This window comes from Anabas testudineus, chromosome 9 (genome assembly GCF_900324465.2).
Source record: "Anabas testudineus chromosome 9, fAnaTes1.2, whole genome shotgun sequence".
NCBI lineage: Eukaryota > Metazoa > Chordata > Actinopteri > Anabantiformes > Anabantidae > Anabas > Anabas testudineus.
Window position 1 is genome coordinate 58,815 of NC_046618.1, and position 72,089 is coordinate 130,903.

General features: G+C 39.8%; 1 protein-coding gene across 1 annotated transcript; it reads left to right on the forward strand.

Moving 5' to 3' along the window:
- The first annotated feature begins 11,264 nt into the window (after positions 1-11,264).
- On the forward strand, positions 11,265-54,507 carry stxbp1b (syntaxin binding protein 1b). Its single transcript, XM_026343640.1, has 19 exons — positions 11,265-11,301; positions 16,961-17,010; positions 17,120-17,201; positions 17,817-17,893; positions 19,926-20,004; positions 21,856-21,959; positions 28,005-28,153; positions 29,420-29,504; positions 31,568-31,698; positions 31,815-31,922; positions 32,977-33,037; positions 39,171-39,236; positions 39,921-40,001; positions 41,707-41,845; positions 42,583-42,692; positions 52,742-52,843; positions 53,498-53,583; positions 53,805-53,959; positions 54,398-54,507. Exons 1-19 carry the CDS (start codon positions 11,265-11,267, stop codon positions 54,505-54,507), a joined length of 1,812 nt encoding a protein of 603 aa, XP_026199425.1.
- The last annotated feature ends 17,582 nt before the right edge of the window (positions 54,508-72,089 follow it).

Genomic DNA, 72,089 nt, shown 5'->3' on the forward strand with positions numbered 1-72,089 from the left:
TTTGAAATAAAACACACATCCATGGTATTTGTTTCTTATTTCAATTAATAAAATAAATTATGTCTCTATCTGTAATCTTTCAAGTTCCTTTTTAATGAACATCTTTTTTCACAGACAACCAATAATAATAATAATTTACTTTTCAATAGTTTTCAACTATTAACAGTCCATGCCTTGGAATAGAAATTGTGCAAAAAGACAGATTCATTGAAGCTCAGTTTGTTACACTCTGATTTACTCTGATGCAGATTGGTTCAAGCCAGATACCTGGCATCTTTTTTTAGATGCAAGTGCATCAACGCCTGGGGTTAGGCTCTGCGATGAGGAAATCCTCAAGATTGCGTGACGGTGATCCTCAGTGAGATGACTCCTGAGTGGTGTTTTGTTCATCTTCATCAACATAGATATGTGCTGCCAAACATAGAGAGCATTTGAGCAAATGGGGCAGTTGGAGTTGGGGCAGTGTGTCGGGGCACTCTGCAGTGCTGTGTGTTTTGTGCCTGTAACCTTAGGTTTTTGTAATTATTGGGAAACCGAAATCTCTGCTTTTAAATGGTCAGATGTTAGATTAGCATTTTTGAGATAAGACATTCCTCAGAAACATGAAAATATAGTTTGCAAAATAACACTTCCTACAGGAAGGCTGTGGGCATGTAACTTATCCTTTTTTAACTGAACTGATGGAAAATGAAAAGACAGCTCATGGAGCACAGGTCTCCATGAATAGTTGATGCCTTGTCTGTGCATAGCCACTGGTTCCAACCAGTACCTTACTGCACGTGGTATTTACAAGAAATAAGTACTGAATTTGGGTGGCACAGTGGTATAAAAGATACTGTCGCCTCACATCAAGGACGCAGGTTTGAATCCATGGGGTTGCAGGATGCCTTTCTATGTGAAGTTACTTAACAGCATAACGCAACATAAATTCCCTTAATTAGCAGCACGTAATATTGGTTTAACTGTATAATACATTGATGATGATACATATTTGTCAGTACAGAGGAATTCAAATTCTATTCAATTAAATTTTATTTATAAAGACTCAAATCACATCAAAAGTCATCTCAAGGTACTTTACAGTGTAAGGTTTAAGACCTTACAAAAATAAATATACAGAATTATATAGAAAACCTACTTTAGCAAGTGCTTGGTAACAGCGGAGAGAAAAAACTCTTTTAATTAAAGAAACCTCCCGAAGAACCAGGCTTATGGTGGGCAATCATCAGCCTAAACTGGTTGTGATGAGTGGAAAGAGGAGAGAGGACAGAACAGCAGGCAACAAAAAGCAACAACAATAAGCAGCAAAAACACTGCGGAAGGGCCAATCATTACACACTGGAAACAGGCATCTCCCAGGCTGGAGATACCTCCTGAAAGGTACAGAGCAGAGGAAACAAAACTATGGCATTCTTCACTACACTGGACTCCATACAAGTTATAATAATATATACACATAATACACTATGTTGTTCATCTTGTGCTTTGGAGTCCAGTCTTAGGTGTGGACAAGTCTCTGCCTGAGTATGTTGGTGGGTATGACATGTATGCTGTGTTTTCTGGAGAGGATTTTTTGGAAACAGCATACCCCAAAGACAAGAGAAGAGAGAAAGAAGACAAGTGATTTGAGAGAGGTCTGAGGGAAGCCTTGCACGTGCAAATCAACACCCCCTCACTCAACAGAGGTGGGGGCCTTAGACACAACCTGTCTCCTTTTTATCTGCCATTTTATCAATATCAAGAGATAATGCCGAATTCACACCGGCACTTGGTTGGCAGAGGTGTGACTATTACATCCTTTAAAGCCTCCCCTTCAATTGTTTCACATAACAAGCCTATTCAGGTCAGGTGTGGAGTGAAACTAAACCTGAAGCCTTAATTTGTGGTCTCTAACCAACTAGCTTCAGTTGAAGCTACTTGGATGAATAATGACATTTTGACCTAACAAGAAGTTTTGTCTGAAAATTAGAGGACATTCAGGCCTTTATGTCTTTTAAGCATGTGTAAGGCGGTAAAGGAGGAGAAGAGGAAAAAGACACAGGAACACCTGCTTAGCTAAACTAAAACATATAGCCAGTATTTATTCACAACACTTTTACCCTCAGTTTATTACCTGAAATAAGACAAAATGAATCCGTCCTTCAAGTCAGTTCACTCAATTAGTGAGTGTGCTCTGATAAAGAGTGTGTTTTGGGGTTTCATTAACTTACTGTATGTTATGAGATTTCTCATTCTCTCTCTGTATGAGTGAGAATGAGGCTGAAGTTATCTAGTTCTGTTAACAGATCAGACACTCCCCTGCATCTTTTTGCATAAGCAGGGCAACATAAAGTTAATCTCTGTTAAACAAAATAGTGCCAGCTCTGTAATTAACCCTAACACCCAAAATCTAATTTCTGAAGTTTTAAGACGGCAAATTTGCTGTCTTGCAACATTATTTCAGTCAGTTCTATGTTGCAACTGCCTTCTTCCACCTAAAGAATATTGGTAAAATTAGGAGCATCCTGTCTCTAAATGATCCTGAAAAACCAGTCTTATTGACCATGACTTATAAAACTAGTGTTACTTCCAGATTGTGCTATTGTAATTCACTATTAATAGGATGTCCCAATAACTCTTTAAAAGGCCTCCAGTTATTCCAAAATGTTGCAGCCAGAGTTCTGACTGGAATAAGCAGGAGACATCATACTACATTAGCTTCTCTCCATTGGTTTCCTGTAAAGCCCAGAATAGAGTTTAAAACACTTCTCCTTGCATTCAAAGCACTCAATAATCAAGCTCCATCAGATCTTAAAGTGACTCTGGACCATTTCTTGATAATGCTGCTATAGATTATTCTGCTAGGGAACCTTTACTGATACAGTTATTTTTTGAGATCTAAAACCTTAAACTGTAAAGTGCCTTGAGATGACTTCCATTTCTGATTTGCCAATAGACAAATACATCAATGGAATTTTGTTGTGTCACCATAAGTCAAGCTTACTTAACTCAAGTCCAACATATGTTGGTTTTGTTATTAGTGTCTTAAAGGGAACCTGCCCTGTCATACAAATAAACAAAAACACAATACCAGAAATGACACAAAATACTCAAAGATTTCTGGCAGAAATCTCTTCTCTCAGTGCAGAATTGCATAGACTCTGTCACGATCTGGATGAAGGACCCCATGGCCAGAGATAACTCGGATTCAGAATAGAGTTCAAAAAGTTTATTAACTACAGAAATAGAACATAAACAAAGAAGGGGGCTTTAGCAGAGGTCCAAACGTGAGAAGGCAGTGTCATGTGAGTACAAAACTCTGGATGCGAGTTGTCGTGGAGAACCAGAGGGAATGGCAGAGTTGGTAATGGCTGTGATCTGAAGGTGATTGATGAGTGTGAGAAGTGAGAATGACGACAATTCCAAGATGGCCTTTGGACAGAGGGTGAGGACTGAGAGCACTGAGACAAGTGATTGATAAAGGTGGTAAGTTCCAGGTGAGTAGTGGCAAGTTTGCTCAAGCACAATACAAAACAGTTCGAGTCCAAAAACAGATTGATATGGGAAGTTTAGTGTCAAACAATTAGGTAGTTCAGACAAGAGTAAGCCAAATCCAATAATCCAAATACAGGGAGAGAGTTCCGACAGTTGAGTCCGTAAGGCTAATAATAGAGGTCGTAAGACGATCCAGGTCATACACAGAGATAAGGGTCAAAGGGATTTCCAGCAGTCAAAATCCACAACAGAATAGATAGTCCAGGTCAAAAACACTAGGAGGTCCACACAGAGTTGAAGCACGGAAAGGAACAACAAGGGAGAGAACAGATCCGGGGACAACACTCACGTAACAGAAGGGTAGACGGGAAGAAGGTTAAGGTCAGTCAGGTCTAGTGAGGGGAATCACACAGAGACAGGTCCAGGTCTGGTACTGTGAGCAGAGGGAATGACGGGGAGTAAGCAGAACTCACAGCACCAAGGGGTCAAGCAAGAGACACGGTCCAGGGCAGGCAGAGTCTGAAAAATGAAGGTAATCAGGCAGGGAGGAGGAAACAGGAAGTTGCCCAAATAAGGGCATGGGTGAAAGACAGGCAGCCAGGAGGCTGGATACATGACAGACTCAGCTACATTCTCTTAAGCTATCACATGATAACCAATACATGACAAATAACAGTAAGCCGATGATGTAACATATTAAACCATAAAATCTCCAGCAGAAGTTTGATCAGTTATACATTTTTATCTGTTTGAGGTCAGCCATGTTAGACAAACTTTAAAACTTTGACACCCTTAACTTTTCTTTGTCTCTTCTACTCCATACTGCCACAATTTCTTCCCTAATTTTTTTGTAACATGCTGTCTTTTTTTCTCCTTTTTTTCAGGAAAGAGAAAACCTTCCGGCTGCCCTGTTGAATGTTTTAAATAGAAATTATTATTCAACAAAAATATGAACAAATAAGACAAATTAAACAAAATAACATCCATCTAGTCATCTATTATTTTGAGTGGGTTACACATGCTTGAAGTTTGACTAATTGATTAGTTTCTTCTGGTTTTATAGATAAATATAGCTGGGTGCCATCTGCATAGCAATGGAAATGGAGTGTTTCCTAACAATATTGCCTAAAAGGGTCATATTTATAGTGAAAAGATTTTTTTTTAAGCCCAGAACCCTGTGGAAGTCTGTAACTAACTTTTGTGTACATTGAAGACTTATAATTAACACGCACAAACATCGAATCTATCTGATAGATAAGAGAACCACTAACAAAAATATAGACTAAAGTCTGCTGTCTGATGCTAAGAGAAGATTGTTTTGACTCTAGTAAGTGCTGTTTGTGTACTATGATGTACTCTAAATCCTGACTGCAAATCTTTATACAGGTTTTTCCTGCGCAGGTGGACACAAAATTCCTTTGATACTACTTTTTCTAGGATTTTAGAGATAAGATTGGATATTTGTCCATAATTGGCTAAAATCCCTGAATCAAGAGTATCCTTTTTGAGCAGAGGTTTCACTACAGTAACCTTAGAGCCTGTGGTACATAGAGGAAGGTAAGAGATCTTTAAGCAGTCTAGTTGAAATGGGTTCTAAAAGACATGATGATTCAATGAATTAATTAATAAAATTAATTAATAAAATTAACTCAGCGTGATCTATGGGTAAGAAGCAGTCTAAGTACAAATTATTTAATTAGTGAATTAGAAATAAACTAAATAAATAGTACTGAGAGTTAGGTTCAACAGAGGTATGGCACTTTGTCAGCCTGGCTAAGCTGAAAAGAAATCTGGGGTTGTTCTTATTTGCTTCTATTAATGAATTTTGTGTGTTTGTAACATTATGGAGGGTTTTTGTTTATATATTATTAAACTTCATTTCAGGCCAGACAAGATTCTTTTAAATTACTGGAATGCCACTTCCTTTCTAGCTTATGTGATGTCTGCTTAAAGCTAGGGAATTGAGAATTGTTCAATGGAGCAAGCCTCCTCTGATTCACTACCTTCTTTTTCAGAGCTGTTACAGGTATTGTACTGAATTAAAATTGAAATGACTTTCCACCTCTGTATTGGTACATGGCTCTGAAATAAAAGTTTAAATTAGTTCTTTGAACTAACAACATTGTTTTCAGAACAGTTGCTGTAGTGGATTTTTTTTCTTAGATAAAGTTATGGTATAAATATATAGAAATATGGTAAATTCAAATGTTGTTTAGACAAAAAAGAGTTTGGGGAAAACCTCTTACATGATCAATTTTAAAACAAGATCAACAGTGTGATTAAAGGGAATTTGTAATAAATGTAGTTTATTTGCTGCTTTGGAGGCCAGGCTGAGTGATTTGGAGACTCGGCTCCGCACCGTGGAAAACAAGCCAGCTAGTCAGGTCCCGGTAGCCGGTGTGGAGCTAGCTAGCATAGCTCTACCGTTAGCCGTTCCCCGGCAGTTCCCGAGCAGCCGGGAAGTCAGGCCAGCTGGGTGACGATTCGTAGGAAGCACAACCCTAGACCCTCGCCCAAGGTTCACCACGACCAGATTCACGTTTCTAACCGGTTTTCCCCACTCAGCAACACACCTGCTGAGAAACCCTCAGCTCTGCTCCCCGACTACCTAAATGATTTATATCTAAAACTAACACAAGAGGAGTTCTTCATAAAACCCAATAAAAAATAAAGACAACTCCTCTCTCAGAACAAAATAACAAGACAACAATCAAATGTGGACTTTTAAATATCTGATCTCTCTCGTCTAAATCCCTGTTAGTAAATGATTTGACAATTGACCATCAAATAGACTTATTCTGTCTTACTGAAACCTGGCTGCAGCAGGATGAATATGTCTCTCTGAATGAGTCAACCCCCTCAAGTCATGTTAATTATCATGTTCCTAGAAGCACAGGTCGGGGTGGAGGAGTAGCAGCAATCTTCCACTCAAGTTTGCTAATCAACCCCAGACCTAAACATAGTTTTAATTCATTCGAGAGCCTCACTCTTAGCCTCTCTGATCCTAACTGGAAAAATCAGAAACCAGTCCTGTTTGTTATTGTGTAATGTCCTCCTGTCCCTTACTCTGAGTTTTTAACTGAATTCTCAGAGTTTCTATCTGACTTAGTTCTTAGTGCAGATAAAGTCATTATAGTGGGTGACTTTAATATCCATGTAGATGTTGATGATAACTTCCTCAACACTGCATTTAATTCACTATTAGACTCCATTGGTTTTACCCAAAGTGTAAATAAACCCACTCACTGTTTTAACCACACCTTGATCTTATTCTGACATACAGTGTGGAAGTTGATCAGTTAATAGTTTTTCCCCAAAACCCTCTTTTATCTGACCATTTCTTAATAACATTTGAATTTACAGTACCAAACTTTAGTAAACCTACTGATAAGATTCACTACAGTAGATGTTTAAGGAACTGATTCCATCTTTTATTTCAGAGCCATGTACACAGAGGAAGGCAGTTATTTCAACCTTACTCCAGCACAAGTGGACTATCTTGTTAATAATACTGGTGCTTCACTTGGAACAATACTTGATACTGTTGCTCCTCTGAAAAAGAAGCTAGTGAGTCAGAGGAAGTTAGCTCCATGGTACAATTCACAAATCCGGAGCTTAAAGTAGAAATCACATAAGCTGGAAAGGAGGTGGCGCTCCATCAATTTAGATGAATATTACCTAGCCTTAAAAGATAGTTTAATAATATATAAAAAAGCCCTCCGTAAAGCTAGAACTTCATATTACTCCTCATTAATAGAGGCAAATAAGAACAACCCCAGATTTCTTTTCAGCACTGTAGCCAGGCTGACAAAGAGTCATAGCTCGGTTGAGCCTAGTTTTCCGTCAACTCTCAGCAGCAATGACTTTATGAATTTCTTTACAAATAAAATCATAACTATTAGAGAAAAAATTGATCAGATCCTCCCTGCATATAGCATGGACTGTACAACAACTCTAGATCCACCTGCAAGACCACACTCAGACTGCTTCCTCCCCGTAGATCATTCTGAATTAATTTCAGTAATTAATTCCTCTAAACCATCAACATGTCTCTTAGATCCCATCCCGACTAGACTCCTCAAGGATGTCTTACCTTTGATCAGCACGTCCATATTAGATCAGATCAATCTATCTTTACAAATAGGCTACGTACAACAGGCTTTTAAGGTTGCTGTAGTCAAGCCCCTACTCAAAAAGCCTACTCTGGGCTCAGGGGTCTTAGCGAATTACAGACCAATATCCAATCTGGCCTTTATCTCTAAAATCCTTGAAAAGATAGTTTCTAAGCAATTGTACGACCACCTGTGCAGTAATAACTTGTATGAAGATTTTCAGTCAGGATCTAGAGTACATCATAGTACAGAAACAGCACTGGTAAAGGTCACTAATGATCTTCTATCAGCATTAGACAATGGTCTTCTCTCTATACTCGTTATGTTAGATCTTAGTGCTGCATTCAACACTACAGATCGCACCATTTTATTACACAAACTGGAACATGTCATTGGAATCAAAGGAACAGCACTAGAGTGGTTTAAATCGTATCTATCAGATAGATTTCAGTTTGTACATGTTAATGATGAATCTTCCATGCACAGCAAAGTCAGCTATGGAGTTCCACAGGGATCTGTGCTTGGACCGATTCTTTTCACTTTATATATGTCCCCTTTAGGCAATATCATTAGGAAACACTCTATAAATTTCCATTGTTATGCAGATGATACCTAGCTATACTTATCTATTAAACCAGGAGAAACTAATCAATTAGTCAAACTTCAAGCATGCTTGAAAGACATAAAGGCCTGGATGTCCTCCAATTTCCTTTTCCTAAATCCAGACAAGACACAGGTTATACTGTTCGGGCCTAAAAATCTCAGAGACGCTATGTCTAATCATGTTCTCACCCTTGATGACTTAGTACTAGCCTCAAGTAATGCTGTAAGAAAATTTCGGAGTTATCTTTGATCAGGATATTTCCTTCACTTCATACATCAAAGATATCTCTAGAACTGCCTTTTTTCACCTGAGAAACACTGCTAAAATTAGGAGCATCCTGTCCCAAAGTGATACTGAAAAACTAGTCCATGGATTTGTTACTTCCAGACTGGACTATTGTTATTCCTTATTAATAGGAAGTCCCAATAACTCATTAAAAAGCCTCCAGTTAATCCAAAATGCTGCAGCCAGAGCAGAGCCTTTAGCTACCAAGCCCCTCTCCTGTGGAACCAGCTCCCAGTTCAGATTCGGGAGGCAGATACCCTCTCCACATTTAAGACTAGACTTAAAACTTTCCTTTTTTATAAAGCTTATACTTAGAGATGGATCAGGTGACTCAGAGAGGAGGAAACACAACTACAGGAGAGAGAAGACACAAAGTTAATGACATGCAATGGTGGTATTTGCATTGATACAGGAGAAAGGAGAGAGGAGAGGAGCTCAGTTTATCAGTAGAGGCCCCCCAGCAGACAAAGCTATATCAGCATAACTAAGAGATGGTTCAGTCTCCCTCTCTCTGTACTTTGCTGCAGGTATCCTCGGCCTGGAGCTGTACATCTCCAGAATCCAGTTGACCTGCCCAATGTTCTTGGTGCTTGTTGTTGTCTTTGTTGCCTGATGTTCTTTTCTCTCTTCTCTTTCCACTCACCCCAACCGGTCGAGGCAGATGGCCGCCCACTATGAGCCTGGTTCTGCTGGAGGTTTCTTCCTCTAAAGGGAGTTTTTCCTCTCCACTGTTGCCCAAAGCTTGCTCAAATGGGATTGTTGGGTTTTCCCCATAATTTTTGTATAAATATTTTCTGTAAGGTCTTAAACCTTACACTGTAAAGTCCCTTGAGATAACTTTTGTTGTGAATTGGCGCTATACAAATAAAATTGAATTGAATTGAATTGAATTGAACAAAGCCAAATTACTAAATTAGATGGAATGTCTGAAAAATGTTTGTGTTATTACTTTAGGCACGTTATATTTGATTCTGTTCTTCTCTTCTTCTGGCTTTTCCCATCAGGGGTCCCCACAGTGAATTATCCTTTTCCACCTCACTCTATCATGGGCATCTTCTACACTCACACTAGCCAACCTCATGTCCTCTGTTAACACATCCATATGTCTCCTCCTTGGTCATCCTCTTGCCTTCCTGCCTGGCAGCGCCATCTCCAACATCCTTCTACCAATATAATCACCATCCCTCATCTGCACATGTCCAAACTATCTCAGTCTGGCCTCTCTGACTTTGTTGCTAATGCAGGTAATGTGAGCTGTCCCTCTGATGTGCTTGTTCCTTATTCTGTCTAACCTGGTCACTAGACACTTGCCTAGTTTTACTTTAAAAGTAGTATACTAATAATATACTTGAATATACTTGCTATACTATACTTTTTTCAAAACAGAATTGTAAGTAGTTGTTGGTAACATTTAAGTGGTACAAGTAAAAGTGCAAGATCTCATTACTCCAATAATGGAAAATGTGTACATTTTATATAGAAATTAATTCAGACATCCCACACAACACCATACTTTGGAGCTATATTTGCAATAGGGAGAAATGCAGTGACTAAATGCAGTACTTTTCTCAACATACAGTGCAACAGTGAAGCGCATCAAAGAAGGAAAATGGCAGATTCTGATTGTTGATCCTGTGGAAGTCACTGTAGAGCTTCATGAAAAACAACAGCAGAGATTATAAAGGCACAAGATAAAAAAAAAAAGATAAAAAAAGCCTTGTATTCTTTTAAGACATTTGAGACATGTTTTTTTAAATTGATTTACTAGTGACAATTAAACATTTAATGGTAAACGGTCTGCACTTTTACAGCGCTTTTCTACCTAGCTGGTTTTCAAAGCACTTAACTCTGCGTCTTATTCACCCATCCACACACACAAGCACACACACTCTTACACACCAATGGCAGAGCTGTTATGCAGCTGACCTGACTCACTGGGGGCAATTTGGGGTTAAGTATCTTGCCTAAGCACACTTTGGCATGTGATGAGGTAGCTGGGAATCGAACCACCAAACCAGACAACTTCTCTACCTATTGATCCACAGCCAACTCAACCAATTGTTAATCAACAGTTATAACTACTCTAATAACAACTCTTAGTTTTTTATGTAATGCATACATTTGAATGGCTATCCACTGTATTAACCACTGTGAATAAAAGGGTTAATTATCTTACATTAACAATTTAGAGATTCTTCCTGTTTCATAATATCCAACACTCTTTCTCAATGGCTTCAGCTTTTCTATAATTTTTGCTTATTGAAAACAATTCCAACTTTTGCTTACTGTAATAGTTCACTGTTTTACCATACTGTCATCTTATGCACTATATCTGTGTTTGATATTTCACTTTGCTCTGCGCCTCTACATTCTTAAACCATACAATACAGCAGATTTTCAGGAAACATGAAATTATCTCCCAACAGTTGCATTGTGGAATACTAATGTTGTAATAATAGTTGTTGTTATGTTTATGTATTATTTATATTTATGAATAATACATTTACAAACGTGTGTTTTTTTACCTTAATTTTGACTTTTTGAATAGCAGGCGGTATTTTTATTTTTATTTTTTTTGCTTTTTTTCATGCCCAATTATATGAATGTAATGAAGTTAGTAAGTAGTATAATCCCATAAGTAGATAATAAACCTACCTTAACCCTCCAATCATGCTTTTATTTTGGATTTATTTGAAACGGAAGTGTGTTACTTATTGTCATTAACTCGACAGTAGCTGTGGCACAGCTTAATTTTCTGTATAGAGGTCGACGCTCTGCAGAGGATCAACATGACACCACTTGGACTAAAGGCCATTGTTGGAGATAGTAAGAACTACCTATTTTATTTATGAAAATATTTATTTTATTTTTATATTTTATTTTATTTTTTATTTATGTTATATTGTTGACACAAGTTATCAACTGCAGCTGATTAGATTCCTGATCCCACAGCTATGTAAAGTAGGCTATAGTATAGGCATGAAGAGCTTTCCCCTTACTAAACTTTCAATGTGAGCAATAAATACTAATTATTTCTTGATTATTGTTGGTAATACTAGACAGTGCAGCTACTGGTGACTTTTAATTTAGGGACGTTCGATGTGCAAAAGAAGCACAAACACATTTGGCGACTGGTGTTGTTTCTCTAGAGCTTATTGTAATTGAGATGAATAATGATTTTACAAATATTAAGTTTCTGGTGGTAAGGTTTCAGTGTTTAGTTATCCGTTATCGTAGTACACAACGCCGCTGTTTTGTGTAAATCCTGTCTCGATAATCCGCCTGTGCGCCCTCTGCGCCTTGACAACATTCCACAGGGAAGAGCAGAGTTCCTGTAGTTCCGACGCGAAGATCTGATTCTGACACCCTCAGTTACAACTAAACAAATGCACTGGAGACTGGTGAATTTGAAATTTAATAGAAATATTTTAAATAAATGAAACATAATTCCCTTGAAATTGTTAATGTTCTCAATAAATTCTGGCAATGACACAGTTTTCTCACCATTAACATATGAGTACACTGTATACTAATATACTTATGACGCCTTAGGGGCAGCTCTTGAAATAAATGTCACCCTGGCCCACTATGAAAACTTATTTAAGAGGATGACTGTTAGCCTGTGTGTGTGTCTGAGAACAAGTGATACTGTTTCCCTGTGACATCATGGTTGCTGACACAGAAATAGAGGAACGGAGTGATGGACACGGTAAGAGGATTGAGAGGAGATTATAGGCAGTGATTGCAGCGGGCCCTTAATGTTCAGTCAGACAGACTGGACAGCTGCCTAAACCCACAGTGAGATAAACTAGGGCACTACTCAAAAGTGATAGGATGTTGTAAATTGCAGATTTCTGTCTTGCAAAGAGTTTAATTTACAACTCAGGAATATAAATTAAACTAATTTGACCATTATTGTCTCTATAAGTAGTTCATACCTCTATACCTTTTAAAATATAATTTTTTTAAAAGTTGTGATTTTCATTTCAGTCTAATTTTAGTTTCTATATTGCTTATGCGTTTCTGTTTCCCATGTTCTTGATAAAATTCATTAGGAGAAATGGGTGAGATAGTATTAATCCTTGGGATGCAAAGATGAGTAGCTTTAGTACAGAATACTAGAGCTAGTGAGGCTACATAAACAGTATGTTAGTTCCTAATGCATTATGTACACCTAGATAAATAAATCATTCCATTTATTAGAATCATAGTATTCAGTGTTGCATACATTGTTGTTATACTGCATATTTTCTTTTCTTTTGGAGAACAAAATGGTCTGTCTTTCTGTCTCACCAATTTCTCCTAGTGAATTTATGGACTTAAAATTGAGGGTGAAATGAGAATCTCAATTTTGTGTCTGAAGACCAAAATAGCAAGCTTTAAAAAGTACAATACAAACTCCCCAAGGCTTTAAAATCTATTAACTAATGTGCATATTTTATTACTGTGAATTAAGTGTGCATCTGAAATCAACTGCTGCTTGTCATTTATTGATATTTCTTGATAAGCATTTGGGAGAGTCTGAGCAGGGACTGGGTCCCTGAGACTTGAAAAGATGTTATTTTGAGCATAAATTTTGAATGGATTATTCAAGGCTTGGTTGCCACAAATCAGCAAAAAGTAAAAAACAAAAAAACGAGGGAATGCCCTTCAATGCATACAAAAATGACCAAAAAATTGATTTTGCATATGTGCTTTTTAGGTTACTCTAATAAACGTTTTAAGTAGCATGTTAGTCAAAAAAAATTCTGTTAACTTAATTTGTTTCTGTTTTTTCTTTTATTAAATGCTAAGAGTTGCCTAATTTGAGGGCTTTGGGTATTGTGTAGATTTCCATTTTTTTTTGTTTATCCACCAAAAACATATTGTCTGATTAATGGAGCACAAACGTTGAGATGTTAGGAGTTGAAGTGCCTCACAGACACCAGGTGTGATGGCTATGCAGGCGATTGTAAAAAACAATAATCAACAGGATGACCAATCCGCGTTAACATTCTGAAATCATCTCCCTACTGTCACACAAACGTACAGTAGTCCACAATACTTTACCTTCTTCCAGTATTTACTTTTTCTGTTCCCGCAGCAAACAATCTGACCAATAAGAGGAGAGAACATTCCTGCGTAGTTTGAAGTGACATGTTTTGGTATGCTTGGATTTTTCTGTGTGTGAAACAAAACCGAACCAAGGATAGCTACACGTTTACAAACTCATCAACTGTTTCGGACCAAAGCAAACAAAGTAAGGTGTGAAAGCATCCTTAAAATGTTCAGGATAACCCATTCTTAGTAATGCTCAGATATGTGAATATAACAGCTGTACCTATCATTCAAGTTCTGAGACAGGAAAACCTGTAAATGACTTTAACAATCACTGAAGATATAAACAATTTGCTAAATTTCTAGCTTAAAGCAAAAAGGAAAAGAAATGTCATGTAGCTGAAAACAATTATTTATCTGGCAGTTGCTTGATCTTCAACTTAATTTGTAACAATTTGATAATAGAATAACTAAACATTTCTAGGAAATAGTGCTAAACATGTTGAGTTCCTTAAATATGGAACCACAGATGAGATTACAGTGGCAAGGAAAACTTTGAACCTTTTGGAATTTCATGGTTTTCTGCATTAATTTGTCAATAGAAAAACACAGTCTGCTTAAAATAAAAGAACACAAACATTATATTTTTCATGTTTTTATTGAATATAACATGTAAACATTTACAGTGCAGGGTGGTATGTAAACCCCTAGCCTAATGACTTCTCCAAGAGCTAATTGGAGCCAGGAGTGAGCCAACCTTGAGTCCAATCAGTGTGATGATATTGGATGTGTTGCTGAAAGCTGTCCTGCCCTTTGAACAGACACACCAGTTTTGGGGTTACTGTTGCAGCATTGTTGCTACTCTTCCTAGGCGTGGTCATCCTTTAAAGATGACTGCAAGAGCACAGCACAGAGTGCTGAATGAGGTAAAGAAGAATCCTAGAGTCTCAGCTAAAGACTTACAGAATTCTCTGGCACATGCTAACATTGTTGTTGACACATCTACAGTAAGGAAAACATCAAACAAGAATGGAGTACATGGGAGGACACCATGGAGGAAGTCATTGCTGTCCAAAAAAAATACTGCAGCACGTTTGAAGTTGCAAAAGAGCACCTGGATGTTCCACAGCACTACTGGCAAAATATTCTATATTGAACAGATGAAACCAAAATTGAGTTGTTTGGAAAAAACACACAACACTATGTGTGGAGAAACAAAGGCACAGCACACCAAAGCATACAAGTAATTCAACAAAAGAATAGCTTCAACAGAACAAAATACACCTTCTGGAGTGGCCCAGTCAGAGTCCTGACCTCAACTTAATTGAAATGCTGTGGAATGACCTTAAGAGAGCCATTTACACCAGACATCCCAAGAATATTGCTACACTGAAACAGTTTTGTAGAGAGGGGTGGTCCAAAATTACTCCAGATCATTGTGCAGGTCTGATCTGCAACTACAGGAAACGTTTGATTGAGGTTATTGCTGCCAAAGACGGGTCAACCAGTTATTAAGTCCAAAGGTTTACATAATTTTTCCACCCTGCACTGTGAATGTTTACATGTTATAAAATCCATAAAAACATGAAAACACATAATGTTTGTGTACTATTATTTTAAGCAGACTGTGTTTTTGTATTGTTGTGACTTAGATGAAGATCAGAGCACATTTTATGACAAATTAATGCAAAAAATCATGAAATTCCAAAAGGTTCACAAAGGTTTTCTTGCCACTGTACATTAAACCACTCAACAATACAAACATATCAGCTAACCTGGGGAGATAACACACAACAACAATTTAATCTCCTATGATGTCAGAGTTCAGGTGGACTATACCTGCAGTGCTGGTGCTGTCAGTGACCTTGGTGTGAAGAGCAACAGTGTCAGCAACGTGCAGCACCTTGTTGCAAAATACAAAAGTTACAATTTTATTATGTTTTTTATTTAGCTGACCCTCATTGTTGGAAATCTGGTATAATATTGCCAGATAAGCACCAATGTAAATGTCACTCATTTATGCATATTTATGTCACAGCATTTATGAACATTGCTCAATGGCATTGCTCAATGCACTGCTGATTGGTGTGTATTTCCTTGTGCTGTATATGAACACTATAAATGGTGGTTGACAGCGATGTACCAGCTCAATTTAAAATTTAGCTTAATGATCAATTATTTACTTAATTAAATTAAAATCCTATAATATATACATCCGTAGAATTTATGTAAACTCAATAATAGTCTGCAAATAATGATACTAAATGTATTTTCAAATGTGCACTTATTACTATAGTGGCACATACTGTATCACAGTCGAAAATTCTGTCTCTTTTTGCACTTTGAGTACTATTCTGATTTTGGTTGCACTTATTGTTTGTGCTGCAAATTTAAGACTAACTGTAGTGTAGTGCTATTTATTTTTGTTATTTAAAGATTTTCTTGATTGTATGTTTAATTTGAGGAGAAGACTTCCAAGAAGGTAACACACAGCTTTGAGTTTGTTTATGTCGTTAAAAGATCTGAAGAGACTCAACTTAAAGCTTTTTAAGTTATCTGGTGACATTATGTTGAACCAAACCTAATGGCAATTAGCTTTTAAATTTGAATTAAATGCAAATTAAAGTTAATTGCTGATAAATATCAAGTTGCTCAATGTTATTCTTTCAGTATATAGAAGAAACAGTCACAGTGTCATATATCACATATATATATATATATATATATATATATATATATATATATATATATATATATCACAGTGCCAAATCTGTTCTATATATGTGTAGAATGATCCAAAATTCCAATTTAATATTACTTTGTAAAACAGTTGTAAATGTTTAGACTCTGCAAGCAAGTCTAGAGAATTTCAGATTTGTTAAACCTTTATTCTATTTGTGAAAACTCAATAATAATAATTGAGAATAATTGAATACTTATTTTCTCTATTTTTTAAATGTAGCCATTTTTTAGATTTCCACAAATAGAATAAAGGGTTAGCAAATCTGAAACTATGTTTGAAAATGCCTTGATAATCTACACCAACTCAGCAACAACCTGACAACATGAACTCCCTCATTCTGCCAATGAATGATGACTGGTGGTCTCTTCACCACATAGCAAAAGATCCCAAGCAATACTCTTCACCTGAGTGGCCCCAAGATGGTAGAACAGGCTACCAAATTCTGCACAGTCAGCAGCCTCTCTCCCAATATTAAAAAATCTTCTGAAAACAGAACTCTTTCACAATGGTATATGCACTCTTTAAAAAAAAAAAAAAAAAAAAAAATTCTCTCCTCTTACTTGTGTTCTTCACGCATACAGTTTACAGCTTTTGTAAATCAACAAAGATTTAGGATTTAAGATTAAACTATTGTAAAATGTGATAAAAAACTTTGTTGTCTGAAGTTCAGAATTTACCTTCTGTCTTGTTGTTTTTTCTTCACAGAGATTATGAACAATATCATCAAGAAGTCAAGAGAAAAGGGAAAATGGAAGGTGATTATCTGGTTATTATGGCTGGCTTTGGTTAAATTTCATTTGAAGATAATTAAAATGAATCAAGATATCATAGTCCTTATTGCAGTTGTCTGGGACTGTGTTTTAGGTGCTGGTAGTGGACAAATTCAGTATGAGGATGGTTTCCTCCTGCTGTAAGATGACAGACATCATGTCCGAGGGAATCACCAGTAAGTATGTATAGGCTACATATTGCAATTATCTAGTATAACATGTTAGTATAGACAATATACAGTGCAAAATGTTATGTTTATGTATGTTAATGACAGATAGTGTATCCCAGGGCACTGTCAGCAGTTAGCAAGATACCTTACTATCTACAGAGAAAGTTTATTATAAACTGTAGATGTTTATAACACATATGTTTACCTTTTATTTTTTGTATTGAATCATGGTCAATTTAATGTAGCATTTGCACAGGGGTTGTGAGTGAATAGCCAAGTCAAATTCAAGCATAATAAATAATTCTTAATTACACATTGCTGTTTTGAAAATTCATTCAAATATTCTTGGATGCGTAATTTAACAATTTCTTACTTTGCTGTTTGCCAGAGTGATCTCTAGGGTTCAAACGTTTTTGCTCTTTGTTTCCCAAACCATCAGACTATGATCAGACTGAATAATCAAAGCAATTCAAGAGAATTAGTGAACAATCTTAAACTGTAATAATAAATAATAAGTGATGCAACTATTTAAGTTCTTCTTCCTTACAGTAATGTGTAATATGTGATAATTGTATGATTTCTGTAGATCTGTAAAAAAAATGTTTTTCCTGTGCTCCCCAGTTGTAGAAGACATAACCAAGCGACGGGAGCCTCTACCCAGTATGGAGGCCATCTACCTAATTACGCCCACAGACGAGGTAAATGATGAGCCCTTCTGCACGCTTTTTTAAAATTTTGTGACATAGTCCTGTTGCTGTCTGTACTTACTTACTTTAAATACTCCATATTCTACTTGATGCCTGAAGTGTGAGGGGTAAAAGAAGACAGACTTTGGACTCCTATTGAATTTTATTAGTGGTTTCATATTGCGTTGTTGCTATTGTATTTATTATAAAATATCATTAATAGTTGTTTTTTATTAATAATAGTAATAATCACACACACACACACACACACATATACAGGTGCTGGTCATATAATTAGAATATCATCAAAAAGTAGATTTATTTCACTAATTCTATTCAAAAAGTGAAACTTGTATAATATATTCATGCATTACACAAAAACACATATACTTCAAGTGTTTATTTTTTTTATTTTGATGATTAGAACTGACAACTAATGAAAAACCCAAATTCAGTATCTCAGAAAATATTAATATTACTTAAGACCAATACAAAGAAAGTCTGCGGCACTGCTCAGGTGTTATGAGAGCCCAGGTTGCTCTGATAGCGACCTTCAGCTCTTCTGCATTGTTGGGTCTGGCATATCACATCTTCCTCTTCACAATATCCCATAGCTTTCCTATGGGGTTAAGGTCAGGCGAGTTTGCTGGCCAGTTAAGAACAGGAATACCATGGTCCTTAAACTAGGTACTGGTAGATTTGGCACTGTGTGCAGGTCCTGTTGGAAAATGTGCATGCAAATCTGCATCTCCCTAAAGTTGGTCAGCAGGAGGAAGCAGGAAATGCTCTAAGACTTCCTGGTATACAGCTGCATTGACCTTGGACCTCACACAGTGGAGCAACACCAGCAGATGACATTGCACCCCAAAGCACCACTGACTGTGGAAACTTTACACTGGACCTCAAGCAACGTGGATTCTGTGTCTCTCTTCTCTACCTCCAGACTCCAGGGACCCTGATTTTGAAATAAAATGCAAAATTTGCTTTCATCAGAGAACATAACTTTGGACCACTCAGCAGCAGTCCAGTCCTTTTTGTCTTTAGCCCAGGCGAGACGCTTCTGACGCTGTCTGTTGTTCAAGAGTGGCTTGACACAAGGAATGCGACAGCTGAAACCCATGTCTTGCATACGTCTATGTGTAGAGGATCTTGAAGCACTGACTCCAGCTGCAGTCCACTCTTTGTGAATCACCCCGCATTTTTGAATGGGTTTCAGTTCACAATTCTCTCCAGGGTGCAATTATCCCTATTGCTTGTACACTTTTTTCTACCACATCTTTTCCTTCACTTCGCCTCTCTGTTAATGTGCTTGGACACAGAGCTCTGTGGACAGCCAGCCTCTTTTGCAATGAGTGTCTTGCCCTCCTTGTGCAAGGTGTCAATGGTCGTCTTTTGGAAAACTGTCAAGGCAACAGTCTTCCTCATGATTGTGTAGCCGACAGAACTAGACTGAGAGACCATTTAAAGGCTTTTGCAGGTGTTCTGAGTTACTTAGCTGATTAGACTGTGGAAAAATCCTTTTTTTGTATTGATCTTAAGTAATATTCAATTTTTTTGAGATACTGAATTTGGGTTTTTCATTAGTTGTCAGTTCTAATCATCAATTAAAAGAAATAAACCTTTGAAATATATAAGCCTGTGAGTAATGCATTAATATAATATACAAGTTTCATTTCCTGAACAGAATTTGTGAAATAAATCAACTTTTTGATGATATTCTAATTATATTACCAGCACCTGCATGTATATCTATCTATCTATCTATCTATCTATCTATCTATCTATCTATCTATCTATCTATCTATCTATCTATCTATTATTATTATAATTATATTATAGCGAGATTTACATTTAGTGTAAAGAAGATCACTTCTTTGTTTTATGTATATAAATGTATGTTGAATTATGTGCTTTAGATGACTGTAAAACAAAGGTCCCCTCAATGGACATTAAAGTCTAAGCTAATTATTTATTTATTTTTTTTTTTTATTGTCCAAACTTTGATTAATAATTCATAAACTAAAACAATGTTCTCCTGTTCAAGTCTGTTGAGGGTCTGATTGATGACTTCAGAGACCCGCAGGCTCCAAGGTATCGAGCAGCTCACGTTTTCTTTACAGACAGTGAGTAAACCCATTCTACATGTAAAATATATAGATAGAATATTTCCTTACTGTAATCAAACTCTTTTTAATATAAAGACTCCTTATGTTGTTTTCTTTTGAAATACAAGTCATATTTAATGTCAGGAGGGACAAATAGTAATGTAAAATGACTCAGGTGACAAATCAATCCCTGTAGGCACTGGTACTGCTTACTCATAAATAAAATTTTTGTACAATTCCCCTAGAAATCTAGCATAATGACTATTATTAAAAAATTACCACAGCTGGTAGCTTTACATAAACTGCTTTCACACATGCACTAACACCCTGAGCCTCTCCGGACTTTACCCAGATGATCAGAATGTGAGAACGCAGATGTCAGAGTTATATAGCTTGGAGATTACCCAGACTTTATCCCGCAAGCTCCCTAGTACAAAGTCCATGTGATGTCAGAGTAAGCCAAGGTGGGACCACAGCACATAATAATCTACAATAATCTATACTACTATAGTATAGTATAGTAGTTTCCTTTTAGCTAAGCATCAGAAAGTTTAGTAGTTAAAAATAGGCTTCCTGTTGTTGTATTACGTATTGCACTTCTTTCTTTCAGGAAACCATAGTTAATGTAAAGCATAATTTCTAACTATGTGACTTGCTCTACTGATGTGGTGTAAACAAAGGATAAATGACTTCTGCGGTGTACTTTTTGTGTCATTCTGTGTCTCCTGCAACAGATTTTTTTTTATTGAAGTGGGAACATAAATCACCTGGACTTTCTTCAGCTGTGTGCTGCATGTGTGAATACACATTTGCATAATGTCCAGACCTGATCCTCCGGAGGTAGTCTGGAGCACACGTGAAAACAGCTTTAATTGTCTATAATCATTCTCAGTCATCCAGCTCATAGTTATCCCAAAATGTGCTGTTCAGTGGCAACTGGACTTGCTTGAAGCTCTTGAAGGCATTTCACCTTTCATCCAGAAGGCTTCAAGTGGCATCAAAGCCACAAAAAGATCAGGTATAAGCACTGCCATACTGGAAAAGATGAGAAAATAGCATTACTGGAGTGAAAAACAAACAAAGCATCCTTATTCCATTATAGGCAAAAGCTTATCCAGACAAAACCCAGACATAAGCAGAACACTGCAGCTTCCAGGTCAGTGCAGACAGGAACCATTTATTTGAAATGTTCATTGCGCAACATAGGACAAGCACCTCAGCACAAGACTCATTCTATTTGCATCTGAAAGAAAAGAGTCACTCCTTTGAAGACAGGAATGTCCTTTTGGACAGTGGTTTGCACAAGGAGTAAATGAGGTTGTCTCTATCAACAAACACTTGAAAGTGAATGCAGCTCTTTTCTTAGTCCTGGGGAGGTTTCACAGTCAGTCACACTTTGACTCAGGTAATCCCAATCATACACATCAATGTTGGATGGAACAATAATCTACAGGTTACCATCAAATTACTTCATAGTTTATATGCCCACCATTCTAAGACAAGTAGTTAGAACAGAGTTAAAGTGAATCTGCATTATAATCACTGTCTACCACAAAAGACCTCAAGAGTTCAAATCTCCTTTCAGTTTGGTAGAGAAACTGCCCCTAAAAGATGATGGGGGATACATTGCACTTGTACTTGTTATGTAGACTAAATGATAATTTTCATAGTTTCATGGTGTGGAATTTTGAAAGTAGGCCGTGTACCCCTGAAGATCCTTAGAAGACATTAAACAAAAAAACATTTTATTAATTTTAGGTGAAATAAAAATATGTTCCATTTGACATAGCACTATGCCTGTACCATATGCCTTTATCTTACCAGTAACTCTCTTAGTCAATGACAATGTTCTTCTGTGATTCTCTGCAGCAATCCCAGACTCCTTGTTTGGACTGTTGACCAAATCCCGCGCCTCCAAAGCTATGAAGGCCTTGATTGAAATCCATATCGCCTTTCTGCCATATGAATCTCAGGTAAAACACTGATAAAACTGTATGTAAACCACAGCGGGTCTTAAGCCTGGGTTACCAATCATTGTTGTATATAATAGTGATATTATTGACATTCTATAACGTATGAAATGGTACTAATAGAAGGACTGCATTTGTTGATTTGGAGAATTGTCAAGGCTTTCCCCTTTTACGCCTAAATAAATAAACTATACATCAAAACTGGATTTTTAAAATGTGTGAGTAACTTCAATCGTTCCACTGTTATTTTTACAGAAACCTGTAAAAATGCTCATGAACATGTATCCACCACTAGGTGACAGGAAAAGTAAAGGATGTTGTGTCCATCTGCAATGTTATGGTAACATTGAGGTGTCCACAGACAGACATGTAGAGAGAGAGATGGAAAAGGAATAACACATTAGTATACAACATATTAGACATACAGTGAATCAAAACAAATACACATACCACTTAACATACAAAAAATAGAAATTTATCGTATGATTATATTGTACTGAATAGTAACAGGTAATACTGCACACAATACAATAAATACTGGAAGTGTTAACATGAACAGCAGCACAATAAAAGTTATTAAATATTCAAGCTGAACTGTAAGGTCAAGGTGAAGGTATTGATGTGAGTAGCAGAAGAGGGTCCACAGTCTAGACAGTTTTATGTGTTTTCGTGGTTATTATGAGATGGATCAGATTTGCTTAAGTGAGTTGAGTAGTCTGATGGCCTGTGGAAGAGGGTTGCAGAGTCTGGCAGACTTGGACGTGGCAACACTTGCTGGATAGCAGGAGGGAAAACATTCTATGTGGACATGTGGGATCTTAGGTTATGTTAAAGGCTCAGTTTCTGTAGTGGGACAAGTAAAGGTTATAACAGATGGCTGGGGAGTTTGGACAGCATACTCCTCTTAGCTACAGCATGTAGAGGGTGGAGCTTAAAATCTAGAACAGAACTAGCCCTCCTGGTTGGCTTGTTCAGCCTGTGTCCAACATCTTTATGTTACTGCCCCAGCAGACCACAGCCTAGAACATGACACTGACCACCACAGACTCATTCGCAGCATGGTTCTGCAGACATTGAAGAACCGGAGCCTCCTCAGAAAAGTACATCTGGCTCTGGGCTTGTTTGTACAGTTCTGTTGAGTTTATTGTCCAGTCACGTTTCTTGTCCAATTATACTCCCAAGTATTTGTACTCCGATAAACTTCCACCTCTATAGTGATAGGACTCCTAAATATTAAAGTAAATTCAGCTCGTCCTTTGCCAGCTTATTTGTTTGTTATGTTGAATTGGGGATATTTGAGCCCACACCAGTCCACAAATCTGTCCATCACTCTCTTGTGTTCTGTGATGTAAGATAAGATAAACCTTTTTTTGTTCCACAGTGGGGAAATTTCAATATTACAGCAGCAGAGAATATGCATTGTACGGCAACAATCAAATAAAAAAAAAAAAAATAAATAAATAAAAATAATAGAATACACACATACACACAATTGCACCATAGTTGTACTGTAATTGTATGGCACAGTTCCACAGTTTTAAAGAACAGTTTTTTAAAGTGACAAGTAATAAGTGATAGTGAAAATGGTTGACTGGGAGCAGCTCTGATTATAAATTCAGCAGCAGGGAGAAAAGACCTTAGATATCGTTCCTTTAGACATTTAGGATGTAACAGATGATAGCTGTTACATTAGGATGTAACAGCTATCATCAGTGCTGGTTTAGGATGTAACCAGCACTGATGATAGTTTGGCTACCATCCTTTCTCCTACCTCCTGCACTGAGTCCAGGGGCATCCCGAAAACTGAGTCATTCTCATCTGTGACCAGGCCGACAATGAAACATGAGCTAAACATGAAGTTGCCATTGTAAATAGTGAACAGAAACAGGGCCAAAATGGTTCCCTGCGGGCCCCCATGTTGCAGACAACCATGTCAGACTCGCAGTCATGAGCCCTCACATAGTGTAGTTGGTTTGAGAGGTAGTCCAATATCCAGGTAGAGAGCTATTGGTCATCTGTACCAACTTATCCCTCAGGAGTGCAGTTGGTTGGTGTTAAATGCACTGGCGAAATAAAAAAATTCTCACCAAACCCTTGGGCTTACCCAGGTGAGTGTAGGTGTGATGAAGCAGATATGATGGCATCATACCCTCCAAGTTGTGGGTTATAAGCAAACTGGAGGGGGTCAAGGGAGGATTTCATCAGAGATTGGAGGGACTCCAGGAACAGTCTCTCAAAAGCCTTTATGATGTATGAGATCAGAGCCGTTGTTCTGTATTCTTTAGAGCTTCTCTCTCAGCAGGACAGGCTGGATTATATTAAAAGCACTAGAAAAATTAAAAACACATGAGTGTTTCCTGGTTTGGGTGTCAGAGAGCTCCCTGGAGTTGTGGCAAGAAAAAGTATGGGAACGCTTTGGAATTTCATGGTTTTCTGTCATAAAATCTGATCGTATCCTTATATAAATGAAAAGTATTACCAAAAATATTGTGCCTAAAATAATAACACCAAAAGAATTCTGATCTTTCATGTCTTTATTGAGAACAACCATAAAAACCTCATAGTGCTAGTGTAAAAGTATGTGAACCCTTGGAATTATTAACTGGTTGACTCCCTCTTGGCAGCAATGAACACAGCCAGGAGCTTCTTGTAGCTGTGCTGAGCAGATCAGATCTGCACAAGAGAACACATTCATCATATTCTTTGGAAGTCTCGTGTGTGGCTCTCTTCAAGTCATTCCATAGTATCTCTATTGGGTTAAGATCTGGGCTCTGACTTGACCACTCCAAAAGGTGCATTTTGAAGCCTTTCGGTTGTGAACTTGTAGACTTGCTTGTTTTCGTTTATTGTCCTGTTGCATCACCCAACTTCTAAAGAGTTTTAGCTGACATACAGACATTCTGACATTATCCTAACTTATCTTAGTTAGGCAAACAATGCACAAATGGAGACACTTTGGGACTGTAGCTACTCTACCAAGAAGTGGGCAGTCAATCAAAATGACCCCAAGAGCACAACAAACACTTATTAATGAGATAAAGAAGCAACCCTGTGTGACAGCCAAAGATTTGAAGGCTTCATTGGAACTGGCTAACATCTGTTTTCATGAGTCTGCAATAGGTAAAACATTGAACAAGCAGGATGTCTATGGCCAGAAGGAAGCCTCTGCTTACTAAAAAAACATTGCCACTCACCTGTAGTTTGGCAAAGAGCACATTGACCCTCCACAGGTAGGGTGAAGGAAACAATTATTTGGGTATGCTTTGCTCTATCAGGGTCTGGCCAGCTTGAAGCAATTGGGGAAGAGATGAATTCCCAAGTGTGTAGAAGTTGGGGGATGGAACAGGACAATGACCCAAAACACACAACAGAATGGCTTCAGAAAAAAAAAAAAAACATCCACCTTTTGGAGAGGCCAAGTCAGAGCCCAGACCTAAACCCCCCAAAAATATTTTGAAATTACTTGAAGAGAGCCCCACACAAAACATCCATAGAACGACACAACAGACCTAAGCAGTTCTGACAGACCTAAGCAGTTCTTTCTGGAAGAATGGGCTAAACTTTGTCCTTAACAATGTGCAGGTCTGGTGTAATACTCTACAAATTAATGCAGAAAAACACAAAATTCCAAGGTTCACTTACTTTTTTCTCCCGCTGTATATCATGAAACATTCTGGAGCTACATAGGTTTGGTAGCGTATTAAAAAGGAAACAACCCCTGTTTCTTTCAAGTCATTCCAGTCCTCAGTGTTTAAGAATGTGTCAAATCTCTTATATGAGATGAGCTGTGTTTAAGAGAGGTGATACACAAGACCTTTTGTAGATGATGTAAAATTAAATAAAGAAGCAAACCTGTGTGACAGCCAAAGATTTAAAGGTGGGCGTCATTGGAACTGGTTAAAATCTGTGCTCATGAGTCTGCACTATGTAAAACATTAATCAAGCAGGGCTTTCTTAGTGGTAGTGGTACTGTTGTTACAATTGCCAAACAATAGAAATTATTATACTTTTAATTTCTTTGAAGCTAAAGACAAAAATTAACTAGTTCCGGTACACTTTGATTTTGACTGCTCACCCAATCACTAATCATGTGTATAAGCATTAAATTTCCATTGTCTAGTGACCAAATCTTTTGTGACATACATGACAAGAAACAAAATGGCTGATGGGTGGCTACTTTGAAGCTAAAGACAAAAATTAACTAGTTCCGGTACACTTTGATTTTGACTGCTCACCCAATCACTAATCATGTGTATAAGCATTAAATTTCCATTGTCTAGTGACCAAATCTTTTGTGACATACATGACAAGAAACAAAAATGGCTGATTGGGTGGCGTATCAGACAGTGGAAGATGCATTACAGATTTGCAGGGTGATTGTATAGTGGCAACTAATGCTCAAAGATTTTTCTAGACAGAATGGTTGACTTAGGAGTGATTATACCCACATGGGGGCCTACACAATGTGTGAATTGCATGGTCTGTGTGCAAAAACCCACATGAAAACTCATCTCAAGAAGAGATAAGAGATACTGACTGAAATGGCAGGGGAACATTACTTTGAAAAGCTGGATGTATCACATGGATTCTGGCAGCTGCAGTTGGATGAAAAGATTATGGAACTATATGCTTTGATAAAAGAGCAGAGATAGTCAGCCATGTGCAATTTGTGATGGATTATTCTATCCCTAAGGATTCCTGTGCAATCCTTAGAAAATTATGTGAACAGACCGCTGCAGAAGATTATTTGGTTGTTGGGGCTAGAGTAGCCCAAATAGCATGTCCATAGTTCTGTTTACACCTGACAGCATGCTGCTTAAAGCCATTCAAATTATAATTGCTGCTAAACTATGAAATGAGGTACCACAAATGTTGCATTGGGTAGTCTAACTTTAAACTCTAAAAAGAAACAAAAACGTCCTTCTTGTTTTTCTCACTGATCTTCTGTTGTTACTTTCACATTTTCTTACCATGCCTTTAGTTGTTCCCTTCTGTTTTTGTTTTAGTTTTTAGTTGTTAATTTGAGCTTCCCTGTATCTCTGGTTGTTGTTGTCACTTTGCTTGTTCGTGCTCTGCTACATTTCCTGCCTAGTTTAATTGTTAATTTGTTTTCTAGTGTCTTTGTTCCCCACTTACCTGCCTTTATTGCAATAAACTCCTTTCTCATAAACTTGTTTCTGGCATTTTAATAGGGCCTATTATATCAAAATCCTGAATATAGCAAGGCAGCATGGCCATGCAACAAGTCCACACTTTTCTCAGGTAAAAGACACTAATCAAGATGGACTTTGCAAGAGAGAGATTTCTAGTGCACTGCCAAATCTCTACAGCAGCTGCACAATATTGTCAGGCTGTGAAACACAGACATATAAACACAAATAGGCACCATATTTAATGATGTAGCTGCCAAATCATACAGTTCTGGCTAAGGCAGGAGAGTGTATGGTTAAAAACAAACTTCATACATCATTGCATAGCTGACAACTGATCCAGCTGGGCTGCCATGATTAGAAATAATGTTGCTTTAGATGACAGTTCAAAGGAAAGGTCTCATGTTTCTAATAATACATTTTCTCAGTTCCTCTATCCTTGCATCTTTTGCTTGCATCCCTCCATACAGTTTTAGTGGAAAGGACTAAGACATAAGAGATGCAAGTGAGGAAAAGAACCATGCTTATAAGAGACTTGAGATGCAGCATCAGTCCTTTAATAGCAGGAGGAACAATGCTGAAAAGGAACACACCAACGGTGTTTCAAGATGAATCAGCTTGAATGTTGATTCATTTTTGTCATTTGTCATTTTACCTTCAGTTCTGATGGGGAGAAACATATACCAACCTATCTGCTTTTTTTTCATCCCTTTACCTCGCTAGCTAACTTAACCAATGCACATATTACCATGTAAAGTTGTAAGTAACTGAAAGGCATAGTTGCATTTGCTTTAAGTTTCCAACATTTACATTTTTTTTTTTTTTACCTGTACATTTTAGGAATTAGACTAAAGTTGAAATTAATTTATATTGACTATGTCATGCCATTTGTGCCTAGGTCTTCTCTCTGGATAAAGTGGATGCCTTTCAGGACTTCTACAGCCCTTTCAAGGGTGACGTGAAGAATAACATGTTGGAGCATTGTGCTGAACAGATTGCCACCCTCTGCTCGACACTCAAAGAATATCCTGGAGTCCGATACAGAGGGTGAGATGAACAAGGAAAATCTATTTCAGTAGTCTTTTCAAGACAGACCTCTAGTTGTATTTGCATATGTCTCAGAATTATTTCTAAACCATACACTGCCTGTCCAAAAAGGTCACACAGAGAGTCAGACCTCTGCGCAAAGTCTCCTCTCACATCCCAAAAATTCTCAGTGGGGTTGACTGTGTGGTGGCCTATCTATGTGTGAAAATGATGTGTCATGCTCCCTGAACCACACTTTCACAATTTGAGCCCAATGAATCCTGGCATTGTCATCTTTGAATATGCCTATGCCTGTAGTATATGTAGGCAGTCAGCTGACCTAATTCTTTGGACACTGCCCCTACAGGCTCATACGGTTGGCACTAGAAATGATGGGCATCACTTCAGGGTGAATCTGGACACCACATGACCTTCTAAGGAGGTCAATCTTTATGCTCCCTAGCAAATTGAAGCCTTTTTTACGGTTAGCCTCACTGACAAAGTGATTTTCTTAAGGTTACACAGCTGTTTAGTCCCAATCCCTTGTGTTACCTTCGCATTGTGCACCTGGAAATGCTTACACTTACTATTTAATGTAAAATAAATAAAATACACAAATATACAAAAATATATAAAATACACTATTAAATAATAAACCCATGAGTTCTGCTGTTGTTTATTTATGATTTGTTTTCACAAAAGGCTTAAGTGATCATCAATCATCATTTTTTTTGTCCACATATCCACAATAAATAATAATGGTTGATAATGATAATGGTTCCCTACTATCCTCACAGTTTTTAATAATGTGTTAGACAGTTCTTAACCAAATTTTAGTAGTTTCAGCAATCTTCTTAGGTGTTCTCTCTGCTTGATTCATGCCAATAATTTGACCCTTCTGAAACAGATTAACATCTTTTCCATGACCACAGAATGTGTCTTCCAACATGGTTGTTTGAGAAATGAGAATCTACTTACTGCATCAGTTAGGTTTAAATAACTTGTTGCCAGCTAAAACATAATCATCCATGCATTTTCTAATGGGAGGATCTTGCCTATTTTCTTAGTTAAATCCAAGTGGTGCCTTTTTTTTTGGACAGGCAGTGTATTTGCAGTGGTTGATTATAAATACTAGCTGTTAGTTGTAGGTGTCTTCATACATGTTATTTTATTAGACACATTAAACCACTCGACCTTTCTATTCAACTGCTGCAATACATATACATAAACAGAACTATGTTTTAAAAAATTTTGTTTTGTGCATGCTGTGTTTATTTATGTGTTTAGGGAGTACAAAGACTGTGCAGTCCTTGCTCAAATGGTACAGGAGAAGCTGGATGGCTACAAGGCTGATGACCCCACAATAGGAGAGGTAGGAGGGGCTAAATGAAAAAGTACTAATAGGGGGAGCCAGATGCTTCATTGAAAATTATTATGTATTAACTTTCAGGTTATGGCACCCTATAGCACAAGGTATAACAAGCAGGTTACATAATATATATTTACAAAGGAGTACAAACCTCCATGAGCAAACATTAGGTGTCAGTGGAGTAGAAAAACTCCCTTTAATGGAAGAAACCTTCAGCAGAACCAGGCTAAGTTGGGTGGCCAGCTGCCTTGACTAGTTGAGGTGATTTGAAAACAGAGAAGGAGAGAAAAAAGAGCAATGAGAACCAAAAGCCAAACAGTGCACAGGTCAGTATATTATTGTTTCCAGTGTGCCAGTGTGGTCCTGTTCCAACTCTAACATTATCTTTTATTAACCCACACTGTTGCTGCAAACTCAAATCGAGAACAACATCAATGCACTTAATGCAAATAAATGTCCTTGAGTCCAAATCATATATTATTAAATGTGCAACAGCACAGCAAGTAAAACCATTTTTTCAAAAGCAATGCATATTTGACATAGTAGTAGTAGCCAACCTTGTAGACATGGGGATCCTGTTGCCTTAAGTCCTCTTAAACTTGTTTATATTAAGACTTAAAACAGCTAGTATTTCAGATAGACAAAGTAATGTGTCTTACAGTGAACCACAGCCAGAATGTTAAGGATATGAATATATGGGGTATCTTCTTTAGCTGGTGCTAGACCAGGGACCAGAGAGTCTATCAAGACAAAGTTGGAGGTTCAGCTCCACCTAGTTTAGCCCTTGCTAGCTGTCCTCTGGCAATTCACACAGCTGCGACGTAAGGCTGGCTGGGTGAAGTTCATAGGAAACATAACCTGTCAACATATAACACAACATATCTGGAAGTTGAGTCATGGCAACTGGATTTAACTTTGGCCAATACGTTTCTTGATATTTTTTTTTTTAAATGCTATACACTGTTACGTCAAACTGTATAAATCTACAACTAGTCATATGTTCCGGGCTTCTACACCACAGTGGCCCCTTCCACTCTCTTAGGATAACTGTCAGTTGTAGCCTGTGCTTAGCACCAGTTTCCCTTTCAAAAGTATTGGAACAGTAAGGCCAATACCTTTACTTTCATTGTAGACTGAAATCATTTGGGTTTTACATCAAAAGATGAATATGAGACAAAATATCAACATTTCAGCTTTCATTTCCAGGTGTTTACATCTGGATCTGATACACAACTTATGTTTGAACACACCCATTTTTCATGTGAGCAAAAGTTTTGGAACATGTGACTGACAGGTGTGTTCTGTTGCCCAGGTGTGTCCTATTACATTGATTATTCAAACAATAAATATCACTGAATGTCTACACTGAGTTTCAGATTAGGATTTTGACTGTTCATACAGCATTTATAGATAAGAAATATGACCAATATAAAAAGCCAGAGAGCTGTCTGTTGGTGAGAAGTAGTAATTAAGACAATAGCAGTTGACAAACATGACAAGCTGTAAAGAAAAACCTTTAACTTTTACCAATGTGATAAAAAAAAAAAGCTAAAGCTTGGAGAAAGACAGAATAGGACAGTGGAGGTTATGTCATGGCTTGGGCTTGGCTTGGCTTAGCTTGGCTTCTTTTGGAGAAGGTTCATTAATCTTCATTGATGATGAAGATTAAAGGAGTTCATCAGGGGAAAGGGTTCATCAGGGGCAAGAAGTGGAAGGTTTAAGACTGGCCAAGTCGGTCTCCAGACTTAAACCCTGTAGAGTATGCATTCTACCTAGTAAAGAGGAGACTGAAGGGCCAAACTATTCAATGCAAACAGCAATTTAAAGAGGCGGCTGAAACATCACAAAAGAGGAATGATAAAAGTTTGGTGATGTCAACGGATCACAGGCTTGATGCAGTTATTGCAAGCAAATTATTTGCATTTTTTGATACAATTTACTGCATGCAGTATATTTAACCAGCCTTCTGTTGACCAGATTTCTGTAGTTTAGCAATGTATAGCAGTAAGCAAAGAGTACAAAATACCTCAGTTTTCCAAAATGCTAATTTTGTTTTGTGCCTTAAGGGTCCAGATAAGTCCCGTACACAGCTGCTTATTCTGGATCGTGGCTTTGATCCCGTGTCACCTCTTTTACATGAGCTCACACTGCAGGCCATGGCTTATGACCTGTTGGGCATCGAGAATGACGTCTACAGGTAAAAATATTATAAAAATTACAATGCTTCAAAACCAATCTACATTGGAAAAATATTTAATTCCTTCTGTCACACTGTTGATTTTGCTTTAACCAATAAAATACTCACTCTGTCAGGTTTGAGACCAGTGGAATGGGAGAGACAAATATGAAGGAGGTGCTGCTAGATGAAGATGATGACCTTTGGCTGACTCTGCGACATAAACATATCGCTGAGGTGTCCACGTAAGTCGCTTCAGTCCTGGTGCCAGAAGAAAAAAAGTTAGAGTGGTTTTTCTCAGTAGCTCTAGTCTACACCTGGGAGTGGCTGTGGCTCAATAGGTAGAGCAGTTGACTGCCAATCATAGGATTGGTGGTTCGATTCCCGGCTGCCACGTCACATGCCAAAGTGTCCTTGGGCAAGATACTGAACCCCTAGTTGCCCCCGGTGAGTCAGGTCAGCTGCATAGCAGCTCTGCCATCGGTGTGTGAATGTGTGTGTGCTTGTGCGTGTGAATGAGATGCAGTGTAAAGCGCTTTGAGTGCCTGCTAGGTAGAAAAGCGCTATATAAGTGCAGACCATTTACCATTTACACCTACAAACTAATTTTCTTAACAAGGCTCCAGGTATACTAACATCTAACTCCATAGTTTAGCTTTTTTAAAATCATTTTGTATTTGTTAATACTCTTGACTTAGATGATGATCAGATTACATTTTATAACAAATTAATCCAAAAGGTTCACATAAGTTGTCTTGCCACTTGTATTGATGTGGCCACTTTATGACTGGACCTTAAAATTTAAAATCAGCAATTCTATTTTCTGACTTTAATGAAAAAGATGGTTAAATAATAAATGTTGTGTAGCAGTAAAATAAATGAAATAATTACTTTATTTGCAATGTAACAGTTTGATAAGATCTGGAAGTTGGGTCATGGCAACTGGAAGTTCAGCTACTCTACAAGTCTTGCAGAGTGGCTGAACTTTTCGAATCTTGAGCTTACATAAATGGAACCAAAAACATTTACAATATTACAAGAACAACAGGAGCATAATGCTAGTAAAATACAACAACCAGATATATAATAAATATATAATAACTAGATCTGAGTGTCTTTGACTAATAATCATGAACGCTCCTGGTATAGATAAACAAACACTAATGCAAATTGCTCCACTACAAACCTAAAACTCTAGTTCAAAGCTGTCCTAAAACATTATTCCTTACAGGATACAGGACTAACTGTTTTCCTCACTTCTTTTGTTCTTTTCTGTCTCTTTCTAATTCGTCTCTGCAGGGCTGTGACTCGCTCTCTGAAAGAATTCTCTGCTAGCAAAAAGATGAACACTGGAGAAAAGGTAGATGACACAATGTAACAACATTTGTTTTTACTTTCACTGGTTCTACACAGAGGTGGCATGGTGGTGTTGTGGCACTGTCTGGGCTGGTGTCATTAGCATTTGTCGCCTGGTTGGAATCCACGGGTTAGCAGGGTTTCTATCTTTGTGGAGTTTGCATGTTCTCCCTGTGTCTGCATACTCTAGATTCCTCCCACATCCAAAAACCTGCATGTTAAGTTAATTGGTGACTCTAAATTGTCCATAGGTGTGAATGTGAAAGGTTGTACAGTCTTACTCTGTGAAGTGCGTTGAAATCACTTCTGTTGTGATTTGGCGCTATACAAATAAAATTTAATTGTATTATTCGTCTCTGTATGTTGGCCCTCCTTTTGCCAGTCTGGGCCAAAGTTTATCTCCTTTTCTCAGTCACCAGCTTCAAACTAGCCTTTCGCTTTGATTATGGCACATATTCACCGTCATTTTGATAAGCTTCTGCAATGTCATAATTACTATCCAGAGTTAGATAGATAGATCTTGTATTGTTGATGGGAGAGTCAGACTACTGAGCAAAGTATTCTCCAGTACATCCCAAGGATTCTCAATGGTGTTAAGATCTCAACTGTGTGGTGGCCAATCCATGTGTGAAAATGATGTGTGATGCTCTCTGAACCATTCTTTCAAAATTTAAGCCCAATGAATCCTGATATTGTCATCTTAGAATATGGGATAAGAAAAAATCAATTGATGGAATAACCTGTTCATTCAGTATATTCAGGTATTCAGCTTACCTCATTCTTTGGCCACATAAATGCTGAATCTAGACCTGACCAACTGCAGCAGCCCCAAATCTAATTTGTCCAGCCTCCTTGCATCCTTCTGTTTTATGCTGCCTTCCCAGCAAACTGTAAAAAAAATAAAGCAAATAAAAAACACACTTGCTACTGTAGTTTGATAGAACATTTGTAGCATCTTCCTGCAGATGATGATGATAATGACCTAAGCTGCCTTAAGAGGAAAAGACATCTCTACCCTTTTTTATACTGCACATCTGTGTGAAGTGACCAGTTCAAGTCCATCAGTCTTGCCACTTGCCTGAGCATCTCTGCCTGCTTCTACCATGGTGAAGTTAGTCACATCTATGTAGAAGTGTTCAATGGTTTGATTCAACCAAGTCTTAATGAAACACATAGACTACACTCAAATTGTCTGTGGTCTTTTACTCTAGGTTTGTTTTGTTGTAATAAAAGGAGTTATAAATTAATTTGCATTTCCATGAAGGAAATAAGTATTTGATCCCCTATCCGTCAGCAAGATCTCGAGCTCCCAGGTGGATCTTATACAGGTAACGAGCTGACATTGGCAGCCCTCTCAGCTCGTTACCTGTATAAAAGAGACCTGTCCACAGAAGCAATCAATCAATCCAGATTCCAAACTCTTCACCATGGCCAAGACCAAAGAGCTTTCCAAGGATGTCAGGGACAAGATTGTGGACCTACACAAGGCTGGAATGGGCTACAAGACCATCGCCAAGCAGCTGGGTGAGAAGGTGACAACAGTTGGTGCAATCATTCGCAAATGGAAGAAACATAAATTAACTGCCAATCTCCCTTGGTCTGGAGCTCCATGCAAGATCTCACCTTGTGGAGTTTCAATGATAATGAGAACGGTGAGGAATCAGCCAAGAACCACTCGGGAGGAACTTGTCAATGATCTCAAGGCAGCTGGGACCATAGTCACCAAAAAAACAGTTGGTAACACACTACGCCGTGAAGGACTGAAATCCTGCTGTGCCCGCAAGGTCCCCCTGCTCAAAAAAGCCCATCTACAGGCCCGTTTGAAGTTTGCCACTGAACATCTGACTGATTCAGAGGAAGACTGGGTGAAAGTGTTGTGGTCAGATAAGACCAAAATCGAGCTCTTTGGCATCAACTCAACTCGCTGTGTTTGGAGGAGGAGGAAGGCTGCCTATGACTCCAAAAACACCATCCCCACTGTCAAATATGGAGGTGGAAACATTATGCTTTGGGGGTGTTTTTCTGCCAAGGGGACAGGACAATTGCACCGCATCAAAGGGAGGATGGATGGGGCCATGTACCGTCAAATGTTGGGTGAGAACCTCCTTCCCTCAGTCAGGGCATTGAAAAGGGTCGTGGTTGGGTACTCCAGCATGACAATGATCCAAAACACATGGCTAAGGCAACAAATCACTGGCTCAAGAAGAAGCATATTAAGGTCATGGAGTGGCCTAGTCAGTCTCCAGACCTTAATCCCATAGAAAATCTGTGGAGGGAGCTGAAGGTTCGAGTTGCCAAACATTGGAGAGGATCTGCAAAGAGGAGTGGGCCAAAATCCCCCCTGAGATGTGTGCAAACCTTGTGGCCAACTACAAGAAACGGCTGACCTCTGTGATTGCCAACAAAGGTTTTGCCACCAAGTACTAAAGCACGTTTTTCGAAGGGATCAAATACTTCTTTCCTTCGTGGAAATGCAAATTAATTTATAACTCTTTTTGAAACGCATTTTTCTGGATTTTTTTTGTCATTGTTGTGTCTCACTGTTCAAATACACCTACCATTGAAATTATAGACTGATCATTTCTTTGTTAGTGGGCAAACTTACAAAATCAGCTGGGGTTCAAATAATTTTTTCCCTCACTGTATATATATATATATATATATATATATATATATATATATATATATATATATATATATATATATATATATATATATATATATATATATATATCTCTTCTTCTTCTCTTTCGGCTTTTCCCATCAGGGGTCGCCACAGCGAATCATCCTTTTCCACCTAACTCTATCATGAGCTCCATCTCCAACATCCTTCTACCAATATAATCACTATCCCTCCTCTGCACATGTCCAAACCATCTCAGTCTGGCCTCTCTGACTTTGTTGCTAATGCAATGTGAGCTGTCCCTCTGATGTACTCGTTCCTTATTCTGTCTAACCTGGACACTCCTAAGGAGAACCTCAACATCTTCATCTCTGCTACCTCCATCTCAGCCTCTTGTGTCTTTCTCACAGCTACCGTCTCTAGCAGAGCTGGTCTCACCATTGTCTTGTACACCTTTCCTTTGAGTCTTGCTGACACTCTTCTGTCACACAACACTCCTGACACTTTCCTCCACCCGCTCCAACCTGCCTGCACTCGCCTCTTCACCTCTTTTCCACACTCCCCATCACACTGAACTGTTGATCCTAAGTACTGAAACTCCTGCACCTTCTTCACCCCAGTCTCCTGTAACCTAACGCTTCTACCTTGATCCCTCTCGTTTAGACACATGTATTCTGTCTTACTACGACTGACCTTCATGCCTCTTCTTTCCAGAGCAAATCTCCACCTCTCTAGCTGTTCCTCTACCTGCTCTCTACTCTCACTGCAAATCACAATGTCATCCGCAAACATCATTGTCCAGGGAGATTCCTGTCTGACCTCATCTGTCAGCCTGTCCATCAGCATAGCAAACAAGAAGGGACTCAAAGCTGATCCTTGGTGTAGTCCCACCTCCACCTTGAACTCCTCTGTCTGACCTACAGCACATCTCACCACCGTCATACATCTCTCATACATGTCCTGAACTACTCTGACATATTTCTCTGCCACTCCCGACGACCTCATACAGTACCACAGCTCCTCCCTCTGCACCCTGTCAGACGCCTTCTCTAAATCTACAAAGACACAATGCAGCTCCTTCTGACCATCTCTGTACTTTTCCATCAACATTCTCAAAGCAAAAATGGCATCAGTGGTGCTCTTACGGGGCATGAAACCATACTGCTGCTCACAAATCTCCACCTTCTTCCTAAGCCTGGCTTCCACTACTCTTTCCCACAGCTTCATTGTGTGGCTCATCAACTTTATTCCTCTGTAGTTGCTGCAGTTTTGCGTGTCTCTCTTGTTCTTAAAGATTGGAACCAGAACGCTTCTCCTCCATTCCTCAGGCATCTTCTCACTCTCTAGAATCCTATTGAACAAACTGGTTAGAAACTTCACTGCTGCCTCTCCTAAGCACTTCCACACCTCCACAGGTACGTCATCCGGACCAACAGCCAATGTTTGGCAACTCGAACCTTCAGCTCCCTCCACAGATTTTCTATGGGATTAAGGTCTGGAGACTGACTAGGCCACTCCATGACCTTAATATGCTTCTTCTTGAGCCAGTCATTTGTTGCCTTGGCCGTGTGTTTTGGATCATTGTCATGCAGGAGTACCCAACCACGACCCTTTTCAATGCCCTGACTGAGGGAAGGAGGTTCTCACCCAACATTTGACGGTACATGGCCCCATCCATCCTCCCTTTGATGCGGTGCAATTGTCCTGTCCCCTTGGCAGAAAAACACCCCCAAAGCATAATGTTTCCACCTCCATATTTGACAGTGGGGATGGTGTTTTTGGAGTCATAGGCAGCCTTCCTCCTCCTCCAAACACAGCAAGTTGAGTTGATGCCAAAGAGCTCGATTTTGGTCTCATCTGACCACAACACTTTCACCCAGTCTTCCTCTGAATCAGTCAGATGTTCAGTGGCAAACTTCAAACGGGCCTGTAGATGGGCTTTCTTGAGCAGGGGGACCTTGCGGGCACAGCAGGATTTCAGTCCTTCACGGCGTAGTGTGTTACCAACTGTTTTTTTGGTGACTATGGTCCCAGCTGCCTTGAGATCATTGACAAGTTCCTCGCCAGTGGTTCTTGGCTGATTCCTCACCGTTCTCATTATCATTGAAACTCCACAAGGTGAGATCTTGCATGGAGCTCCAGACCAAGGGAGATTGGCAGTTAATTTATGTTTCTTCCATTTGCGAATGATTGCACCAACTGTTGTCACCTTCTCACCCAGCTGCTTGGCGATGGTCTTGTAGCCCATTCCAGCCTTGTGTAGGTCCACAATCTTGTCCCTGACATCCTTGGAAAGCTCTTTGGTCTTGGCCATGGTGAAGAGTTTGGAATCTGGATTGATTGATTGCTTCTGTGGACAGGTCTCTTTTATACAGGTAACGAGCTGAGAGGGCTGCCAATGTCAGCTCGTTACCTGTATAAGATCCACCTGGGAGCTCGAGATCTTGCTGACGGATAGGGGATCAAATACTTGTTTCCTTCATGGAAATGCAAATTAATTTATAACTCTTTTTGAAACGCATTTTTCTGGATTTTTTTTGTCATTGTTGTGTCTCACTGTTCAAATAAACCTACCATTGAAATTATAGACTGATCATTTCTTTGTTAGTGGGCAAACTTACAAAATCAGCTGGGGTTCAAATAATTTTTTCCCTCACTGTATATGCCAGGTCCTGACATGATCCAAACCACATCCCTCCAAATTGTGCCCTTCAACCACAGGAATATTTGGCACCGAACTTTTATTAGTTTTAGAACAAAATCATGTCCTAACGTGGCGCATTCGCAGCAAACTGTTCTGTGTGTTTAGTGTTAGTATTCAATGTGACAAACACACTTTTCGGTCATAGATGTGCAATGCTTCACAACAGAAAATCCTAATTGGATAAGCTAGTTGTTGAGAAGAACTTAACCCAAAAAACATCATAAAACTTAGTTGAAGAATATAATTTTAAGTAGGTTTTGACTGCATCTCTTATAAAAAAGTAAGTCATATGTTTAATACACTCAGTGCAAGAGAAAATGTATTTTATGTTTGTGCATGCACGATATGCCCTTGACTTAACCTCAATGAATTGGCCTGAATGAGGCCAAACATGACTTTTATGTGGTCGTTTCCTAAAGGTTATTAGAGCAATCTATAGCATTTCTTCCTGTAATACTAAGATTTTGTTGCTGTAGCTCATTTAAGTCAAAGTGGCCTCTCCTAATACCAGCTTAGATTCCAATAGATCAAAGTTTCTTCATTATTTACGCTGGTTGTTTACTAAACTCATAACAAACACCACACAAAATCCTTGTTTTAATACAGCTTTCTCCACCATGTTAGCACATTTAGTCAATTATGGAATTTTTTCACCCCCAAACGGTTATAACCAAAATGTGTCATTTATAAGATTGCATGTGAAATATTGTACTAAATGTCCTAAATGTGTCATTTACACTATTGCTACTGAAGATAATAAAGGTAATTAATTCACCATTATTAAAGTGCATTGCTTGTTTTGTCTTTCAGACCACAATGAAAGAACTGTCTCAGATGCTAAAGAAGATGCCTCAGTATCAGAAAGAGCTCAGCAAGGTAGGAACTAAAGTCTAATTGTATTTCCATGCTGTTTGAATATAAATTTGTATTGTACCATTTAGGTCAATTTTCTAAGTGTTCTAACCCAAAACAGCACTCGGAGCTGCTTCTCTTCAACAGGTAATTAAACAGGCTAACCTTTGTCAAAAACAAAGTTGCAGAGTTAGCATATCGGCTGCTGAGCTAGGAAGCCCTACTAGAAAACAAGGTTTTCAGGTTTACGTTTTGACATAATTTAATACTCTATTGTAGATGGGTATAAATTTGTGCATGTACATTACTGTCTAAGAGCCTAAGAAATAGCTTTATAGCTCTTTGTAATTCAGTTAAGTAAAATCTTCCTTTTTTATATTTTCTACTATTTTCTAACAGTATTTTCACAGTTTTTTTTTTGTGTAGTGACTTTAAAAAAAAAGTATTTTCCCTTTGCAAATAACTGTTCAAAAACTTTCTAATAAAGAAGAAATAATTGAAATTCTCATAATAATTGAAATGGTAAGGAGTGTAAGCCTCACTTAAGATTTTCTAGAAACAAATATGTCAGTCCTACTGCCACACAAAGTGTGTGTGACAAGAAGCTGCCACGGCACCGTTTCACATGTTTTGGAGAATATTTCTAGTAAAACAAATATTCAAAAAATGTTGTAACACACTAACACAATCTGCCTCCTTTGAACCCAGTATTCAACCCATCTCCACCTGGCTGAGGATTGTATGAACCGCTACCAGGGCACTGTGGACAAACTGTGTCGTGTAGAACAGGTATAGCACCTCTATTTCTTAGGTTGAAATGTCTAAATTATGAAATAACAAAGAACTGGTCAATAGTTAGTGAGTAAACTAACTTGAATACTTGAATACTCCTATGTTTTTATTGTATTCTTTGTAAAATTTTCATAACAATCATGTCTGTGTATTTAAAGAAAGGTTCAGTATTGGCCTTAGTCACTGTATTGTTTTGCTGAGCCTTGAGAGAGAGCCTTGCCTTGGCAGGGCCACTATATACTATACTATACTTAGTTAATGTCTGTCAAAGATTTTACTCTTCTTGTTAACCTAAATAATACTGTAGTTGCATATAACCAGGAGGCTGATCTACAGTATAACAGTGGCATTTGCCTTAGCTTTGTAGTTACAATTGTTTATGCAAACCTTTTCTCTCAAAATACGATGATATAAAAACATTTTTACCCATGCATATGTCCATTGATCCATCCATCCATTCATTCATCCATCCATGTTTTTCTTCGGGGCCAGATCGCGGGGGCAGCAGTTTAAGCAGAGAAACTCCTTAGACTTAGACTTCCCTATACCCAGACACCACCCTGACAATGTGGTTTTTGTCCTGGTCATGGAACACTGGACCAGCTCTATACCCTCACTAGGGTCCTCAAGGGTATGTGGGAGTTTGCCCAACCAGTCTTGTGCTTTGTGCACTTGAAGAAGGCATTCAACCATGTCCCTTGTGCCATTCTGTGGGGGGTTCTTTGAAAGTACAGGGTCCAGGGCCTTCTGTTAGGGGCTGTCTGGCTCCTGTACGACCAGAGCTGGAGCTTGGCAATAAGTCAGGCCTATTCTCAGTTGTTGGACTCCTACAAGGCTGCCCTTTGTCACCGTTTCTGTTCGTTATTTTCATGGACAGAATTACTGGGCGCAGGAGTGCAGTTTGGGGGTCACAGGATTTTATCCCTGTTTTTTACAGGTGATGTTGTCCTGTTAGCTTCATCAAACCAGGACCTTTAGTGTGTACTAAGGGTGGTTTGCAGTCGGGTGTGAAGAGGCTCGGATGAGAACTAGAACTGTCAAGGGCCATGGTTCCCAATCGGAAAAAGGTAGCTTGCCCTCTCTGGGTTGGAGGAGAGATCCTAGTCTCATAGCCTAAAGACACTACACACACGTTAGTCATTAGTTGTTAAAGTTTTGTTTGGGAAGTGTGAGTATAATCTAGATAGATAGATAGATAGATAGATAGATAGATAGATAGATAGATAGATAGATAGATAGATAGATAATTTATTATTACATACACAGACTACCAATATAGAGTAGGGGAAAGATAGCTTAGAAGTTGGAACTGTAGGAAAGGCTGTGAAACTCAGCTCAAAGAGTCCATTAAAATACTTTAAACTAGTTCTCAAAATCTATGTTAAATTTGTAATTCACTCAAATAGAAAAACACAGACATGTTTGGAGATTAGTGTGGCTTTCTGAGTGGCATAAAATTATACTTCTCATAACCCAGAACTTCTGTCTGAAAATTGAAACATTTTTGAAAAAGTATTAAAAGTATTTTCTGTGACAGTGGACAGTGCCCAAATGTAAAAGAATGCAAATTCAAAAATGTACCCTATAGCTAAACTACACATACAGACTCTGTCAGCTGATTCTATGTTTTGTTTGAAATGCAATCCTAAAAATGCAGAAATCATATTGAGCTTTGGCCTTTTCTGTCTTCCATTTTTTAAAGGATCTAGCAATGGGCACAGATGCAGAGGGCGAAAAGATCAAGGATCCTATGAGGCTTATTGTACCCATTCTACTAGATGCCAGTGTCAGTGTGTCTGACAAAATCCGCATCATCCTACTGTACATCTTCCTTAAGAACGGTCAGATATCTTTTGTCATGTTTTCTATATGAACTAATAACATTTGAAAGAAGGGAAATTGCATGAGTCATGAGTCTTTCGATAGTTAAACTTATATTCTAGTTTAACACTTCATTTGAATCTTAAGAGTCAAGATTCAAACACTTTATTAACCCCAGAGGGAAATAGTTTCGCCTTGTTACAGCTGCTATTAGTTCAGAGAAAGAACCACAACCTGAAAAGGTCCACACCAACACAAATAAAAAATAACATCAATACAAGAAACTCTGTATATATACAAAATATCTTAAAAAGATTGAAATTTCTCAATAGCAATAGACTGGGGTCAGAAAGCTACAATAAGTAGCTTTTGGGAATGAAGGTAGTGGTGGGATGAGATTATAAAATACTTTATACTACAATACTACATACTTACAAATACACAGACTTTAAAGGTATACACACGAACCATATACATATTGTGTATGTATTTATACATATTTATTTTGTTTTTTCAGAGCTTATCTGTTTTTTTGTGTTAGCATCTGTTGCACCATACACTATATGTCAGTGAAAATTATCAGTCGTCCAGGTGAAGTTATCTGGAAGTTGAGTCATGGCAACTGGAAAACATGTCCAGTTGCCATGACTCAACTTCCAGACATACACTGTATTGTTTACTATGTATGTACAATATGTATTGTAGGTATGGACTGCAGATTTATGCAACATGTATTTTGTGTCTGTATGCACATTAGGAGTGACTGAGGAAAATCTGTGTAAGCTCCTTCAGCATGCCAACATCCCACCAGAGGACAGTGACATTATTTCCAACATGGCCCACATGGGTGTTCCTATTATCTCTGAGGTGAGCTGTCGCTTGGTGATTCAGCTGCTTAAATCTATTTTCAACTGTCTTTTGCAATAATGTTTGCTACTGATTTTGTGATATGACTGTCTGTTTTCTGTTGCATGGCATGGTGAATGAGGAAGTGGGCACAGTAGTGTGATACCTCAGCAACAACAACAGTAAAGATTACCGTTTTTGGTTAAGAAGTATGGGGAAGCATGGAGAGTTGTCACTGGGGCTCACTGAGGTTTAACTGATTTTTGTGAGGAGATACAGGTGAATTCAGAGAACAAGATTGACAGAAGAACTTGCTCAGCAGGATCAGTGAATGAGGTGACTGGATATCAGAAGAAGCAGTGAGAGCAGATGTAAAAGAGAAAGGCTGACATGGGGTACACTGGAGGTGAGTGGAGTGGAGATGTGGGTGGCAGCTGGCAAGATGGTGTCCTCCAATGTTGGCAGTGATTTTGTGTGAGACTGTTGTTGGTGTTTTCTTTTTGTCACTTTCCACCACAGTGACCATGTGGTGGAAAGTGACAAAAAGAAAACACCAACAACAGTCTCACACAAAATCACTTCAACACTGTGGATATGTTACAAACTAACAGGACTGACGGGGACCAAAACAGGTACAAACAAAAATGATATATTTATTAACAAAAAGGTCAGGGGACACAGGGAACTAACAAACATTAAGTATCAACCAAAACGTACCCAGAAATGCGGTGGTAAAATACAAACAAAACCCTAGACCTGACATACAAAGCACAAAAAAAACTACACACTAATGTGGACAAAACTAACAGACAAAGCAGATGTACAAAGTAACAAACCAAAATCACCGCACACCGCAGGAGAACATTATCAAACGGACAAACCAACAGTACAAAGTATCAACTCAAAATGCTGTGTAAACGCAGAACAAACAATTCAAACTTACAAACAAAAACAGAGGGGTGCCTCACGGACAAACGAACAAACAAACTGACCAGATTCGTGGAGCATGAATGATGAGAATGACAACAAACCAGCAATTCAACTGAGGACTGAGGGGTGCTTATAAACCAGAGAGATGACCAGGTGAAATGAGTCAATAATTAGTCCAGTGTGTGGAGAGTGGAGGAAGAGGAAGTCCATGTATGGGTGTGGCAGGAGGGTGAGACACAGAACAACACAAAACCAAACCAACAGATGGCAGCAGAGGAAGGAAGTGTAACAGAACCCACAGGCAAGGGGCAGATCCCAGACACCCCCAAACAAACCAGGACGGGTGGGGGGAGGGAGGCCCGGAGGAGGGCCCGAAACACCAGACTGGGCAGGCGGAGAGAGGCCCGGAGGAGGGACCAGGCGCAGCAGACCAGGAGGCGGCAAACAGACCAGGAGAGCCTCCGGCGGACGGCCAGGAGGCGGCAAACAGACCAGGAGAGCCTCCGGCGGACGGCCAGGAGGCGGCAAACAGACCAGGAGAGCCTCCGGCGGACGGCCTGACTGAAGAGGCGATGAACCAGAAAGCCGGGGAACGAACCAGACGGGAGAGCCCTGGGCGGACGGCCGGGAGGCGATGAACCAGAAGACCCGTCCGGAGACTGAAGAGACGGCGGCGACGACCTCTGCGTCAACCCGTCCGGAGACTGGGGGGACGGCGACGACATTCCATGCGTCGACCCGCCTGGGAACCGGACCGGAGCAGCGGTGACTGCAGCATCCAAGGTAGCTGCTACTGCAGCGACAGCTGAAGGAACAGGAACTGGAGCGGCTGCAGTGACCAGAGCCAGATCTGTGATAGGAACAGGAGCCGGATCTGAGACAGGAACAGGAGCCGGGACCAAAGCAGCATAGGCTGCTGGGCTAACAAAGGCAGTATGGACTGCAGAACGAACAAAAGCAGCAGTAGCTGCATGACTAACAAAACCCGGGGACCGGGAAGTACTGGAGGAGGAGAGCAAGGGGGGCGGACTGGGTAAAGAAGTTACAAAAAAACTTCTTTTACGGGACCTTAGAGCGGCCATCACTGCTTCCTTGAGGTCCTGAAACTCAGTGTAGCTCATCAAGTAGCCTTTCTTAATAAAAGGTCTTGATGGCAAAAGTGGAAATTGCCTCAACCCCCGCTAACGTCTCACTTTAGTCTAGCCACCCCACTAAATACTCCGCACTACAGAGTAGATCCAAAAACTCCTCCCCATACCTCTCAAAACTGGGACAAGGAGGAAGAGGGAAGCAACCAGTGGCGGAACGGGGTGATTCCATGGTCGCTGTACTGGCTGGTTTGTTCTGTTACGAACTAACAAACAGGAGTGACGGGGACCAAAACAGGTACGAACAAAAAGGATATTTATTAGCAAAAAGGTTAGGGGACACAGGGAACTAACATTAAGTATCAACCAAAACGGACCCAAAAACACGGTGGTAAAATACAAACAAAACCCTAGACCTGACATACAAAGTACAAAAAACTACACACTAATGTGGACAAAACTAACAGACAAAGCAGATGTACAAAGTAACAAACCAAAATCACTGCACACTGCAGGAGAACATTATCAAACGGACAAACCAACTGTACAAAGTATCAACTCAAAATGCTGTGTAAATGCAGACCAAACAATTCAAACTTGCAAACAAAAACAGAGGGGTGCCTCATGGACAAACAAACTGACCAGATCCGTGGAGCATGAATGACGAGGATGACAACAAACCAGCAATTCAACTGAGGACTGAGGGGTGCTTATAAACCAGAGAGATGACCAGGTGAAATGAGTCAATAATTAGTCTGGTGTGTGGAGAGTGGAGGAAGAGGAAGTCCATGTATGGGTGTGGCAGGAGGGTGAGACACAGAACAACACAAAACCAAACCAACAGATAGGGGCAGAGGGAGGAAGTGTAACAGGATATTGAGCTGCTTTAATATAACAGTATGAACAGAGATGCAGAGAGTGCTCTGGACACTGGGTTTGACTTGGGAGACATGAAAAGTAGGGTGGCTCGTCTGGGAAGCCACAATTACACACCACAGGATTGTCAAAATTGCAAATGGGAAATTCACAGATAAACCGCAAAGCAAGTTTCCAGTTCCACACTCAGGGGTAAGTCAGAAGCAGATAGCTAAACATTTTGACTAACCAGGCAGAAGGGGAGCAATGTCCCACTTTTTGTAGCGGCTGACAGTCCGCTTGAGGATCCAGTAAGCTCTGTGGGTGGGTTCAAACTGTTTGAGTTCAAGATAAGCTGACAGCATTTTGGTGGGAAAGTCAGGTTGCTCCTTACTCTGGGACTCAGGTGTGATAGGCGCACTGCAGACAGGAGGCTAGATGGAACTGACCCATCCAAGGATCTCTCCTGTTCCCTCGGTGACTGGATTACATGAAAAAAAATCTTTGCCCGGTGGTTACTGATGACCAAGAGGACCACTTGGGTTTTGAAACTGTCATTGTTAGGAAACGGATTATTCAAGGCTTGGACCTGAAGAGACATTGTCACTTGCGAGGTGTCCATCACGACATGACATTTGTATCCACCCTGCAGAACACAATTACTGTGGATAGTCTGGGTGCATGGATGATTGGTTCCTGTTGGCGTTACTGATGGTGTTCATGATGGCATTCTCTGTGGTGATGATTGACGTTTGAAACCAGGTCCATAAAAGCTCCAAGAGTTTCTGGGAGAGTTACCAATGCCAGGGCATCCTTCAGGTGGTCACTTTGTATTACAGTAGAATGCTTCTTGGAGAGCTGTGTTGTTCCATGCATTGTCTGCAGCCAGGGTCCAAAAGTCGATTATGTAGGAAACTGATGCTAAGGTAATCTTATAAAGATTTCGCTGTAGAACCTTTAGAGCCCCCTGGCCAGTGTTTAGCGAATGCATAGGATCTAAAGAGGAAACCCAGGTGAGTTTGAAGAGCAAGGTTAGCATAAGAGCTCAAACAGTTAAGTGCAAGAACTGGCTTATGCTTCTCGGAATTGGTGAGTAAGTTGAGTGAATAACAGAGGGAGCAGGCAAAGGTGGATGCTAGAGGTGAGTGGACACAACATGGCAGTTAGCAGAGGGAGGCAAGACTTCCAGTGTCTGCATCTGCTGCATGGTCACTGTGGTGGAGCGTGACGAGAAGAGTGTCTGACACAAAATCACTCCAACACTGTGGATAACAAGTAGGAACAGAGATCCAATATCCAAAAGGGAGGGAGGCGCAGGTGAAAGCAATCAGGTTGATTACAACTGTCAAGGGAGTGTGGGTGAGAGTAGGACCATAGCGGAAGTGGAGAAAAAAATATAAATAAAAAGGACACTAAGAGTGACCATTTTAGAGGGACCCCAGCACTTGCTTGCACAGCACCTCTAAATGACAGCATTGTTTCAGATTGTAAAAAAACATTAAAGGTATTATCTCTATTTTTCTATCTCAGCAATGTGTGTGAACATTCTCAGGCATCCTGGTCATAGTTATTCCAAAATTTGTGTTCAGTGGCACTAGACTTGCTTCTGGTTCTGACCTGCCTCTATTTGAACTGCAATCCAATTGTAAGCCCATTTATGATTATTCTCCTGCTCTGGTTCTGGATCTCTAACCTTATTTTCTCTGAACCTCTGCTCTGTATTTTGGACCTGGCTTTCTCGATTCTGGATTTTGGATATGGTCTCAGTTTGTCTTTTTATGAAGCAGATTGTGCGTGTTGAAACAGTGGATTTCTGTTTCACGGATCTCTTTGTGACCCATCTGTCCTGTATGTGGAGTTTTGTACTTGTCTGACTGTTTTTGGATACATGTTCATCTCAGCCATTGCCAAGTAGCAGATGCCAACCTTAGGAGTGCATCCCTCTTGTTTCTGGTCATGGTCTTCACCACTTGTGATTTTTTTTTCCATGTCCAAACTGAACTGCTCTCACAAGAAGCATAAGTTCTTACCTCCTGCTCAATTGTCTGTCTACTGTGTGTACGTATAAATGTACTTCACTGTTAGCAAGTTATTAATGCAATCCCCCATCCTAAGTAATGAAGAGGAGTCTGGCACAGTTACAGCATTTACTAAAATCTGTGATAAACTGGGGATCTGTCAGGTTTTTTTTTCCCAGCAGACAGATATAACTTCAGGCAGGAGAGCTGCATCAGCCTATGTGAGCACAAATGTAACTGGATTTGCACAGCAGGGATGCTATTTTATGTGTGTCATATTTAAGTGCAGTAGTTAAGCACAGCAAGGTTGGACATTGTTAAAAACACAAAAAGAAACATAAACTCCTGTGCTTAAACTACCAGCATCATCAATTTATCCATTATCCTAACCGCTTGTCCTCTCATGGGAGTCTGGAACCTATCCCAGCTGCTACTAGACGAAAGGCAGGGTACACCGTGCCAGTCTATCACAGAGCTGACAAAGAGACAGATAGCCATTCACACTCACATTCACAGTCATGGGCAATTTAGAGTGCCCAATCAACATTGCATGTTTTTTGATAGTGGGAGCAAGTCAGAATACCCGGAAAGAACACACACAGACAAGGGGAGAACATGCAAACTCCACACTGAAAGGAACCCCTCTTGCTGTGAGGTGACAGTGCCGACCACTACACCACTGTGCCACCCCTAACAATATCATGATTTTGTGAACTTCTTAAGAGTCCAAGCTGGTAGGGAAACACCTCCAGGAGTTTGGGAATCTGGCAATTTGATGCATAGAGTGGTGCATTCTCAGTCCATCATAGTAATCAGCACTGAGAGCACTGCTTATTACAATTAACACTGAAATGTAGTAGATGCTTTTTACAACAGTGTCTGCTTGAACAGTTTTAATGGGATCTCTAACAAGGGACAGCTTTACTATGTTGATGTGGCAATTGTGTTACACTTTTAATTGAGGGTGTTAATGATGTCTTGTTGCCTATTAACCTCGCATGGTTTTGAAAATTTGTTAGGAAGAGGCCTGTCACAAATGTAAATGTAAAAATCTGAAATGTTTTTTTGTCATACATGCTCCAATAGAATTGACACATTTAATTCATCATGGAGCTTGATTACTAAGTGCTTTATATGTGATGAGAAGTATTTAAAATTATATTCTAGATTTTGGGTCCCTCTAAAATATAGGAGAAATATGATCTCTATTGCCAATTGCAGTCAGAACTGTAGCTGCAGCATTTAGATAGGCTTTTTAAGGAGCTGCTGGGACATCATATTAAGAGTGAATTACAATAGTCCAGTCTAGAAATAACAAATGCATGGACTAGTTTTTCAGCAACACCTTGAGACAGGATCCTTCTAATTCACATGTCAATTCCTTGATGACTAGCACATTTTATGTGTCATTTTTAAAGCACCAAGAACCACAGAATGTGAGAAAATCACAGCGGGAGAAATGCTGCAAATAACTATAATGGATAGCTATTATTCCATTTTTTTCAAGCATACAATCTAAAGCTCCCTGGGTTGTAGTCAGTGATGCAGTCTGTCAGTCCATCAATGTCCTCACCATGAGGGTCACAGAGAGTCCTCTAAGTCTGTAAGTGCCAAAGCATTTCTGCAGGCCAACACTGGCCCCCTTTGTCCACCTCCACAGTTTTAATGGTGGCAGGCTGAATGGTGAACCAATGGTGTGTTGTGGGAGGAGATTAGACCCCAGAGAGATCTATAGACATTTACATTTACATTTTAGTCATTTAGCAGACGCTTTTATCCAAAGCGACTTACAAGTCATTACAAGGTACAATGGTAGGCAGGGCAGCGTGAGGAGGTCTTGCCTAAGGACCCCTACTGGTGTTAGGCCACAGCTGGGATTCGAACCCCAGTCTCCCACATGGGAGGCGGTGATGTTACCACTACACTAACCGCCAGATCTATAGTCAGGTCAAATTAACATTTATTATACAATAATACAAATTATTCAGGCAGAGTATGAAATCACCTTTTTCTAGCTGGAAAGAAGTGTGTGTATGTCTTGGGTTTGGGGTTTTGATCTTACTTTCCCAGAGGCCAGTGCAGCTGTAGGCCTCTTTAACACCCTCTCCCCCCTGGTGGGACAGCTCACAAACTAGGTAAATGTAGGAAGTTTCTTAGTGAGGATGGCAATATTTAAAGTCTCTAGAGATCATAAAGAAGAAATCAGGGTGTCCGGTTTGCAGACCAGTTTGTGACCGTCTGAATGATGTTGCACGAAGAAGTGGCGTTAGGGGATGGAGGATTGTAAACAGCAATTAATATCACGCAATGAATGCTTTTGCAGCTTCTGCACAACTGAAATCTCTTCTGAAACTGTTCAGGCCTACTTTTTGCACACTTTGTTTTTTAGATTTAATTTTATTGGATACACTTTTTGTTTTAAACTCACTGGGCAAATAATATGGACTAGTACTAGACTAGGAGTCCCAGAGCCAGTAGTTCAACGTCTGGGCTACAGACACGCTCTTTCATAGTTACATGACCAGGATGGTACTGCCTGCCTGTTTATAATTTCGTGATCTCACATTAATCACAGAGGGGTGGCTTAAATCTTCACACCTCTCTGCGCATCGCTCTTCTCCGTTCATTATTTCCCTTTCGTTGTCACCCCTGCATCCTCTCAGTGTCCTCCTCCTGATCTCATCTGAGATGTTTAAGGTCCCATTTAAGGTTTAAGCTGATCCTGCCCCCATCCATAGTGATGGGGGCTGTTGCTTCACTTTGGTCTTTTGGATGAATGAAATCATGATTCAAAAAGTAAAAACGAAGGTGAAAACCCCCCCGAACAACGTGATCTGAGAGGGTAGAACTTAATTTCCACAACTAGTTATACTAAAAAATATAAAGTAAACTAAACAAAGAAAAGACATCACAAGCAAGAGAGCAACAGCGACAGAGCCACAGGCTGCTGCACATCTTGCACCTGCACTAATGACTTGAGTGAAATGGCTGCTTGAACTATTTGATTTGAGCATCAGTATTCATGGGACTGTTAATTTGTAGGTTCAAGTTGTGAGTTGAGACTGTGTTTTGACTATTCAGGATTCATGGATCTCTTGGATTATGTAAATATTTATGTGGACAGTGTTACATCAAGGAAGCAAATCCTCCCTGAGCATAAGGAGGTTTTGCCTAGGGAACTACTGGTGGTAGGCCCCTGCTGGGATTCGAACCCCAGTCTCCCACATGGAGGAGCAGCAATTATTCCACTTCACTATCCAATAGAAAACCACAGATTAATCAAGAGGTCAGGGCCAGGGATGCACAATGCAGCATATAGTACTGTCAGGGCTGCTTTGAGGAAGTGTATCAAATCTGCGGTCGGCAGGTCTGGGTGAGGATCAGAGTCATAACAGTCTATAAAGGGGACATCTCCCCCTCTCTACAGCTGTGCCACATTAACTGAGGATTTGAATTGCTTTTACACCCACTTTGACAGGGCCAACAGGGACCTGGTATTTGGCTTCCTTCCACTGACACTACACTAGTCCTGAGCTGACATGAAGTGAGATTCATGAACATCAACCCTAGGAAGGCAGCTGGACATTAACACTGCCTCAGTCATAGCAAGAGCCCAGCCCATCTACTACTTGAGGAAACTGAGGACAGCAAATCTTCCTCAAAAACTCATGGTGAACTTCTGCCGCTGTGGAATGGGAAGTGTGCTGACCTATTGTGTGGTTCTCCAGCTGCACCAAGGCTGAACAGCAAGTGCTATAGAGCGTGGTGAAAATGTCAGGGAGATTCATTGGAACTAGCCTGTCTACATCAGCCGCTGTCTGAGGAGAATGCACAATATCCTGAGGGACCTAGCACACCCTGCACACGATCTGTTTAACCCCCAATATTACATCTTTACAACTACAATAATTGTGAACAGGACTGTGCACCACTGCAGCACTCGTTCCATATCACAATTCCCTTCATAGCTCCAGCTCCACCTCTCCCCCTGTTGGCTCAAGTTATACCTTAATGTATCTGTGAGGAGTGTGAGGAGTGCTAGTCCGGATGTTCCTGAATTATTATCTTGTAATTTTTGGAATGACAATAAAAGTAAAGTGGACTAAAAGAAAATATTCCAGCAAGGTGGTAGGTGGTCATTTGCCTTGGTCTGTTGAGGTGAGTGAACAGTAAGAGAGACGATGATAGTATACAAATTACTATTAATATAAATTATATGGCTTCATGTGGGTCTTGGGGATTGCCATAAAGCTGAGGTCTTTGGACTGTTTTCGGATGCTTCACTTCCATGATTACTTGTCACAATATAGAAAAAATATAAAACTGTGCTTTTGATGACAATGTGCAAACAGTGGACAGATATTAATACAGTGTTATATAAAGAAGTATCTTTGCAGAGATGTTTATAAGCTAGACTGGTTTCCTGGCTATCTTTTCGATTTGATCTAACCATATGACCTTTGTTTTAGCATCATTGAAAAATTATGGACATGGTATTCAGAGCGAACATGCAGTACATCTGTGAACAGCTCTAATTATTTAGGTCATGGTTTTCCCACATGAATCAGAATCAGAAACATTTTATTGCCAGGTGCGATAAAGGGCATTTTACAGCACTAGGAATTTGTCCTGATGTTAGGTGCAGACATAGAATAGAATAGCACTAGTATGATGTCAGCTGGACAACATTTTACCACTTATCTGAGAATTCTAACTCAAGGTGAGGAATTAGTAGGATTTAGAGCATGTGTCCAAAATACAGCTTACTTTCATGTTGTGTCCCCTTAAAGGTAAATACAATATGTTTTTGGTTATCATTGGTGAAAGGAAGCAGAAAAAGGAAGGGTCAGGGAGAATTATTTGAGACAATCGCTAAACAGTGCAAAGCATAGTTTAAAAATTACATACAGTAATTAAAGAAATGTGTGTTTACAACTTTGAACCAACTTCTGCAAGAAAATTTTGCATGTCTTATTTCCTTATTACAAGTGCTTAAAATAACTGCCATTACCTCAACCACTTTTTGTTGAGAAAAATAAAGCAATTTTAAGGTTGAGTATGCTTATGCTAGACTGGTATTAGGCCAGTCTAGAAGTTTAAACACTTCTCACAATCTCAGTGAATTGTTTTGCTTATGTGAGTAGCGAAAGCATGAGTGATCACTATCATATAATCACAGGGCACTGCCAAGAAAGCCAAGAAGCCTGATCGTAAAGAGCGAATCAGTGAGCAGACCTACCAGCTGTCGAGATGGACTCCTCTTGTCAAGGATCTCATTGAGGTACTTCTTGTGTCCTACTGCAGTATGACTACACACATTGAACATATTGGTTAAAGAAAATGTGGCTTTACTGATTACTGATATGATTATTTACACTTGTATTATTGTCTTTTCTTCTGTCTTTTTTTTTATTTTATTTTATTATGTTTGCAGTAATGTGCAAAGGAAGACAGACTATCTTTTTGAATGAAGTATTATTTCATTGATGTCAGTGATAAACCTTCTTGTAATTTGCTTTTGCATCTAAAACATTTTAAAGAAATTAAAAAAATATATTTTTGTGGCTGGTTTTGTTAATTTCCCTTAAATATTACTTCACAAGTCACATGTTAGATAAGGCTTGATCCCCATTGGGTATCAATGATTTTTGTTTTTGAAAAATTATCTGAGTCAGTTGATTTAAGAGTACAGTGATTGTTGTCAGGTGGGTGTGGCTCAATAGGTAGAGCAGTTGTCTGACAATCATTCCCAGTGTGTCCTTGGGCAAGATACTGAACCCCAAGTTGCCCCCGGTAAGTCAGGTCTCTGCCATTGGTGTGTGTGCATGTGTGTGTGAATGGGTGAATGAGATGCAGTGTCAAGCGCTTTGAGGACCAATAGAAAAGCTATATTAGTGCAGACCATTTACCATTCTACCTCCTGCTGTTCCCACAGGATGCTATTGAGGACAAACTTGATCCAAAGCAGTACCCATATATTACCCAACGACAAGTTTCTACTAAAGCTAGTGCTCCATCAAGGTAATTCTTTTAATCCACTATGCATACACATTGTGTAACATGTTCATGTGTAACAAGGGTTTAATTGTTTTGAGTTGTAAATCCTTGTTTTTTATATTGATACAAAGACAAACAACTATCTTCCATACAACTATCTTCCTGTAATTTGCAGTTTTTTGTCAGGGTATTACCCTGTAATACTACTTTTTTATTACAGTATTTCTATTTTTCTCATCATGCAGTGCTCGCTATGGAAACTGGCACAAGAACAGGGGCCCCACAGAGATGAAGACGGGGCCCCGGATAATTGTCTTTATTATTGGAGGAATGACATATAGTGAGATGCGCTGCGTTTATGAGGTCACCCAGGCCAATGGCAAGTGGGAGGCCCTAATCGGTATGCACTGACCAGGCTTATAAAGAAAAGATTGTATACATGTAGCTCATTATTTTTATTACCTCAGCAGCAGTTGTTTAATATTTTCTGTCACTCTGAAGTAGCTTTGTCCAGACTGAGAAAATATGTTTGAGGATGTCATTGAGTGTGTTTTCATGCACTTTAATAACCAAGTCAGTTTTCTTGATAATACTGATTTTTTAAGTGTTATGTAAGTGTCATGTAAACTGGAAACCTGTTTACCATAATCAGGCTAGGGGATTAGAGAAACCTGATTACCTGAGGTAGATTCTTTCCAATTTAAACACGTAACTAGGTTTCTAATCTGCTTTATCCGAGAGTGCATGAGCATATCAACTTTTACTTTTCAGTAAATCTTCATATGTTTGTCCAATGTCAGTTTCATGTCCTTGAGTTTTTGGGTTTTGTCCCCTGTAGGTTCCACCCACATTCTGACTCCCTGTACCTACCTGCAAGAACTACAGCACCCAGACTTCTTGGACCCCAATGCCCCACCAGAGAGTAGAGAAGAGCCACATGCAGACTGAAAGGACATTTAAAAGTAAATACCCAAGTCATCCTGTAATTTGTGAATTTGTGATCCCTGTGGTCACCAATGTATTCTGAAACAGGACCATGTTCGAACACAATTTGGGAATGTCCAATAATCTTTTTACAGAATGTCCATTCATGTGAAGAACCAGGCTCAATGTTGAAGACATTGGTATTTAGACATTAGACATTTGGTATATTTTATTAGTGGGAGGAATGCATTATTCAATTCAATTCTATTCAATTCAGTTTTATTTCTATAGTGCCAGTTCACAACAGAAGTTATCTCCAGGCACTTTACAGTGCAAGGTTTAAGACCTTACAGAGAATAATTATATAAAAAACAATATAGAAAACCCAATGATCCCATTTGAGCAAGCTTTAGGCAACAGTGGAGAGGAAAAAACTCCTTTTAGAAGAAGAAACCTCCAGCAGAACCAGGCTCATAGTGGGCCATCTGCCTCAGCTGACTGGGGTGAGTGGAAAGAGGAGAGAAAAAAGAAGAGCAGGCAACAAAAACAACAACAAGCAGCAAGAACATTGGGCAGGTCAATTAGATTCTGGAGATATCCGCTCTAGGCCGAAGATACCTGCAGAAAAGTACAGAGAGAGGGAGACAGAGAGGAGGAAACACAATTACAGGAGAGAGAAGTAACAATTAATGACACCATACAATGGTGGCATTTGAATTGATATAGGAGAAAAGAGAAAGGAGAGACCCAGCAGACTAACCTATTTCAGCATAACTAAGAGGTAGTTCAGAGTCACCTGATCCATCTGTAACTGTAAGCTTTATAAAAAAGGAAAGTTTTAAGTCTAGTCTTAAATGTGAAGATGGTGTCTGCCTCCCGACCCTGAATGGAGCTGGTTCCACAGGAGAGGGGCATGATAGCTAAAGGCTCTGCCTCCCATTCTACATTTGGAAACTCTAGGAACCACAAGTAAACCTGCAGCCTGAGAACGGAGAATTATTGCCAACCAACTCAGTTACTCTCATGCACTATAAAAGCAGGAAGTGAGAGAATGATGTCTTAAAGAGAAAGAAAGTTAATGTCAATGAACTATGGGAAGCAGATAGAATTATTCATATAAGTCCCACAAATAGGCTGCATAGGTAGAAATAAAAGTCAAGTGATGTATACTGGTGTAGCATTTTCCTGAATATCTGCAGGGTGATTAATACTGAAATGTATACCTTGCAGTCAGTTATAGGATAATTAATTTAAACGTGTTGTTCTCCTCTGTTTCTTTTAAAACATTTTGTTGAGTTTTGTCTTTGGAGGCGAGATTGCCCTTATGCCTGTGTGAAAGAGCTGAGGTGGTGTCAGGTGTTGGGAGAGAAGGGGTGTGAAATTTTCTTCACGTTTTATAGTGAGATCAGCTACAATGGTTGTTTTACTTAAGGAGAAACAGCATTTATGAAATGATTTAAACTTAAGCAGAGTTGTCATAAACGTTTACTTTTACATTTGACTTTATTTAAGTGATCAGACGCTATGCTGGAGAACTAGGGAGACTCAAAGCACAATGTGCAAGTAGTTGGATACATATAGTAGCCATCCGAGTAGCATTTCTCCTCCAGCTTTTCATCATCCAGAAGTTGCTGCAGGAAACTGGAATCTGTGACCATAAACGTTTATAATGTTCATGTTGTACTCAATGCGTGTCATTTCACCGGTAATGTTTTGAATGTGATGTATAGCCGCGAGCATGAGATAAATATAAAATATAAGATTTTTGTTTACTCACCTTTTGCCAAGTAATGACATAAAAACTGCATTGCGCAAGTTTTTGATAAGAACAGGTCTGACTAGTTTTAATTTTTTTGCAAATATTACTTTGGTCCAAAATTAGCACCAAAATTAGTGTGTCTAATCAGTAGTATTTCAGCCTTAACTGTATCTCTTCTCTCACTGGTGCCAGGAAGACTCTGTTGCTCAGATAAACTCAGATAAAAACTAAAAGTTTTTTTTAATAAAGAATGTCTAGATGCCATCAAAATGAGTAAATTGCAACTCTTACAGTATATGGGGATGTACAGCTAGAGATGGGGACTCAATTCTTCAGCTTACTTTTTGTAGACATACTAGACATACGTGTACATACTTTTGTATTTGTATTGTATTATGTTTTTTATGTGGGGCTTTAATTTTACTGCTGGCTCTGATTGACAGATGTCAGAACAACAACACACAGTGTATCACAGCTGTTGTCGATAGCCAAGTCTCCTAACAATTAAACTACATTCCGTTCAATTCAATTCAAGTTTATTTGTATAGTGCCACAGCATTTCAATGCACTTTATAATATAAGCTTCTAGCTGCAACACTACTAGCAGCAAGTAGTGCTAATGAGTTTTAAGGCCTTGTTTGCCTGTTTCTCCTTATGACACCCTACCAGCAAATTTCCATCCTGAAGACTTTGGCAAATCCAAAAATAAACAACCTTATTCAGTACATTTGTTTAGGGGTATTGTTTAGTTTTAGTGGATTCACTTTGCTTACACCAATTTCATATCACTTTTGTGATTAGGCATTATAAAAATAAACTGAATTGAAATAATTTGTTACCTCTTAAATTGAGTATTGTGTTACTGGGGGCATAGAACGTAGTAGGTCCATCTCCACTGGGTATACATTTTGCACTTTGAGTTATTCAGGACAACTCATTAATGACTAGGTTGTTTCTCATTTATTTATCAGTAACTAATCATGTTTGGTAAAGTTGTATGTAAAGTAAATGTAAAGTTTATCCACAAAACACTGTAAAACATGAGGCATTTCTTAGATTAGATAGATTACTATATCTATGTCTATATTTGATAATTATACAGAAAAGTGATCACATATTTTTTGTTATCTTTTAGGATCAACAGAGATCTCACCTTTTAAAAGTCTTCAAAAACTTGGGAAAAGAAGAGGAGATCAGCTAGGAAACTCCTGTATTGCTCCCTCATATAGCACTAGACACCCCCAACCCCCACCACCACCACCACACACACACACACACACACACACACACACACTCATGCCCCAGCCATGATACATCAAATATGCTTGATGTTGTATAAGATTAAGTAGATGTTACCCTATTCAACATTCTGTGTTGTTAGTCACCATGTAGTTGAGTTTTGTGTATTAATGTCAGTGTTTACTAAAAGATAATGGATTAGTATTGTCTGAACAGTATAAAGAATAGCACTGTTTGCAGTTTTCCTTTTTTCTACATAAATTGGTTGTGACCTGATCTTGACCAAAGTCACAAATATCAACACAATATTTCTAATCTGATATAACACAAACAATCGTGATCCTTCATGTGTTTATTGATCAGCACCATTAAAGTGAGTGGTGGTAAAAATAATGCCATGCTATTATCTGCACTCTGTGTGTTCAATGGATGTCTTCAGTAAAGACATAGAAGATCATGACTGAGTTTTTATAGTTTAGTTTTGGTCGACTTGTAAATTGTGACCAAATTATGCAGAACACAAGGAAACACCATACCATCTTTCAAGCTAATTTAGCTTGAAAGATGGTATATACTTTGGATTGTCTCCTGTGCATTGTCTTAATACTCAGTATTGTTTATGGCAGTGGATCTTTGATCAGTAAAGGTTCTGTTTTCTCTTGCTTTTGTTTCGTCGACCAATTTGTTTTTATTGTGTGGTGATTTTCTGTAATTAGTAATCCACTATGAATTAGAAGCAAGGTCATTAAGTCTCTGCTTACATGGCTGCATTCATGAAAAATACTACAGCAGCATTGTGTGTTAAGTTAATAAAAAGGCTATGCAGCTAGTTCTGGTCTTTGTGGAGTAAATTTTTTCAATTCAGATTTACTCAGTTTATGTTTCAGTACCCATGTAACCACTGAACACACTCTAGCACAGGAGAAGGTAACTTTGCTGGGAATTTCTTTCAAAGGTTTTCAGGAATTCAAAAGCAATACAGCTAGCATAAAATCTACTGAGGAAAACAAATTAAAAGTTGGTAACAAGCTAACCTAAAAAAGACAAAAAATCTAATGGAGGCTTGGGTTCACACAAGAGACTCTTGACTTTAGAGGTTGAAAGGAAGTTAGAGGTTGAATCTTTATTCTGTATGCTTACTGTAAAGTCACCTACTGATTTTCTTTAAGTTGACCAACAAAACACTGTAAAACGTGGAATTTGTTAAGGCACACCATGATGGACTTCAAACTATTTAGATCAATACAATAATCATTATACACATAAGTGATTATACATTGTCTGGTATCTTTTAGGATAAACTGAAATCTTGACTCCATTAAAACAGATGGCATGGGAGGAGAGCATCCTGAACTATAAAAAAGCTCTTAGTGCAGCTAGATTAACGTATCTCTCGACTCTTATAGAAAACAACAAAAATAACCCTAGATTTTTATTTAATACAGTAGCCAAATTAACTAGAAACAAGACCACTGCAGATATCTCTGCAACAATGTTGTGCAGTAGTGAGGACTTCATGAACTTTTTCAATAACTAAATTGTAAATATAAGGCATAAAATTCAAGCTTTAAAACCAGACAATTTACTTGACGCAGGTGATGAGCTAACCACAGCAGATCAGTACCTAGATTACTTTACTTCTCTTGAAAAGAATGAACTAATTTCACTCATCTCTTCTGCAAAATCTTCAACATGTAAATTAGACCCTATACCGACACACTTTCTAAAACAGATAGTGCCAGAAATAATAGAAGCCCTGCTGACAATCATAAATTCCTCACTCAACTGTGGGTATGTCCCAAAGTGTTTTAAATTAACAGTTATTAAACCGCTAATCAAGAAACCTGATCTTGACCCCTGTCAGCTGTCCAATTACAGGCCGAAATCAAACCTCCCCTTTATCTCAAAGATTCTCGAAAAGATAGTAGCTGGGCGTCTATCCTCGTATCTTCATAGAAATAACATACATAAACTCTATCAGTCAGGATTTAGGCCTCATCACAGCACAGAGACGGCACTTGTTAAAGTAGTAAATGACCTCCTATTGGCCTCTGATCAGGGTAGTGTCACTATGCTTGTGCTACTCGACCTCAGTGCAGCTTTTGACACCATTGACCATAGTATTCTCCTTCACAGACTAGAAAATGTTGTTGGAATTAAGGGAACGGCCCTCTCCTGGCTTAGGCCCTATTTGACTGATCGTTATCAGTATGTAGATCTAAATGGCGATTACTCCACATGCTCTCCAGTGGAGTTTGGTGTTCCACAGGGTTCAGTTTTAGGCCCACTGCTTTTTTCCCTCTACATGCTTCCTCTGGGCAACATTATCCGTAAGCATGGTATTAACTTTCATTGTTATGCTGACGACACACAGTTATATGTTTCATCAAAACCAGATGAGATCAATCAGCTTAATAAAGTTGAGCAATGTGTAAAGGATATAGGAGACTGGATGCTAATTAACTTCCTTCTGCTAAATCCTGATAAGACAGAAGTACTAGGTATAGGATCATCTGCTGCTAGAAGCAAGATTTTAGATCACGCCGTAACTCTAGATGGCCTTTCTGTTACATCTAGTGCAACAGTAAAAGACCTTGGTGTGATTCTAGATTCCAGTCTTTCATTTGAAGCTCATGTAGATAATATCACCAGGACAGCTTTCTTTCACCTCAGAAATATTGCCAAAAAAAGGAATATTTTGTCACTAAATCACTTTCATCACCTCTAGATTGGACTACTGTAATGCCTTACTGTCTGGCTGTTCAACCAGGTGCATAAACAAGCTTCAGTTAGTTCAGAATGCAGCAGCGAGAGTCCTCACTAGAACCAGCAGATATGAGCACATCACCCCTATCTTATCTACACTTCATTGGCTCCCCGTGAAATTTCGCATTGATTTTAAAATACTACTTTTGACATTTAAAGCATTAAATGGTCTTGCGCCACAGTATCTAAGTGAACTGCTAGTGTCTTATGATCCACCACACCTATTTCGGTCAAAGGATGCAGGCTGCTGACAGTACCTCGTATCATGAAAACTACAGCTGGGGGGAGAGCCTTTTATTACAAAGCCCCAAAGTTATTTAATAGCCTTCCAAATAGCGTTCGGGACTCAGACACAGTTTCAGTGTTTAAGTCTAGGCTGAAAACCTATTTATTTAGTCAAACATTTTTTTAAATAGATTTGGGAAGGACTCATGGAGGTAGAGCATTATGGTGAACTGGTATGTTTAAATGCTGTCTTCCCAACTCTCACTGATCACTCAGGTTTGTTGATGGTGAAGTGTTCGGGTGCTCTACCCTAGGGAGCCCTCATGTCTGTGTTTCCTTCTGGCCCACCCTTTTAGTTAGGCTGTCATAATTAGTCCTGCCAGAGTCCCTGCTGCACTATTTTAAATATACATTCACCCCAAATATGAATGTAACTAACTGCCATCTCTCCTCTTCTCTTTCTCTACCTCTCTATTTCCCTCTTCCTGTCTCTCTGTCGAGCTACATGTCATTCCACCCTCTGCCCTCTGGACCTGTCTGACTCGTCCTGATGCCCAACTCCTGGCTGGAGATCTCGCCGCCTGGATCCACCGTTTACCCAATCGGATGAAGTCGGTCTTGGCCTCGGCGGACGTCGGAAGCTGTTTCTCGGAGGCCTCGACCCAACGCTCGATAGTCAAGGAATGGAACAAGTCTGCCTGCAATTAACTAATTGGACTCCACATTAACTTAAAGACATTAACTGTTATACTGGACTGCCTGCTGCCTACACAGCATGTAATCACCCATATAGAGTCTGGTTCCTCTAAAGGTTTCTTCCTGTTGCCTTCTCTGGGAGTTTTTCCTTGCCACCGTCGCCCTCGGCTTGCTCATCAGGGACAATCTGATTATTATGATTCATTCAAATTCACTGTTCATGTACTGTTCTTTGGTTTTGTAAAGCTTCTTTGTGACAATGTCAATTGTAAAAAGCGCTCTACAAATAAAATTGAATTGAAATTAATTGTATTGAATTGAAACAGAAGTATGATGTGGGTTTCTCGTAACTGATTGTTTAGCATTTATAATTTCCTGATAGAAAAGTTACAAAAGTTACAACTGTCGTAAACAGCACTCCATATTTATTGCAGCATCTTGTCTCTGCCTGTACTGCCTGCTCTTGTCTGTTTTTTTTTTTTCGGACAAGCCCAGGATGTCTTTTATGTTAAGCAGAGACTGTTACCTGTAAAAACACAATGTCTTGGCATCTCCTTAAAATAGGTGTTTATTGCGACGGGAGCGTTGCAACCGTTTTTCCGTTCTCAAAATATCCCGGAGGACATGGAAAGGAATCCCGGTCTCAGGTGGTCCACGATCCCCGCGGTGAGGAAGCAAAAACGGCAGGATAGGAAACAAATGAGAGGTTGCAGAGCCGGAGCGCTAGCTAGGGTAAGGAGTGCTGTTTACGTTCCACCAGACCCTAATGCTAACTCAGCTATTGGACATTTACACGGCAGCATTAGTAGGCAGTAGAGCAGGTACCCCGACGCTGTGCACGTAATAGCAGGGGATTTCAACCACAGAGACCTAAAGCCAGTGCTTCCTAACCTCTACGAGCATGTTAAGTGACCAGAGAAGCAAATACTCTGGAAGGTCTACACAAACATTGAGCTAGGCTACAGGGTCAGACCATTACCTCACCTGGGCCAGTCTGACCACGTGTCTCTGCTTTTAATCCCTGCATACGCCCCCATTAGGAAAACCAGCTACTGAGGGAGAGGAACACTGCCTTCAGGTCTGGCGACAGCGCTCTCTACAGCTCGACACGAGCCAACCTGAAGAGAGGCATCAGGAAGGCCAACCTGGATTATAAGAGGAGGATTGAAGGTGGTCTGGACAGCAACAACAGCAGGGAGGTGCGGCAGGGTGTCCAGCATCTGACCAACTACAGGACCACCCTCTGCGCCGCCTAAGGCGACTCCTCGTTGGTGGAGGAGCTTAACCTCTTCTTCACCTGCTTCAAAGTAGAGCAACCAGACACACCCACATCTGGCGGCCCACAGTAGCCTCAGCCTCACCGTGAAGGAGCACGAGGTGAGGGGCGTATTGAGGTATGTCACTCGAGGAGGGCTGCTGGTACAGATGGCATCTCTGGACAAGTACTGAAGGACTGTGCAGACCAGCTAGCTGGAGGCTTCACCAGGATTTTCAACCTGACTGTGGCCCGGTCTACTGTCCCACAGTGCCTGAAGTCCTCCACCAAAGTCCCCCTGGCCAAGAAAACACACATCACCAGCCTCAACAACTACTGGCCAGTTGCACTTACCCCAGTGGTAATGAAGTGCTTTGAAAAACTGGTACGTGGTCACATCACTTCACTACTCCCAGCATCCTTCGACCCACACCAGTTTGCGTACACGGCAAACACATTTACAGAGGATGCCGTAGCCACAGACCTCCACACGGCACTGTCCCACCTGGAGCAGCAGGGAAACTATGTGTGGATGCTCTTTGTGGATTATAGCTCTGCATTTCACACCATTCTTCCCCACAAACTAGTGAACAAAGTGATGGACCTGGGACTTCTATACTCCACCTGCTCATGGATCAAGAGCTTCGCAGTCGCAGTCAGAGGGTGAGAGTGGGCCCACACACTTCAAAGGTCCTTAGTCTCAGCACTCTCAACCCCCTGCGCTATACACTGTACACCTACGAATGCACTCCTGCTCACCACAGCAACACCATCGTCAAATTCAGGGGGACTGTGTGAAGAGGGTGTCAGACTTCTGCTTCCTGGGGGTCCACATAGAGAAGGATCTAACCTGGGGAGTACACACTTGATAAAAACTGAGCTGAAAAAAAAGGCCCAGCAGAGACTGTACTTCCTAAGACTATTGGTGTCCTTTTATCAATGCTCTATTGAGTGCATCGTCAGGTACTGCGTTTGTGTTTGGTTCAGCATAAGTGGCTCAGAGGAAATCTCTCCAGATGGTCATTAAAATTGCACAGAGGATCACCGGTTGGCCATTTATCCCTCTAGAAGAACTTTATGGTTCTTACAGGATAGGATATTACACACGCTGGACACTCTCTCTTTAAGATTGCTGCCAATTGCTGTTGTCTCTCCTCTTCTGCTCTACCCCTCTCCTCATCTCTTTCTTTCTCTCTCCCTCTCTCTCATTCCCTCTTCCTGTCTCTCTGTTGAGCTACACGTCGTTCCACCCTTCGCCCTCTGGACCTGTCTGACTTGTCCTGGTGCCCCACTTCTGGTCGGAGATCTTGTCACTTGGATCCCTGTATGGTCCCTTTGGGATGCGTGTGGTAACTGGGGTTGGTTCCACTCTTCCATGAAGATGGTCCTGGCCTTGACGGATGTCGGCAGCTGTTTCTCCAAGGTCTCGACTCAATGCTCGATAGTCCAGGACTGGAATTTTCGACGAGTCTACCAGAGCCTCCAATAACTAACTGGACTGGAGTCCACACTATCTTAAAGACATTAACTATTATACAGGATGCCTGCTGCCAAACACATAGTATTTAATCACCCATACGAGGATGGGTTCCCTGTAGAGTCTGGTTCCTCTCAAGGTTTCTTCCTGTTGCCTTCTCAGGGAGTTTTTCCACCGTTGCCCTTGGCTTGCTCATCAGGGACAATCTGATTATTATGATTCATATACATTCAATTTTCATGTAAAGGTCCATGGTTTCTTGCTTGTGTAAAGCTGCTTTGTGACAATGTAAATTGTGAAAAGCGCTATACAAATAAATTGAATTGAATTGAATTGAATTGAAATTGCCATTAGGGAGAAGATTCAGGTCTATCAAAACCAGGACTGACAGAAGAAAAGTTTTTATACCGTAGCAATAACTACATTAAACATTGTAAAGAATGGACTATAGAACGGAACTGTGCTTCTTTTGTTTACTTGATGTTTGTTTTGTTATTTTATACTGTTTCTAATTATTTATTCTGTTTTTATTTATTTATTTTTATTTTATATATGGCACAAACTGGTTGGCACCCTAATCTTGTTGTAAGATGTTGCAATGACAATAAAAATTTATCTTATTCAAGATTCAATTCAAGATTCAAAAAACTTTATTAATCCCAGAGAGAAATTGTTTTGCCTTATTACCATTGTTCTCAACACAGACAGAAAGAAAAGGAACCACAACCAGGAAAGATCCAACACCAACATAAATACACATAACCAATAACATCAATACAGAAAACCTCAATATATATACAGAATATGTAAAATAGACAAATGAAATTGGGTCAATATATATACCCTATGTGGATTGACAGCAAGTGTATGACACAACTATCCGTTCCCCCACCCCTTACAGAGGGGGGAGGAATTGTACAGATTGATGGCCACAGGTAGAAAGGATCTCCTGTAGCGCCAATTTTCAACAGAAGTTATCTCAAGGCACCTCACAGTGTAAGGTTTAACACTAGAACTACGACAGACTTGTCAAATGACAATATACCTAGGAGCCCGGCAGTGTGGTCAAATGACAACCTGGCCCCCTGTGGACAGCTGCTTTCATTATGTAAAGACGGTCGGTACCGGCACACATCGGGGTGGGGGCAGATTGGGGGGAGGGTTGTTGCTGACACACCACAAGAGGAAGGGATGCCGGCTGAAGCTCTGCCTCACCAAGACATCTTATGGAGACATCCACACACATGTTGTTGTTTTTTTTCCAAAGCGGGATGACAAGTCGTCTTTGGTGCTTTATCAGAGCTTTAGCGGGCCTCCCTTCCTCTTGTGGTGAGTCTGTGTGACAACCCTCCCGCCAATCTGCCCCCACCCTCGCTGGTAACGACCATCTTTACATAATAAAAGCAGCTGTCCACAGGGGGCCAGGTTGTCATTTGACCACCCTGCCAGGCTCCTAGGTATGACCAGAAAAGTCAGTAGTCCTAGCGTTAATCAACCAAAAAGGTCTCATGCCACACCACTCTTCAGATCTTTGCACTGCTTCCTGTGGCTGCAAGGATCAAGTTCAAAGCTCTGTCTCTTGCCTACAGAGTGGTTAACTCCACAGCTCCATCTTATCTCAATTCAATCATTCAGGTCTACATCCCGTCCCCACTGCGCTCAACCAGGGAACGTCGTCTTGAGGTACCAGCACCACACAGTCGACACCAAGGAAAACTGTTCAGCTCAGTGATCCCACGATGGTGGAATGAGCTGCCTATGAGTTCAGCCACCTCACTTACAATCTTTAAAAAACTGCTGAAAACAGAACTCTTCCGTATCTTTCTTTGCACTTAAAAAAAAAACGTTTCTACCCTTTCGTTCTCACATCTCTTGAAACAGAAACACTTTTTTGATAGCACTTTGCTTTGATGTTGTTTCTTCTTGACTTAGATTTTGTTTGCTTGCCTTGTTCCTCACTTGTAAGTCACTTTGGATAAAAGCGTCTGCTAAATGACTAAATGTAAATGCAAATGTAGATGGTGGTGGACTTTGCTAAGAGGATGGAAATGGCTGTAGTCAACACTTATTTCCAGAAGAGAGAGGAACACAGTGACATACAGATGGAACGGCCTATTTTCGCTGCCTCGTTCCTGCAGGAATCCTGTCTGATCCCTGCATGACTCAGGCACCAACCCACCAAGACCCCCTGCACCAGTCACGACCCCCCACTGTGATGTACTTAACACCTAATTGTCTTGTTAACGCCCCCTAAAATTTTCCTGAGGAATGAGTTGCAATGTCGCACCAGGTGGAGCAGTGATGTGTAATCCAGTTATATTTAAGTTATATATTAAAATAAAGCATGATGCTCTCCTGCAGGATATTTATAACTTTAAATCCATCTGCAAACTACTTCAGATTTTAGACACTGACGAGGTTTGTTCTTTACCTGCAATATATTTATGGATTGTAACAGCAGAACAAAGTTACAGAAAATTATAGCAGTTTTGAATAAAATGCCTACATGTTAAATATGGATATTTAATATGTGCTGATTATACTACTTGCTTACTACTGTACTTATATTGATTAGCACTAAATTTACTGGCATTTTTTTAACCACCCGGGAATAACTTTGAGATTTCACTTTTACATTATCTTCCAGTTTAGCTTCACTTCACAAATGTAAAGAACCGTGTAAAGAAAGACTGAGTAGGTGTGAAGGCCATCCCCCAAGAAGGACACTGTTTCTGCTCCAGATAGAATCAGTTGACATGACTCAAGTTACAATTACAAGTACAATACTCAACTCAGACATAAATTCAACTTTTACAGTGTTGAAAAGTCTCATTCAGTTATCTTTACATGCATAGCAATGTAAATGCAGTTTGCGTCTATAGAATTTTCAGACCAAACCAACCTAAAGCTTTGATGTTAACGGCACTTTAAGTGAAACAAAATGCAGATTTTAGCTGCGTCTTGTTTCGGGTTTCCCTGTTGTTAAAATACAAGTTGTGTTTCCTGAAACAGAACCGAAAGAATATCAACTGACAGAACTCCACTAACACATATATACGTATTCAGTCGTGTGTTTCGTTTATTACTGGACGAGGTGACAGCACATATTCTGGTCTCCTGCTTTGGTGTCTGTCCAGAGCTGAGGCACTGACACGCTTTGCCTCGTTTCTGGGAGCGGTGAAATCGTTCTACAATGAATGGATGTATTCTGTTGTGATTTTTATTCTGGGCTGAGTATTTTATTAGCCTAGCTATTACATATAGTTAGAGTAAAAACACTACCAAAAGTGCAGAAAGCTTCAGTCTGAGTAAAGTTACACATCCTCCATTTACAATAGGCTTCACTTCACACCTGTAAAGAACTGGCTCATCAGTTGAACAAAGGACTGTGAGTTGGTGTGAGGACGACAAAACAAGTCCCCCATGAAACATGTAGAATGTAGATGCACATTTCTGCTCTAAAAGAATGTAGTTACAATGACCCAACTTTCAGACAACCTGGTTTAGAAAATGGTCAAATGGAACTGGATGTTTATAAAATTTGTAAATATTATCCAGCTGTGCTTGGTTAGGCTTGAAAGCTGTAGGTTTATGGCTTCTGGATATACTGTATATAAGTTCCTTATAGTAAACCACCAACTAACAAAAGAGGTTTTGTTAGTTGGGTGGGAAGGTGTGTGCTTTAACTAATAGGCTGTTTGAGGTGATTGATCTCAAATATATCTGGTCCTCATGACTCAGGTGAAGTTGTTGCTTTTTAGAGCAGAAATATTTCTCAACAACATTTCAGGTACCATCCAAATCAGGTGACAACACTGCAGGACTTTAGGGAGAAGCCGGGTGGTGTAAGACCATTGTAACCAGTGCTGTTGGTGGTTCTGTCTGAATGGAGGCTCCCATTGTTATGTTTATCTAAGCTTGATTAGAAGATTCAAAATCCTTTCTAAAGATAAACAGCTCCTGAAACAGGCAGACTGAGACACACTACATCCAGGTGCAATGAGAATTGGTGAATTTTATTAGGTACATTTATGAAGTCCAATGCAGCCTAATGCACCCAGAAATGATAAACCTCTAGAAGGTAATCTGGCAGCTGTGGCAGTGTGAGCTTCTATTCTTATGCTTATTTATAATAAACAAAGTTGGTACAATATTCAATGCTGTCATGAATTCAACTTTTACAAAGTTTTCTCAGTTGAAGCGATCATGTGACTATTGTCAGTGTGTCTATCTGACGGTCTTTCTGTCTCTGCCTGTCTGTCTTACCAAACAGTGTGTGATAATGACATTATCAATTTTAAATTCTGTTCTATGAACTGTGTCTATACTTAGTATTTGACATTGGCTTTAAGGTCAGATTTTTTGATCAAAGCTCCACCTTTAGGTTGGACCCTGGAATTGCATCATTGGTACCAAAATAGGAGTGGCCACATTAGCATTTCTCACACCTTGTCTACAGAGCACAAGGAGGGGGGCGCCTGACAATTGCCTGACAGTCGACTGAAATCAGCGAAAATGAGCTGCTCCATCTGTACAAGAGTAGAGGTAGGAGTACACAGGTGGACTACATCCTATGTAGAGAAGGTCATTTGAGAGAGGTTAGTGACTGCAAAATGGTGGTAGGAGAGAGTGTAGCCAGACAACACTGCATGGTGGTGTGTAAGATGACTCTGGAGGTCAGGAAGAAGAAGAGAGGGAAGTCAGAGAAGAAGACAAAGTGGTGGAAGGTAAAGAATGAAGAAACTTGTGAGAAATTCAGGCAGAAGTTGAGACAGGTTCTGGGTGGTCAGGATGAGCTTCCAGATGACTGGGAAACCTCAGCAGAAGTTATCAGGGAAACAGGTAGGAAGGTGCTAGGTGTGTTATCTGGAAAGAGGAAAGAAGGTAAAGACACTTGGTCGTGGAACAAGGAAGTACAGGAATGCGTCCAGAGGAAGAGGTTGGCTAGAATGAAGTGGAATGTAGAAAGGACTGAGGAAAGTAGACAGGAGTACAAGGAAGCACAGCGTAGAGTGAAGAGGGAGGTGGCAAAGGCCAAACAGAAAGCTTACGATGAGCTGTATGACAGGTTAGACACAAAGGAAGGAGAGAAGGACTTGTACAGGCTAGCCAAACAGAGAGATAGAGATAGGAAGGATGTGCAACAGGTAAGGGTGATTAAGGACAGAGATGGAAAGGTGCTAACAACCCAAGAGAGTGTGCAGAAAAGATGGAAGGAGTATTTTGAGGAGCTGATGAATGAGGAAAATGACAGGGGAAGAAGGGAGGAAGATGTGGATGTTGTGGGGCAGGAAGTAGCAGAGATTGGAAAGGATGAGGTTAGGAAGGCTCTGAAAAGGATAAAGAGTGGAAAGGCTGTTGGTCCGGATGACGTATCTGTCGAGGTGTGGAAGTGCTTAGGAGAGGCAGCAGTGAAGTTTCTAACCAGTTTGTTCAATAGGATTCTAGAGAGTGAGAACGTGCCTGAGGAATGGAGAAGAAGCGTTCTGGTTCAGATCTGCAGAACTGCAGCAACTACAGAGGAATAAAGTTGATGAGCCACACAATGAAGCTGTGGGAAAGAGTAGTGGAAGCCAGGCTTAGGAAGAAGGTGGAGATTTGTGAGAGCACCACTGATGCCATTTTTGCTTTGAGGATGTTGATGGAAAAGTACAGAGATGGTCAGAAAGTGTCTTTGTAGATTTAGAGAAGGCGTATGACAGGGTGCCGAGGGAGGAGCTGTGGTACTGTATGAGGTTGTCGGGAGTGGCAGAGAAGTACGTCAGAGTAGTTCAGGACATGTATGAGAGAAGTATGAAGGTGGTGAGATGTGCTGTAGGTCAGACAAAGGAGTTCAAGGTGGAGGTGGGACTACACCAAGGATCAGCTTTGAGTCCTTTCTTGTTTGCTATGCTGATGGACAGGCTGACAGAAGAGGTCAGACAGGAATCTCCCTGGACAATGATGTTTGCGGATGATATTGTGATTTGCAGTGAGAGTAGAGAGCAGGTAGAGGAACGGCTAGAGAGGTGGAGGTTTGCTCTGGAAAGAAGAGGCATGAAGGTCAGTCGTAGTAAGACAGAATACGACCACGATTGGCTGCTCCTCCTACGGTAGGCGTATCGTATCTCTTCCTGTTGTCGACGCTGACTCGCTTTTCAGTTGCTCTGTTTGTTTCGCTAAATTTAACAAACTTTAAGCTAAATTATAGTGTTTGCGAAAAGCACTATTGGCGTAAGAGTTATAACATACACCTGTGTTGCTTAAGGACCATTCATAATACTTATATACTCTTGTTTTCTTGTGTTGTGAGGTCTGCTAGCTTAACTCTGTTAGCCATGGCTGCTTCTCCCTCTTCTTCTTCTTCTCCCTCTTCTCCTCCTGCTCTCTCTTGCTCGGTGTGTCATATGTTTAGTTTTTCCTCTGCCTCCTTTAGTGAGAAGGGAATTTGTAATACATGTAGTTTATTTGCAGCTTTGGAGGCGAGGCTGACTGATTTGGAGACTCGGCTCCGCACCGTGGAAAATAAACCAGCCAGTCAGGTCCCGGTAGCCGGTGTGGAGCCAGCTAGCATAGCTCCTGTTAGCTGTCCCCCGGCAGTTCCCGAGCAGCCGGGAAGTCAGGCCGGCTGGGTGACGGTTCGTAGGAAGCATAACCCTAGACACTCGCCCAAGGTTCACCACGACCAGGTTCACGTTTCCAACCGGTTTTCCCCACTCAGCGACTCACCCGCTGAGAAACCCACTCTGGTTATTGGCAGCTCTATAGTCAGAAACGTGAAGTTAGAGACTCCAGCGGCCATAGTCAAGTGTATTCCTGGGGCCAGAGCGGGCGACGTCGAATCCTATTTAAAACTCCTGTGTAAGGATAAACGTAAATTTACTAAGATAATAATTCACACAGGAGTTAATGACGCCCGATTACGCCAATCGGAAGTCACTAAAATTAATGTTGAATCGGTGTGTAACTTTGCCAAAACGATGTCGGACTCCATAGTTTTCTCTGGGCCCCTTCCCAATCTGACCAGTGACGACATGTTTAGCCGCATGACGTCATTCAACCGCTGGCTGTCTAAGTGGTGTCCCGCTAACAACGTGGGCTACATAGACAATTGGAAAACGTTTTGGAGAAAACCTGGGCTGATTAGAAGAGACGGCATCCATCCCACTTTAGATGGTGCGTCTCAACTCTCTAGGAATATGGCAGAGTTTATTAGATGACCTAAACCCTGACAAGATTCCTTACAGCCGTCACCCCCCCAAAACTACCAAAACCCCATAGAGACAGTGTCTGCTCCCCGAGTACCTAAATTATTTATATCTAAAACTAACACAAGAGGAGTTATTCATAAAAACCTAATAAAAATAAAGACGACTCCTCTCTTAGAACAAAATAACAAGAAAACAATCAAATGTGGACTTTTAAATATCAGATCTCTCTCGTCTAAATCCCTCTTAGTAAATGATTTGATAATTGACCATCAAATAGACTTATTCTGTCTTACTGAAACCTGGCTGCAGCAGGATGAATATGTCTCTCTGAATGAGTCGACCCCCTCAAGTCATGTTAATTATCATGTTCCTAGAAGCACAGGTCGGGGTGGAGGAATAGCAGCAATCTTCCACTCAAGTTTGTTAATCAACCCCAGACCTAAACATAGTTTTAATTCATTTGAGAGCCTCACTCTTAGCCTCTCTGATCCTAACTGGAAAAATCAAAAACCAGTCCTGTTTGTTATTGTGTACCGTTTTTAACTGAATTCTCAGAGTTTCTATCTGATTTAGTTCTTAGTGCAGATAAAGTCATTATAGTGGGTGACTTTAATATCCATGTAGATGTTGATGATAACTGCCTCAACACTGCATTTAATTCACTATTAGACTCCATTGGTTTTACCCAAAATGTAAATAAACCCACTCACTGTTTTAATCACACCCTTGATCTTATTCTGACATACGGTGTGGTAGTTGATCAGTTAATAGTTTTTCCCCAAAACCCTCTTTTATCTGACCATTTCTTAATTACATTTGAATTTACAGTACCAGACTTTACTAAACCTACAGATAAGATTCTCTACAGTAGATGTTTATGTGAAAATGCTCTTGACAAATTTAAGGAACTGATTCCATCTTTTATTTCAGAGCCATGTACCAACACAGAGGAAGGCAGATATTTCAATGTTACTCCAGCACAAGTGGACTATCTTGTAA

Excerpts from the sequence above, each read along its gene's own strand:
- stxbp1b (XM_026343640.1), top strand. The coding sequence starts at position 11,265 with ATGACACCACTTGGACTAAAGGCCATTGTTGGAGATA. Across the intron at positions 17,202-17,816 it reads CATGTCCGAGGGAATCACCA|TTGTAGAAGACATAACCAAG; the intron begins GTAAGTATGTAT and ends TGTGCTCCCCAG. Across the intron at positions 31,923-32,976 it reads CATATCGCTGAGGTGTCCAC|GGCTGTGACTCGCTCTCTGA; the intron begins GTAAGTCGCTTC and ends TCGTCTCTGCAG.